The sequence below is a fragment of the Petromyzon marinus genome, chromosome 78 (assembly GCF_048934315.1).
Source record: "Petromyzon marinus isolate PM22_M1 ecotype Great Lakes invasive population chromosome 78, UKy_Petmar_22M1.pri1.0, whole genome shotgun sequence".
In the NCBI taxonomy this organism is placed as follows: Eukaryota; Metazoa; Chordata; class Hyperoartia; order Petromyzontiformes; family Petromyzontidae; genus Petromyzon; species Petromyzon marinus.
This window is the reverse complement of record NC_133744.1, coordinates 4,967,264-5,039,352: the sequence shown is the minus strand read 5'-3', so window position 1 is coordinate 5,039,352 and position 72,089 is coordinate 4,967,264. Positions and strand designations below refer to the sequence as shown.

The 72,089-nt window shown below is 53.4% G+C and overlaps 2 protein-coding genes across 2 annotated transcripts; one reads left to right on the top strand and one right to left on the bottom strand.

Annotated features, from left to right (window-relative positions):
* Positions 1 to 27,059: 27,059 nt before the first annotated feature.
* On the bottom strand, positions 27,060 to 35,874 carry UTP23 (UTP23 small subunit processome component). The gene is made up of 4 exons (XM_076056883.1): positions 35,403 to 35,874; positions 34,258 to 34,453; positions 29,231 to 29,492; positions 27,060 to 27,527 (listed from the first exon to the last, which is right to left on the bottom strand). The coding sequence occupies exons 2-4, from the start codon at positions 34,443 to 34,445 to the stop codon at positions 27,060 to 27,062; spliced, it is 918 nt and encodes a 305-aa protein (XP_075912998.1). The 5' UTR covers positions 34,446 to 34,453; positions 35,403 to 35,874.
* A 6,941-nt stretch (positions 35,875 to 42,815) lies between these two features.
* Positions 42,816 to 70,336, top strand: LOC116938291 (uncharacterized). The gene is made up of 13 exons (XM_076056881.1): positions 42,816 to 42,874; positions 47,788 to 47,986; positions 52,317 to 52,406; positions 52,495 to 52,572; positions 52,825 to 52,914; positions 53,135 to 53,212; positions 53,293 to 53,382; positions 53,517 to 53,594; positions 53,687 to 53,768; positions 53,911 to 54,650; positions 62,249 to 62,438; positions 65,772 to 66,397; positions 70,184 to 70,336. Exons 1-13 carry the CDS (start codon positions 42,816 to 42,818, stop codon positions 70,313 to 70,315), a joined length of 2,532 nt encoding a protein of 843 aa, XP_075912996.1. The 3' UTR covers positions 70,316 to 70,336.
* The last annotated feature ends 1,753 nt before the right edge of the window (positions 70,337 to 72,089 follow it).

Genomic DNA, 72,089 nt, shown 5'->3' with positions numbered 1-72,089 from the left:
ACACAGAGAGAGACACGGGGAGAGTGGTCGTGTTGGGGTTTAGACGCTTCTGTGGATGAGTGAGTGGGTGGGGTGATTGTGTGGGTGGGGTTGGTGTGTGGATGGGTGAGTGTGTGGCTGAGTTGCTGAGTGTGTGAGTGAATGAGTGACTGAGTGAGTGACTGAGTGAGTGGTTGAGTGAATGGCTGAGTGAGTGACTGAGTGAGTGACTGAGTGACTGAGTGAGTGACTGAGTGAGTGTGCGACTGAATGAGTGACTGAGTGAGTGGCTGAGTCAATGGCTGAGTGAATGGCTGAGTGAGTGACTGAGTGAATGCATGAGTGAGTGGCTGAGTATGTGACTGAATGAGTGAGTGAGTGACTGAGTGAGTGTGTAACTGAATGAGTGACTGAGTGAGTGGCTCAGTGAGTGACTGAGTGAGTGGCTGAGTGAGTGGCTGAGTGTGTGAGTGACTGTGTGAGTGACTGAGTGAGTGACTGATTGAGTGGCTGAGTGAATGGCTGAGTGTGTGAGTGAGTGACTGTGTGAGTGAATGAGTGACTGAGTGAGTGACTGAGTGAGTGTACGACTGAATGAGTGACTGATTGAGTGGATGAGTCAATGGCTGAGTGAATGGCTGAGTGAGTGACTGAGTGAGTGTGTAACTGAATGAGTGACTGAGTGAGTGACTGAGTGGCTGAGTGAGTGGCTGAGTGTGTGACTGAATGAGTTAGTGGCTGAGTGTGTGACTGAATGAGTGAGTGACTGAGTGACTGAATGAGTGAGTGACTGAGTGACTGTGTAACTGAATGAGTGACTGAGTGAGTGACTGAGTGGCTGAGTGAGTGGCTGAGTGTGTGACTGAATGAGTGACTGAGTGAGTGTGTGACTGAATGAGTGAGTGACTGTGTGTGTGAGTGTCTGTGTGTGTGTGAGTGGCTGTGTGTGTGTGAGTGACTGTGAGTGGCTGAGTGAGTGACTGAATGAGTGACTGAGTGTGTGTGTGAGTGACTGAGTGTGTGAGTGTGTGAGACTGTGTGTGTGTGAATGAGTATGTGTATGAGTGACTGAGTGAGTGACTGTGTGTGTGTGTCTATCTGCGTGTGTGAGTGAGTGACTGAGTGACTGTGTGTGTGACTGTGTGTATGTATGTGTATGTAACTGTGTGAGTGAGTGACTGTGTGTGTGACTGTGTGTGTGACTGTGTGTGTATGTATGTGTATGTAACTGTGTGTGTGTGAGTGAGTGAGTGACTGTGTGTGTGACTGTGTGTGTATGTATGTGTATGTAACTGTGTGTGTGTGACAGAGTGACTGAGTGAGTGAGTGAGTGACTGAGTGAGTGACTATGTGAGTGAGTGACTGAGTGACTGTGTGTATGTATGTGTATGTAACTGTGTGTGTGTGAGTGACTGAGTGAGTGACTGTGTGTGTGTGTGTGACTGTGTGTGTATGTATGTAACTGTGTGTGTGTGAGTGGCTGAGTGAGCGAGTGACTGAGTGAGTGAGTGACTGTGTGTGTGTGTGTATCTGTGTATGTGAGTGACTGAGTGACTGTGTGTGTGACTGTGTGTGTGTGAGTGACTGTGTGTGTGACTGTGTGTGTATGTATGTAACTGTGTGTGTGTGAGTGGCTGAGTGAGTGAGTGACTGAGTGAGTGAGTGACTGTGTGTGGGTGTCTATCTGTGTATGTGAGTGACTGAGTGACTGTGTGTGTGTCTGTGTGTGTGTGAGTGACTGTGTGTGTGACTGTGTGTGTATGTATGTGTATGTAACTGTGTGTGTGTCTATGTAACTGTGTGTGTGTCTATCTGTGTGTGTGTGACTGTATGTGTATGAGTGACTGTGTGTGTATGTAACTGTGTGAGTGACTGAGTGAGTGACTGTGTGTGTGTGACTGTGTGTGTATGTGTGTGTATGTAACTGTGTGAGTGACTGTGTGAGTGACTGAGTGACTGTGTGTGTATGTAACTGTGTGACTAGTATGTGTGTGTATGTGTGTGTATGTAACTGTGTGTGTGTGTGAGTGACTGTGTGAGTGACTGTGTGTATGTATGTGTGTGTATGTGTGTGTATGTGTGTGTATGTAACAGTGTGTGTGTCTATCTGTGTGTGTGTGACTGTATGTGTTTGTATGTGTGTCTATGTAACTGTGTGTGTGTGTGAGTGACTGTGTGTGTGACTGTGTGTATGTGACTGTGTGTGTATGTATGTGTGTATGTGTGTAACTGTGTGTGTGTGACTGTGTGCATGTGACTGTGTGTGTATGTATGTGTGTATGTGTGTAACTGTGTGTGTGTGTTTGTGTGTGTGTGTGTGGCTGTATGTGTATGTATGTAACTGTATGTGTGTCTATGTAACTGTGTGTGTGTGACTGTGTGTGTGAGTGACTGTGTGTGTATGTGTGGCTGTATGTGTATGTAACTGTGTGACTGTATGTGTATGTATGTGTGTGTGTCTATCTGTGTGTGTGTGACTGTATGTGTATGTATGTGTGTATGTGTGTAACTGTGTGTGTGAGTGACTGTGTGAGTGACTGTGTGGGTGACTGTGTGTGTGAGTGACTGTGTGTGTATGTGTGGCTGTATGTGTATGTAACTGTGTGACTGTATGTGTATGTATGTGTGTGTGTATGTAACTGTGTGTGTGAGTGACTGTGTGAGTGACTGAGTGACTGTGTGTGTATGTAACTGTGTGACTGTATGTGTATGTATGTGTGTGTATGTAACTGAGTGAGTGACTGAGTAACTGTGTGTGTGTATGTAACTGTGTGTGTGTGTCTGTGTGTGTGTGTCTATCTGTGTGTGTGTGTATGTGTGTAACTGTATGTATGTGTATGTGTGTGACTGTGTGAGTGAGTGAGTGACTGTGTGAGTGACTGAGTGACTGTGTGTGTGTGTATGTAACTGTGTGTATGTGTGTATGTAACTGTGTGTGTGTGTTTGTGTGTGTGTGTGACTGTATGTGTATGTATGTGTGTATGTGTGTAACTGTGTGTGTGTGAGTGTCTATCTGTGTGTGTATGTATGTGTATGTAAATGTATGTGTGTGTATGTAACTGTGTCTGTGTGTGTATGTCTATCTGTGTGTGTATGTAACTCTGTGACTGTATGTAACTGTGTGTGACTGTGTGTGTATGTGTGTGTATGTAACTGTGTGTGTGTCTATCTGTGTGTGTGTGACTGTGTGTGTGTCTATCTGTGTGTGACTGTGTGCATGTGTGTGTATGTAACTGTGTGTATGTGTGTCTATCTGTGTGTGTGTCTATCTGTGTGTGTGTGACTGTATGTAACTGTATGTGTGTCTATGTAACTGTGTGTGTGTGTGAGTGACTGTGTGTGTAACTGTGTGTGTGTAACTGTATGTGTGTCTATGTAACTGTGTGTGTGTAACTGTGTGTGTAACTGTGTGTGTCTATCTGTGTGTATGTAATTGTATGTGTGTCTATGTAACTGTGTGTGTGAGTGACTGTGTGTAACTGTGTATGTGTATGTGTGTCTATGTAACTGTGTGTGTGGGGAGATTGGTGGTCAATGATTAACGCTACGTGGACACCGCAGGCAAAGGTCCCCCTGGTAGCCTGCACCCTCTGCCCGGGGCAAGTGCCGCAAGTCGGGGTTTGTTGTTCGTAAGTATGAGGTGTTCGTAAGTTGGGGTTTCATGTTCGTAAGTCGGGGTTTGTTGTTCGCAAGTGCGAGTTTCGTGTTCGTAAGTCGGGGTTTGTTGTTCGTAAGTATGAGGTGTTCGTAAGTCGGGGTAGGGGTGAAAACCTTGCACAACGAGATGGGACACACACAGACACACAGATAGACACACACACAGATAGACACACACACAGATAGACACACACACCGATAGACACACACACACACAGACACACACACAGATAGACACACACAGACAGACACACACAGATAGACACATACACAGATAGACAGAGACACACACACAGACACACAGACATACATACAGATAGACACACACAGATAGACACACACAGATAGACACACACAGATACACACACAGACAGACATGCACACACACAGACACACAGAGACACACACAGACAGACATACACACAGAGACACACACACAGATAGACACACACACAGATAGACACACACACAGAGACACACACACAGATAGATACACACACAGAGACACACACACAGATAGACACACACACAGATAGACACACACAGATAGACACACACACAGACACACACACAGATAGACACACACACAGATAGACACACACACAGATAGACATACACACACAGATAGACACACACAGACACACAGATAGACACAGACACACACAGACACACAGACATACATACAGATAGACACACACACAGATAGACACACACACAGATAGACACACACAGACACACAGATAGACACAGACACACACACAGACACACACACAGACACACACATAGACACACAGACACACACACAGATAGACACACAGATAGACACACACAGATAGACACACACACAGAGACACACACACAGATAGACATACACACAGAGACACACATACAGAGACACACACAGACATACATACAGATAGACACACACACAGATAGACATACACAGATACACACACACACAGACAGACATACACACACAGACACACAGAGACACACACAGACATACACACAGAGACACACACACACACAGACACACAGACATACATACAGATAGACACACACAGATAGACACACACAGAGACACACACACAGATAGACACACACACAGAGACACACACACAGATAGACACACACAGACACACGCAGATAGACACACACACAGATAGACACACACAGACACACAGATAGACACACACAGATAGACACACACACACAGACACACACACAGAGACACACAGATAGACACACACACAGACACACACACAGACACACACAGATACACAGAGACACACACACAGACATACATAGAGATAGACACACACAGATACACAGAGACACACACACAGACAGACATACATAGAGATAGACACACACACAGATAGATACACACACAGACACACAGAGACACACACACACAGACACACAGAGACACACACACAGACACACACACAGACACACAGAGACACACACACAGACACACACACAGACACACACACAGACACACAGAGACACACAGATAGACACACAGACACACACAGACACACACACAGACACACAGAGACACACACACAGACACACACAGACACACACACAGACACACAGAGACACACAGACACACACAGATAGACACACAGACACACACAGACACACACACAGACAGACAGAGACACAGATACACACACCTTGTACTTTGACCCAGATAATCTAAACTCACGCAATTTTATAGCCATCATGAAGGGCATACACACAGACACACACACTCACACAGACACACACACAGACACACACAGACTGATCATTCACCCGTACACACACACAGACACACACACACTCACACACTCACACAGACACACACAGACTGATCATTCACCCGTACACACACACACACAGACACACACACTCACACAGACACACAGACACACACATACTGATCATTCACCCGTACACACACAGACACACACACTCACACAGACACACACACTCACACAGACACACAGACTGATCATTCACCAGTACACACACAGACACATACACTCACACAGACACACACACAGACTGATCATTCACCCGTACACACACACACAGACACACACACTCACACAGACACACAGACACACACACTCACACAGACACACAGACTGATCATTCACCCGTACACACACAGACACACTCACACAGACACACAGACACACACAGACTGATCATTCACCCGTACACACACACACAGACACACACACTCACATAGACACACAGACACACACAGACTGATCATTCACCCGTACACACACAGACACACACACACTCACACAGACACACACAGACTGATCATTCACCCGTACACACACAGACACATACACTCACACAGACACACACACAGACTGATCATTCACCCGTACACACACAGACACACACACAGACACACACACTCACACAGACACACACAGACTGATCATTCAACCGTACACACACACAGACAACAACAACAACCGCCATTCGCCACTAAGTGGGGGTGACGTCACCACGACGCTTGTGCCAGGCTATGTGCACCCTGAGGCCACGTGAAGTGTCGAACGCCCGCTGGCAGGAGGTCACGGGGCAGACCCAGGTGCCACGGGTCGACTGACTGAGATGACTACTGGCTGATGCACCACCTGTGCCCCCTACTGTGCCAACCTGCTGTGCTTTAGCCACCCGGCGCTCCGCTCGCTGTTGTGAGCGTCGCTCCTCCGCCCTCCGTTGTTGTTGGAGGGCGACTGCCTCCAACTGCCCAGTAGCATCCTTCACGAGCCTCCTCCACAGAGGCCGATCTTGACACCGCTGGTACCAGTCATCGGAAAGTCCACTCAGCTCCACGTCCTCCTCAATCCGGCCGAACAAAAGCTGTTTCGGCATGCGGTGGCTGGGCATGCGGGCTACATGACCCAGCCATCGCAGCCTTGCTTGCCGGAGGAGCTCACCGATGGGACCCTGCCCAGATCTTTCAAGGATTTGTGAGCTCCTCACACAATCCAGTCTGGTTAAACCCAGGATGGATCGTAGGCAGGCCAGCCTAAATGTTTCTAACCGGCGAAGATGTTCCATTAGGGGGGTCCACGTTTCGCAAGCGTAGAGAAGGGAGGGAATGACCGTGGCCGAGAAGACCTGAAGCTTAGTGCGGAGCGACAGACCAGGTAGCTTCCACACAGCGTTACGCAACCGATGAAAAGATATTGCCGCTCGACTGATTCGGAGTGAGACCTCTGTTGTTAAACTGGAGCCAGTCATAAGCACACTGCCCAGGTATGGGAAACTCTCCACTCTCTCCACAACTGCCCCATCACCGATTGGGAGTTGTGGGGGTGGAGTGTCCGATGGTACAGAATACCCAGGCAGGTGCTTAGTTTTGGTGGGGCTGATGGTAAGGCCCCACCTCTTAGTGGCACGCTCCAATCTCAGCAGCAGCGTCTCCAACTCCTCCTCTGACTGAGCAGCTATTACCAAGTCATCAGCATACATAACGTGGTTGAGCAATAGGGAGCCATCCCTTGACCGCACCCGGGCATCGATCAGCCTCCCATTATATCTGTACCATATGGAGATTCCCCCGGTACAGCTATTGAAGGCTTCACGAACTATGTGGTCAATATAGATGTTAAATAATGTGGGAGCCTGAGGACATCCCTGTCGCACCCCAAGGTGTACAGGGAATGGCTCTGACTCCCGGCCACGTAGTTTTACCCGGGCCCGCTCACCATCATGAAGGTCCTTAATGATCGTGAGCAGAGGGTCAGGTACTCCAAAAGCACGAAGAACGACCCAGAGCCCAGGCCTACTGATGGTATCATAGGCCTTGACCAGGTCAATAAAGCAGAGATGTAGGTCTTGTTGGAATTCCCTACACCTCTGCTGTAGCAGACGGACAGAAAATATGGCATCTGTGCAGGACCGCCCTTTCCTGAAACCGCATTGGGGCTCCGCAAGCCTCTCCTCAGCGTGCCTGGCAAGGCGATGTTGAATAATCCTTGCCAGGATCTTTCCCGGCACACTGAGGAGTGAGATGCCCCTGTAGTTGTTACAGTCTGTGCGGTCACCCTTCTTAAAAAGGGGGACCACCACTCACTCACCCACTCACTCACCCACTCACTCACTCACACAGTCACTCACTCACTCACCCACTCACTCACCCACTCACTCACTCACGCAGTCACCCACACAGTCACTCACTTACTCACACAGTCACTCACTCACACAGTCACTCATTCACACAGTCACTCACTCACACACACAGTCACTCACTCTCACAGTCACTCACACAGTCACTCACTCACACACACAGTCACTCACTTACACAGTCACTCACTCTCACAGTCACTCACACAGTCACTCACTCACTCACACAGTCACTCACTCACCCACACAGTCACTCACTCACTCACACAGTCACTCACTCACTCACACAGTCACTCACTCACTCACCCACTCACTCACCCTCACAGTCACTCACCCACACAGTCACTCACTAACACAGTCACTCACTCACTCACACAGTCACTCACTCACGCAGTCACTCACACAGTCACTCACTCACCCACACAGTCACTCACTCACACACACAGTCACTCACTCACTCAGTCACTCACTCACCCACACAGTCACTCACTCACACACTCACTCACTCACTCTCACAGTCACTCACTCACTCACCCTCACAGTCACTCACTCACACAGTCACTCACTCACACACACAGTCACTCACTCACTCACACACTCACTCACTCACTCTCACAGTCACTCACTCACTCACTCTCACAGTCACTCACTCACACAGTCACTCACTCACTCTCACAGTCACTCACTCACTCACACAGTCACTCACTCACTCACACAGCCACTCACTCAGTCACTCACAGTCACTCACACACACACTCACTCACTTACACACACAGTCACTCACTCTCACAGTCACTCACTCACACACACAGTCACTCACTCACTCACACAGTCACTCACTCACTCACCCACTCACTCACCCTCACAGTCACTCACCCACACAGTCACTCACTCACACAGTCACTCACTCACACAGTCACTCACTCACGCAGTCACTCACACAGTCACTCACTCACTCACTCACCCACACAGTCACTCACTCACACACACAGTCACTCACTCAATCAGTCACTCACTCACCCACACAGTCACTCACTCACTCACACACTCACTCACTCACTCTCACAGTCACTCACTCACTCACCCTCACAGTCACTCACTCACACAGTCACTCACTCACACACACAGTCACTCACTCACTCACACACTCACTCACTCACTCTCACAGTCACTCACTCACTCACTCTCACAGTCACTCACTCACACAGTCACTCACTCACTCACTCTCACAGTCACTCACTCACTCACACAGTCACTCACTCACTCACACAGTCACTCACTCAGTCACTCACAGTCACTCACACACACACTCACTCACTTACACACACAGTCACTCACTCTCACAGTCACTCACTCACACACACAGTCACTCACTCACTCACACACTCACTCACTCACTCTCACAGTCACTCACTCACTCACTCTCACAGTCACTCACTCACACAGTCACTCACACAGTCACTCGCTCACACACTCACTCACTCACACAGTCACTCACTCAGTCACTCACAGTCACTCACACACACACTCACTCACTTACACACACAGTCACTCACTCTCACAGTCACTCACTCACACACACAGTCACTCACTCACTCACACACTCACTCACTCACTCTCACAGTCACTCACTCACTCACTCTCACAGTCACTCACTCACACAGTCACTCACACAGTCACTCGCTCACACACTCACTCACTCACACAACAACAACAACCGCCATTCGCCACTAAGTGGCGGTGACGTCACCACGACGCTTGTGCCAGGCTATGTGCACCCTGAGGCCACGTGAAGTGTCGAACGCTCGCTGGCAGGAGGTCACGGGGCAGACCCAGGTGCCACGGGTCGACTGACTGAGATGACTGGCTGATGCACCACCTGTGCCCCCTACTGTGCCAACCTGCTGTGCTTTAGCCACCCGGCGCTCCGCTCGCTGTTGTGAGCGTCGCTCCTCCGCCCTCCGTTGTTGTTGGAGGGCGACTGCCTCCAACTGTCCAGTAGCATCCTTCACGAGCCTCCTCCACAGAGGACGATCTTGACACCGCTCGTACCAGTCATCGGCAAGTCCACTCAGCTCCACGTCCTCCTGTACCACATCACTCCATCTCTTCTCTAGCCCGTGCCGCGCCCGCTTAGCCCCCTCAATCCGGCCAAACAAAAGCTGTTTCGGCATGCGGTGGCTGGGCATGCGGGCTACATGACCCAGCCATCGCAGCCTTGCCTGCCGGAGGAGCTCACCGATGGGACCCTGCCCAGATCTTTCAAGGATTTGTGAGCTCCTCACACAATCCAGTCTGGTTAAACCCAGGATGGATCGTAGGCAGGCCAGCCTAAATGTTTCTAACCGGCGAAGATGTTCCATTAGGGGGGTCCACGTTTCGCAAGCGTAGAGAAGGGAGGGAATGACCGTGGCCGAGAAGACCTGAAGCTTAGTGCGGAGCGACAGACCAGGTAGCTTCCACACAGCGTTACGCAACCGATGAAAAGATATTGCCGCTCGACTGATTCGGAGTGAGACCTCTGCTGTTAAACTGGAGCCAGTCATAAGCACACTGCCCAGGTATGGGAAACTCTCCACTCTCTCCACAACTGCCCCATCACCGATTGGGAGTTGTGGGGGTGGAGTGTCCGATGGTACAAAATACCCAGGCAGGTGCTTAGTTTTGGTGGGGCTGATGGTAAGGCCCCACCTCTTAGTGGATCGCTCCAGTCTCAGCAGCAGCGTCTCCAACTCCTCCTCTGACTGAGCAGCTATTACCAAGTCATCAGCATACATAACGTGGTTGAGCAATAGGGAGCCATCCCTTGACCGCACCCGGGCATCGATTAGCCTCCCATTATATCTGTACCATATGGAGATTCCGCCGGTACAGCTATTGAAGGCTTCACGAACTACGTGGTCAAAATAGATGTTAAATAATGTGGGAGCCAGAGGACATCCCTGTCGCACCCCAAGGTGTACAGGGAATGGCTCTGACTCCCGGCCACGTAGTTTTACCCGGGCCCGCTCACCATCATGAAGGTCCTTAATGATCGTGAGCAGAGGGTCAGGTACTCCAAAAGCACGAAGAACGACCCAGAGCCCAGGCCTACTGATGGTATCATAGGCCTTGACCAGGTCAATAAAGCAGAGATGTAGGTCTTGTTGGAATTCCCTACACCTCTGCTGTAGCAGACGGACAGAAAATATGGCATCTGTGCAGGACCGCCCTTTCCTGAAACCGCATTGGGGCTCCGCAAGCCTCTCCTCAGCGTGCCTGGCAAGGCGATGCTGAATAATCCTTGCCAGGACCTTTCCCGGCACACTGAGGAGTGAGATGCCCCTGTAGTTGTTACAGTCTGTGCGGTCCCCCTTCTTAAAAAGGGGGACCACCAGGGCATCCTTCCAATCCTGCGGAACCCGTCCAGTGGTCCAGACTGTTGTTATGATGTCATATAGGGCAGTCTGTGCACAAACGCCACCCTCCCTCAGCATTTCGCTTGGGAGATCATCTCTGCCCACTGCCTTTCCTGGTCTCAGACTCCGGATCGCCTTCAATACTTCCTCAGCAGATGGCACCTCAGCCAGCCACTCACAGGGGGTGACTTCATCCAATATTTGAGGCACCGCAGCCTCAGCAGGGTCATCCTCACTTTGTGCCACGATGTTTTCCTGGCTGAGGGATTTTCCCTCCCCCAGGACCTCACAGAAATGCTCAGCAAATCTGCGAACCTGTTCCTGGGGGTCGGAAATTGGATCACCGTTTTTTCCCCTAATGATGGTAATAGGTGTGGCGCTGCAGGTTACTTTTTTGATGGAGTTAAATAGAGATTTGTGGTCACGGGCCACTGAGGCAGACTCCATCTCCTCAGCAACCCGCGACCACCACCCATCCTTGCAGCGCCTCACGGCTCTCCGAACCTCCGAGCGAAGGCTGCGGTAAGCCTCCTCATTCTCTGACGTGGGATTCTGTAGCCGATGACAGTGGGCCTGTCGCTTTTTCTCAACCATCCTGAACAACTCCTCTGTCATCCAGGGTGTCTGGGGAGGTCTGGACCGCGTACCCAAAGCAGCCATTGCAGCTGCATGAGTCACAGTCCTAAACCTCGCCCATTTACCCTCGACATCAGGAGGAGTCGGGGACGATGCCAATCCCAGCCGCAAGCGATGATGAAATTCTCGCTTGCAACTTTCATCAGATAACTGAGACCAGGCCACTTTAGGTTGGAATGGGGTCCTGGGTGTACACCCACCACCGGAGTGGAAGAATGGCAGGCGCATCTTACAGATGACTAGTCGATGGTCAGAGGGCAGATCAGCTCCACGGTAGGTCCTGGTGTCAAGGACATGGGCTCGCATTCGCTGGTCCGTCACTATGTAGTCCAGCAGATGTTCTTGCTTGGACCCGGCATGCATCCATGATGTTGTGTGGATGCGCCGATGCCGGAACAGCGTGTTGGTAATAACAAGCCCATGGGATGCACAAAAATCTAGCAGCCTCCTACCGTTGTTATTGAGCTGATCTGGCCCATGCCCTCCAATCACTCCAGACCAGGTGCCAGTATCATGACCAACTCGGGCATTGAAGTCACCCAACATGATGACTCTATCCCGAGGGGCCACTTTAGCCAGCACCTGTGACAGGAGGTCATAGAAGGCATCTGACTCATCGGCTTTGCCTGCATCCCTCCACGGATGTTCATCTTCGGTGGGGGCATAAGTAACCACGACCACCATTCCTCGCCTCCGGTTGATGGGAAGGCGAGCCCAAAGTAGCCTGGGGCTTACAGCTTCCCACACCTCACCGCCACGCTCCCACGCCCCCTTCATTCTTTTGTTCAAAAGAAGACCCACACCCTGTTGTTTGGCAGTCTGCTGCCCCGAGTAGAGGACTGTCCACCCCTCATGGTGGCAGGAGCCAGAGCCGGTCCACCGGACCTCCTGAATGCCGCATAGATCCAGGCGGTACCGGTCCAGCTCCCGACAGAGGAGTGGCAGCCTCTCCTCTGCAGTGAGCGTTCGAACATTCCACGTGGCCACCCGTAGTGGCTTTTCGTTGTTTCTGGAGTAGCCCCGAGGGTAGGTATTCAATCTCCTGGCTCCGCCAATTGGGGTTTGGCCAGGAGACGTCATAGACGCCTGGCCCCCCGGGACCTCCGGCACAAGCTTAGTTGTTACATATTTCAGTTTAATTCGTGGTTTCGTGGTAATTAATTGAAGGTGGAGGGGTTACCAGCCCCTCGCACCCATCCAGAGCCCCCGTTTAGCCCCTGTGGTGGACACATATGCCATGAGGGGAGGAGCCAATCAAAATTGGATCTCCCCCCACAGCGCTGTCCACGACAGAGTTGCCCGTCCGGCACCGCGAGGAGGTAGGGGGTTGTTTTGCCGTGTGACACACACAGACACACACACACTCACACAGACACACACACTCACACAGACACACAGACTGATCATTCACCAGTACACACACAGACACATACACTCACACAGACACACACACAGACTGATCATTCACCCGTACACACACACACAGACACACACACTCACACAGACACACAGACACACACACTCACACAGACACACAGACACACACAGACTGATCATTCACCCGTACACACACAGACACACTCACACAGACACACAGACACACACAGACTGATCATTCACCCGTACACACACACACAGACACACACACTCACACAGACACACAGACACACACAGACTGATCATTCACCCGTACACACACAGACACACACACACTCACACAGACACACACAGACTGATCATTCACCCGTACACACACAGACACATACACTCACACAGACACACACACAGACTGATCATTCACCCGTACACACACAGACACACACACAGACACACACACTCACACAGACACACACAGACTGATCATTCACCCGTACACACACACAGACAACAACAACAACCGCCATTCGCCACTAAGTGGCGGTGACGTCACCACGACGCTTGTGCCAGGCTATGTGCACCCTGAGGCCACGTGAAGTGTCGAACGCCCGCTGGCAGGAGGTCACGGGGCAGACCCAGGTGCCACGGGTCGACTGACTGAGATGACTACTGGCTGATGCACCACCTGTGCCCCCTACTGTGCCAACCTGCTGTGCTTTAGCCACCCGGCGCTCCGCTCGTTGTTGTGAGCGTCGCTCCTCCGCCCTCCGTTGTTGTTGGAGGGCGACTGCCTCCAACTGCCCAGTAGCATCCTTCACGAGCCTCCTCCACAGAGGCCGATCTTGACACCGCTGGTACCAGTCATCGGAAAGTCCACTCAGCTCCACGTCCTCCTCAATCCGGCCGAACAAAAGCTGTTTCGGCATGCGGTGGCTGGGCATGCGGGCTACATGACCCAGCCAACGCAGCCTTGCCTTCCGGAGGAGCTCATCGATGGGACCTTGCCCAGATCTTTCAAGGATTTGTGAGCTCCTCACACAATCCAGCCTAGTTAAACCCAGGATGGATCGTAGGCAGGCCAGCCTAAATGTTTCTAACCGGCGAAGATGTTCCATTAGGGGGGTCCACGTTTCGCAAGCGTAGAGAAGGGAGGGAATGACCGTGGCCGAGAAGACCTGAAGCTTAGTACAGAGCGACAGACCAGGTAGCTTCCACACAGCGTTACGCAACCGATGAAAAGATATTGCCGCTCGACTGATTCGGAGTGAGACCTCTGCTGTCAAACTGGAGCCGGTCATAAGCACACTGGCCAGGTATGGGAAACTCTCCACTCTCTCCACAACTGCCCCATCACCGATTGGGAGTTGTGGGGGTGGAGTGTCCGATGGTACAAAATACCCAGGCAGGTGCTTAGTTTTGGTGGGGCTGATGGTAAGGCCCCACCTCTTAGTGGCACGCTCCAGTCTCAGCAGCAGCGTCTCCAACTCCTCCTCTGACTGAGCAGCTATTACCAAATCATCAGCATACATAACGTGGTTGAGCAATAGGGAGCCATCCCTTGACCGCACCCGGGCATCGATCAGCCTCCCATTATATCTGTACCATATGGAGATTCCCCCGGTACAGCTATTGAAGGCTTCACGAACTATGTGGTCAATATAGATGTTAAATAATGTGGGAGCCAGAGGACATCCCTGTCGCACCCCAAGGTGTACAGGGAATGGCTCTGACTCCCGGCCACGTAGTTTTACCCGGGCCCGCTCACCATCATGAAGGTCCTTAATGATCGTGAGCAGAGGGTCAGGTACTCCAAAAGCACGAAGAACGACCCAGAGCCCAGGCCTACTGATGGTAGCATAGGCCTTGACCAGGTCAATAAAGCAGAGATGTAGGTCTTGTTGGAATTCCCTACACCTCTGCTGTAGCAGACGGACAGAAAATATGGCATCTGTGCAGGACCGCCCTTTCCTGAAACCGCATTGGGGCTCCACAAGCCTCTCCTCAGCGTGCCTGGCAAGGCGATGTTGAATAATCCTTGCCAGGATCTTTCCCGGCACACTGAGGAGTGAGATGCCCCTGTAGTTGTTACAGTCTGTGCGGTCACCCTTCTTAAAAAGGGGGACCACCACTCACTCACCCACTCACTCACCCACTCACTCACTCACACAGTCACTCACTCACTCACCCACTCACTCACCCACTCACTCACTCACGCAGTCACCCACACAGTCACTCACTTACTCACACAGTCACTCACTCACACAGTCACTCATTCACACAGTCACTCACTCACACACACAGTCACTCACTCTCACAGTCACTCACACAGTCACTCACTCACACACACAGTCACTCACTTACACAGTCACTCACTCTCACAGTCACTCACACAGTCACTCACTCACTCACACAGTCACTCACTCACCCACACAGTCACTCACTCACTCACACAGTCACTCACTCACTCACACAGTCACTCACTCACTCACTCACCCACTCACTCACCCTCACAGTCACTCACCCACACAGTCACTCACTCACACAGTCACTCACTCACTCACACAGTCACTCACTCACGCAGTCACTCACACAGTCACTCACTCACCCACACAGTCACTCACTCACACACACAGTCACTCACTCACTCAGTCACTCACTCACCCACACAGTCACTCACTCACACACTCACTCACTCACTCTCACAGTCACTCACTCACTCACCCTCACAGTCACTCACTCACACAGTCACTCACTCACACACACAGTCACTCACTCACTCACACACTCACTCACTCTCACAGTCACTCACTCACTCACTCTCACAGTCACTCACTCACACAGTCACTCACTCACTCTCACAGTCACTCACTCACTCACACAGTCACTCACTCACTCACACAGCCACTCACTCAGTCACTCACAGTCACTCACACACACACTCACTCACTTACACACACAGTCACTCACTCTCACAGTCACTCACTCACACACACAGTCACTCACTCACTCACACAGTCACTCACTCACTCACCCACTCACTCACCCTCACAGTCACTCACCCACACAGTCACTCACTCACACAGTCACTCACTCACACAGTCACTCACTCACGCAGTCACTCACACAGTCACTCACTCACTCACTCACTCACCCACACAGTCACTCACTCACACACACAGTCACTCACTCACTCAGTCACTCACTCACCCACACAGTCACTCACTCACTCACACACTCACTCACTCACTCTCACAGTCACTCACTCACTCACCCTCACAGTCACTCACTCACACAGTCACTCACTCACACACACAGTCACTCACTCACTCACACACTCACTCACTCACTCTCACAGTCACTCACTCACTCACTCTCACAGTCACTCACTCACACAGTCACTCACTCACTCACTCTCACAGTCACTCACTCACTCACACAGTCACTCACTCACTCACACAGTCACTCACTCAGTCACTCACAGTCACTCACACACACACTCACTCACTTACACACACAGTCACTCACTCTCACAGTCACTCACTCACACACACAGTCACTCACTCACACACTCACTCACTCACTCTCACAGTCACTCACTCACTCTCACAGTCACTCACTCACACAGTCACTCACACAGTCACTCACTCGCTCACACACTCACTCACTCACACAACAACAACAACCGCCATTCGCCACTAAGTGGCGGTGACGTCACCACGACGCTTGTGCCAGGCTATGTGCACCCTGAGGCCACGTGAAGTGTCGAACGCTCGCTGGCAGGAGGTCACGGGGCAGACCCAGGTGCCACGGGTCGACTGACTGAGATGACTGGCTGATGCACCACCTGTGCCCCCTACTGTGCCAACCTGCTGTGCTTTAGCCACCCGGCGCTCCGCTCGCTGTTGTGAGCGTCGCTCCTCCGCCCTCCGTTGTTGTTGGAGGGCGACTGCCTCCAACTGTCCAGTAGCATCCTTCACGAGCCTCCTCCACAGAGGACGATCTTGACACCGCTCGTACCAGTCATCGGCAAGTCCACTCAGCTCCACGTCCTCCTGTACCACATCACTCCATCTCTTCTCTAGCCCGTGCCGCGCCCGCTTAGCCCCCTCAATCCGGCCAAACAAAAGCTGTTTCGGCATGCGGTGGCTGGGCATGCGGGCTACATGACCCAGCCATCGCAGCCTTGCCTGCCGGAGGAGCTCACCGATGGGACCCTGCCCAGATCTTTCAAGGATTTGTGAGCTCCTCACACAATCCAGTCTGGTTAAACCCAGGATGGATCGTAGGCAGGCCAGCCTAAATGTTTCTAACCGGCGAAGATGTTCCATTAGGGGGGTCCACGTTTCGCAAGCGTAGAGAAGGGAGGGAATGACCGTGGCCGAGAAGACCTGAAGCTTAGTGCGGAGCGACAGACCAGGTAGCTTCCACACAGCGTTACGCAACCGATGAAAAGATATTGCCGCTCGACTGATTCGGAGTGAGACCTCTGTTGTTAAACTGGAGCCAGTCATAAGCACACTGCCCAGGTATGGGAAACTCTCCACTCTCTCCACAACTGCCCCATCACCGATTGGGAGTTGTGGGGGTGGAGTGTCCGATGGTACAGAATACCCAGGCAGGTGCTTAGTTTTGGTGGGGCTGATGGTAAGGCCCCACCTCTTAGTGGCACGCTCCAGTCTCAGCAGCAGCGTCTCCAACTCCTCCTCTGACTGAGCAGCTATTACCAAGTCATCAGCATACATAACGTGGTTGAGCAATAGGGAGCCATCCCTTGACCGCACCCGGGCATCGATTAGCCTCCCATTATATCTGTACCATATGGAGATTCCCCCGGTACAGCTATTGAAGGCTTCACGAACTACGTGGTCAAAATAGATGTTAAATAATGTGGGAGCCAGAGGACATCCCTGTCGCACCCCAAGGTGTACAGGGAATGGCTCTGACTCCCGGCCACGTAGTTTTACCCGGGCCCGCTCACCATCATGAAGGTCCTTAATGATCGTGAGCAGAGGGTCAGGTACTCCAAAAGCACGAAGAACGACCCAGAGCCCAGGCCTACTGATGGTATCATAGGCCTTGACCAGGTCAATAAAGCAGAGATGTAGGTCTTGTTGGAATTCCCTACACCTCTGCTGTAGCAGACGGACAGAAAATATGGCATCTGTGCAGGACCGCCCTTTCCTGAAACCGCATTGGGGCTCCGCAAGCCTCTCCTCAGCGTGCCTGGCAAGGCGATGCTGAATAATCCTTGCCAGGACCTTTCCCGGCACACTGAGGAGTGAGATGCCCCTGTAGTTGTTACAGTCTGTGCGGTCCCCCTTCTTAAAAAGGGGGACCACCAGGGCATCCTTCCAATCCTGCAGAACCCGTCCAGTGGTCCAGACTGTTGTTATGATGTCATATAGGGCAGTCTGTGCACAAACGCCACCCTCCCTCAGCATTTCGCTTGGGAGATCATCTCTGCCCGCTGCCTTTCCTGGTCTCAGACTCCGGATCGCCTTCAATACTTCCTCAGCAGATGGCACCTCAGCCAGCCACTCACAGGGGGTGACTTCATCCAATATTTGAGGCACCGCAGCCTCAGCAGGGTCATCCTCACTTTGTGCCACGATGTTTTCCTGGCTGAGGGATTTTCCCTCCCCCAGGACCTCACAGAAATGCTCAGCAAATCTGCGAACCTGTTCCTGGGGGTCGGAAATTGGATCACCGTTTTTTCCCCTAATGATGGTAATAGGTGTGGCGCTGCAGGTTACTTTTTTGATGGAGTTAAATAGAGATTTGTGATCACGGGCCACTGAGGCAGACTCCATCTCCTCAGCAACCCGCGACCACCACCCATCCTTGCAGCGCCTCACGGCTCTCCGAACCTCCGAGCGAAGGCTGCGGTAAGCCTCCTCATTCTCTGACGTGGGATTCTGTAGCCGATGACAGTGGGCCTGTCGCTTTTTCTCAACCATCCTGAACAACTCCTCTGTCATCCAGGGTGTCTGGGGAGGTCTGGACCGCGTACCCAAAGCAGCCATTGCAGCTGCATGAGTCACAGTCCTAAACCTCGCCCATTTACCCTCGACATCAGGAGGAGTCGGGGACGATGCCAATCCCAGCCGCAAGCGATGATGAAATTCTTGCTTGCAACTTTCATCAGATAACTGAGACCAGGCCACTTTAGGTTGGAATGGGGTCCTGGGTGTACACCCACCACCGGAGTGGAAGAATGGCAGGCGCATCTTACAGATGACTAGTCGATGGTCAGAGGGCAGATCAGCTCCACGGTAGGTCCTGGTGTCAAGGACATGGGCTCGCATTCGCTGGTCCGTCACTATGTAGTCCAGCAGATGTTCTTGCTTGGACCCGGCATGCATCCATGATGTTGTGTGGATGCGCCGATGCCGGAACAGCGTGTTGGTAATTACAAGCCCATGGGCTGCACAAAAATCTAGCAGCCTCCTACCGCTGTTATTGAGCTGATCTGGCCCATGCCCTCCAATCACTCCAGACCAGGTGCCAGTATCATGACCAACTCGGGCATTGAAGTCACCCAACATGATGACTCTATCCCGAGGGGCCACTTTAGCCAGCACCTGTGACAGGAGGTCATAGAAGGCATCTGACTCATCGGCTTTGCCTGCATCCCTCCACGGATGTTCATCTTCGGTGGGGGCATAAGTAACCACGACCACCATTCCTCGCCTCCGGTTGATGGGAAGGCGAGCCCAAAGTAGCCTGGGGCTTACAGCTTCCCACACCTCACCGCCACGCTCCCACACCCCCTTCATTCTTTTGTTCAAAAGAAGAGCCACACCCTGTTGTTTGGCAGTCTGCTGCCCCGAGTAGAGGACTGTCCACCCCTCATGGTAGCAGGAGCCAGAGCCGGTCCACCGGACCTCCTGAATGCCGCATAGATCCAGGCGGTACCGGTCCAGCTCCCGACAGAGGAGTGGCAGCCTCTCCTCTGTAGTGAGCGTTCGAACATTCCACGTGGCCACCCGTAGTGGCTTTTCGTTGTTTCTGGAGTAGCCCCGAGGGTAGGTATTCAATCTCCTGGCTCCGCCAATTGGGGTTTGGCCAGGAGACGTCATAGACGCCTGGCCCCCTGGCACAAGCTTAGTTGTTACATATTTCAGTTTAACTCGTGGTTTCGTGGTAATTAATTGAAGGTGGAGGGGTTACCAGCCCCTCGCACCCGTCCAGAGCCCCCGTTTAGCCCCTGTGGTGGACACATATGCCATGAGGGGAGGAGCCAATCAAAATTGGATCTCCCCCCACAGCGCTGTCCACGACAGAGTTGCCCGTCCGGCACCGCGAGGAGGTAGGGGGTTGTTTTGCCACTCACTCACTCACACACTCACACAGTCACTCACTCACACAATCACTCACTCACTCACTCTCACACTCACTCACTCACTCACCCACTCACTCCCTCACTCACTCACCCACTCACTCACCCACTCACTCACTCACTCTCACAGTCACTCACTCACTCACTCACCCACTCACTCACTCACTCACCCACTCACCCACTCACCCACTCACTCACTCACCCACTCACTCACCCACTCACTCGCTCACTCACCCACTCACTCACCCACTCACTCACTCACTCACCCACTCACTCACTCACACAGTCACTCACTCACTCACACAGTCACTCACTCACTCACCTACTCACTCACCCACTCACTCACTCACACACTCACTCACTCACTCACACAGTCACTCACTCACTCACTCACCCAGTCACTCACTCACTCAGTCACTCACTCACTCACTCACCCACACAGTCACTCACTTACTCACAGTCACTCACTCACACAGTCACTCACTCACACAGTCACTCACTCACCCACTCACTCACTCTCACAGTCACTCACTTACACACTCACTCACTCTCACAGTCACTCATTCACACACACAGTCACTCACTCACCCACACAGTCACTCACCCTCACAGTCACTCACTCACACAGTCACTCACTCACACAATCACTCACTCACACACACACTCACTCACTCACACAGTCACTCACTCACTCACTCACCCACTCACTCACTCTCACAGTCATTCACTCACCCACTCACTCACTCACTCACCCACTCACCCACTCACTCACTCTCACAGTCATTCACTCACTCACTCACCCACTCACTCACTCACCCACTCACTCACCCACTCACCCACTCACTCACTCACCCACTCACTCACCCACTCACTCGCTCACTCACCCACTCACTCACCTACTCACTCACTCACCAACTCACTCACCCACTCACTCACTCACACAGTCACTCACTCACTCACACAGTCACTCACTCACTCACCCACTCACTCACCCACTCACACACTCACACACTCACTCACTCACTCACACAGTCACTCACTCACTCACCCACACAGTCACTCACCCACACAGTCACTCACTCACACAGTCACTCACTCACACAGTCACTCACTCACCCACTCACTCACTCTCACAGTCACTCACTTACACACTCACTCACTCTCACAGTCACTCACTCACACACATAGTCACTCACTCACACACTCACTCACACAGTCACTCACTCACCCACACAGTCACTCACTCACTCTCACAGTCACTCACTCACACAGTCACTCACTCACTCGCCCTCACAGTCACTCACTCACACAGTCACTCACTCACTCGCCCTCACAGTCACTCACTCACACAGTCACTCACTCACCCTCACAGTCATTCACTCACCCACACAGTCACTCACTCACTCACACAGTCACTCACTCACCCACAGTCACTCACTCACCCACACAGTCACTCACTCACCCTCACAGTCACTCACTCACTCACACAGTCACTCACTCACCCTCTCACTCACTCACTCACCCACACAGTCACTCACTCAGTCACTCACTCACCCACACAGTCACTCACCCACACAGTCACTCACCCACACAGTCACTCACTCACCCACAAGTCACTCACTCACCCTCACAGTCACTCACTCACTCACACAGTCACTCACTCACCCACACAGTCACTCACTCACCCAAACAGTCACTCACTCACCCACACAGTCACTCACTCACCCTCATAGTCACTCACTCACTCACCCAGTCACTCACCCTCACAGTCACTCACTCACCCTCATAGTCACTCAATCACCCACACAGTCACTCACTCACCCACTCAGTCACTCACTCACTCACACAGTCACTCACTCACCCTCACAGTCACTCACTCACTCACACAGTCACTCACTCACCCACTCACTCACCCTCACAGTCACTCACTCACCCAAACAGTCACTCACTCACCCTCATAGTCACTCACTCACCCTCACAGTCACTCACTCACCCTCACAGTCACTCACTCACACAGTCACTCACTCACCCACACAGTCACTCACTCTCACAGTCACTCACACAGTCACTCACTCACTCACCCTCACAGTCACTCACTCACTCACCCACTCACTCACCCTCACAGTCACTCATTCACGCACACAGTCACTCACTCACACAGTCACTCACTCACTCACCCTCACAGTCACTCACTCACTCACCCACTCACTCACCCTCAGTCACTCACTCACCCTCAGTCACTCACTCTCACAGTCACTCACTCACTTACTCACACTCACTCACTCACACAGTCACTCACACACCCAGTCACTCACTCCCCACACAGTCACTCACTCACTCACACAGTCACTCACTCACTCACCCACGCGTCACTCACTCACCCAGTCACTCACTCACTCACTCACCCAGTCACTCACTCACTCACACAGTCACTCACCCTCACAGTCACTCACTCACACAGTCACTCACCAACACAGTCACTCACTCACCCTCACGTCACTCACTCACTCACCCTCACAGTCACTCACTCACTCACTCACCCTCACAGTCACTCACTCACTCACCCAGTCACTCACTCACTCACCCAGTCACTCACTCTCACAGTCACTCACTCACCCTCACAGTCACTCACTCACTCACCCAGTCACTCACTCACCTCACAGTCACTCACTCACTCACCCAGTCACTCACTCACCCACACAGTCACTCACTCACCCTCACAGTCACTCACTCACCCACACAGTCACTCACCCACACAGTCACTCACTCACCCTCACAGTCACTCACCCACCCTCCCAGTCACTCACTCACCCACACAGTCACTCACTCACTCACCCAGTCACTCACTCACCCACACAGTCACTCACTCACCCTCACAGTCACTCACTCACCCACACAGTCACTCACCCACACAGTCACTCACTCACCCTCACAGTCACTCACCCACTCACTCACTCACCCACACAGTCACTCACTCACTCACTCAGTCACTCACTCACCCACACAGTCACTCACTCACTCACCCACACAGTCACTCACTCACCCACACAGTCACTCACTCACTCTCACAGTCACTCACTCACTCACACAGTCACTCACTCACCCTGTCAGTCACTCACTCACCCACACAGTCACTCACTCACCCACACAGTCACTCACCCACACAGTCACTCACTCACCCTCAGTCACTCACTCTCACAGTCACCCACACAGTCACTCACTCACTCATCCTCGAGGCAGGGAGGGGCTGGTCACATGGTCGCTGACGTCATAGTTTATTGTCACGTGGCTGGGGGAGGGGGAGGGGCTTAGACGGCGTCGCGAGACATCGTCATTGACGTCACTCAACACGGTTACAACAATTTTACACGTCCGTGGGTGTCTCTCTCACCGTGTCTCTGTCTCTCCGTGTCTCTGTCTCTCCGTGTCTCTGTCTCTCCGTGTCTCTCTCCGTGTCTCTCTCTCTCCCGTGTCTCTCTCACCGTGTCTCTCTCCCGTGTCTCTGTCTCTCTCTCTCACCGTGTCTCTCTCTCTCCCGTGTCTCTCTCACCGTGTCTCTATCTCTCCGTGTCTCTCTCCCGTGTCTCTCTCTCTCCCCGTGTCTCTCTCTCTCCCCGTGTCTCTCTCTCTGCCCGTGTCTCTCTCTGCCCGTGTCTCTCTCTCCCCGTGTCTCTCTCTCTCCCCGTGTCTCTCTCTCTCCCCGTGTCTCTCTCTCTCCCCGTGTCTCTCTCTCTCACCGTGTCTCTCTCTCCCCGTGTCTCTCTCACCGTGTCTCTCTCTCTCCCCGTGTCTCTCTCACCGTGTCTCTCTCTCCCGTGTCTCTGTCTCCCGTGTCTCTCTCTCTCCTGTGTCTCTGTCTCTCTCTCCCCGTGTCTGTGTCTCCCCGTGTCTCTCTCACCCGTGTCTCTCTCCGTGTCTCTGTCTCTCCGTGTCTCTCTCCCGTTTCTCTCTCTCTCCCGTGGCTCTGTGTCTCTCTCTCTCTCTCCCCGTGTCTCTGTCTCCCCGTGTCTCTCTCACCGTGTCTCTCTCCGTGTCTCTGTCTCCGTGTCTCTCTCCGTGTCTCTCTCTCTCACCGTGTCTCTCTCCCGTGTCTCTGTCTCCGTGTCTCTCTCACCGTGTCTCTCCCCCCGTGTCTATCTCCCCGTGTATCTGTCTCCCGTGTCTCTCTCTCTCCCCGTGTCTCTCTCTCTCCGTGTCTCTCTCACCGTGTCTCTATCTCTCCGTGTCTCTCTCCCGTGTCTCTCTCCCCGAGTCTCTGTCTCCCGTGTCTCTGTCTCCCGTGTCTCTCTCACCGTGTCTCTCTCTCTCACCGTGTCTCTGTCTCCGTGTCTCTCCCCCCGTGTCTCTCTCTCCCCGTGTCTCTGTCTCCCGTGTCTCTCTCTCTCCCCGTGTCTCTCTCTCTCCGTGTCTCTCTCCCCGTGTCTCTGTCTCCCCGTGTTTCTCTTCCCGTGTCTCTCTCCCCGTGTCTCTCTCTCCCCGTGTCTCTCTCTCCCGTCTCTCTCTCTCCCGTCTCTCTCTCGCCCCGTGTCTCTCTGTCTCCCCGTGTCTCTCTCTTGCCCCGTGTCTCTCTCTCCCCGTGTCTCTCTCTCTCCCCGTGTCTCTCTCTCTCGCCCCGTGTCTCTCTGTCTCCCCGTGTCTCTCTCTCGCCCCGTGTCTCTCTCTCCCCGTGTCTCTGTCTCCCCGTGTGTCTGTCCCCGTGTCTCTCTCCCCGTGTCTCTGTATCCCCGTGTCTCTCTCACCATGTCTCTCTCTCCCACCCCGTGTCTCTCTGTCTCCCCGTGTCTCTCTGTCTCCCCGTGTCTCTCTGTCTCCCCGTGTCTCTCTCTCACCATGTCTCTCTCTCCCGCCCCGTGTCTCTCTCTCTCCCCATGTCTCTCTCCGTGTCTCTCTCCCCGTGTCTCTGTCTCCCGCCCCGTGTCTCTCTCCCCGTGTCTCTCTCCCCCCCGTGTCTCTCTTCCCGTGTCTCTCTCTCTCCCCGTGTCTCTCTCCCCGTGTCTCTCTCCCCGTGTCTCTCTCCCCGTCTCTCTCTCTCCCGTCTCTCTTTCCCCGTGTCTCTCTCTCCCCGTGTCTCTCTCCCCCCCGTTTCTCTCTCTCCCGTCTCTCTCTCTCCCCGTGTCTCTCTCTCTCTCCCCGTGTCTCTCCCCCCCATGTCTCTCCCCCCCCGTGTCTCTCTCCCCGTGTCTCTCTCTCCCCGTGTCTCTCCCCCCCATGTCTCTCCCCGTGTCTCTCTCTCTCCCCGTGTCTCTCTCCCCGTGTCTCTCTCTCTCCCCGTGTCTCTCCCCCCCATGTCTCTCCCCCCCCCGTGTCTCTCTCTCCCCGTGTCTCTCTCTCCACGTGTCTCTCTCTCCCCGTGTCTCTCTCTCTCCCCGTGTCTCTCTCTCCCCGTGTCTCTCTCTCTCTCCCCGTGTCTCTCTCCCCGTGTCTCTCTCTCCCCGTGTCTCTCCCCCCCATGTCTCTCCCCCCCGTGTCTCTCTCTCCCCGTGTCTCTCCCCCCCATGTCTCTCCCCGTGTCTCTCTCCCCGTGTCTCTCTCTCCCCCCGTGTCTCTCCCCCCCATGTCTCTCCCCCCCCGTGTCTCTCTCTCCCCGTGTCTCTCTCTCCACGTGTCTCTCTCTCCCCGTGTCTCTCTCTCCCCGTGTCTCTCTCTCTCTCCCCGTGTCTCTCTCCCCGTGTCTCTCTCTCCCCGTGTCTCTCTCCCCGTGTCTCTCTCTCCCCGTGTCTCTCTCCCCGTGTATCTCTCCCCGTGTCTCTCTCCCCGTGTCTCTTTCCCCGTGTCTCTCTCTCTCCCCGTGTCTCTCCCCTCTCTGTCTCTGTGATTCTCTGTGAGTCTCTGTGGGTGTCTCTGTGAGTCTCTGTGAGTCTCTGTGTGTCTCTGTGTGTCTCTGTGAGTCTCTGCGTGTCTCTGTGTGTCTGTGAGTTTATGCGAGTCTGTGAGTCTCTGTGAGTCTCTGTGTGTCTCTGTGTGTCTCTGTGTCTCTGTGTGTCTCTGTGAGTCTCTGCGTGTCTCTGTGTGTCTCTGTGTGTCTCTGTGAGTTTATGCGAGTCTGTGAGTCTCTGTGAGTCTCTGTGAGTCTCTGTGTGTTTCTGAGTGTCTCTGCGAGTCTCTGTGTGTCTCTGTGAGTCTCTGTGTGTGTCTCTGTGTGTCTCTCTGTGTGTGTCTCTGTGTCTCTGTGCATCTCTGTGTCTCTCTGTGCGTCTCTGTGTCTCTGTGTGTGTCTCTGTGTGTCTCTGTGTGTCTCTGTGAGTCTCTGTGTGTCTCTGTGTGTGTCTCTGTGTGTCTCTGTGTACGTGTCTGTGGGTGTCTCTCTGTGTGTGTCTCTGTGAGTCTCTGTGCATCTCTGTGTCTCTCTGTGCATCTCTGTGTCTCTGTGTGTCTCTGTGCATCTCTGTGAGTCTCTGTGGGCGTCTCTCTGTGCGTCTCTGTGTGTCTCTGTGTGTCTCTGTGTGTCTCTCTGTATCTCTCTGTGTGTCTCTCTGTCTCTCTGTGTGTGTCTCTCTCTCTGTGTGTGTCTCAACTCCTCATCCTCATCCTCCTCCCGGTGACTCGCCCCTCCCCCTCCTCCTCCCCCTCCTCCCCCTCCTCCTCCTCCCACCGCCGGTCCCAGGCGCCTCCACTGCCTCCACCGCCTCCACCGCCTCCACCGCCTCCACTGCCTCCACCGCCTGCTTCACCACCGCCTCCTGCTTCACCACCGCCACCGCCTGCTTCACCTTCTTCTTGAGGCAGCTGAGTGGATTGGCACCGCCCCTCCTACGCTTGCCCCTTGCCGTGGCCGGGCCGGCCATCTCGGCCGTGGCCTGGCCGGCGTTGGGAGCTGCCGGTGGTGACGCGGAGGCGGTGGTGGTGGAGGCGGTGGTGGAGGTGGTGGAGGCGGTGGAGGCGGTAGAGGCGGTGGTGACCGAGCGAGGCTTTTCCAGGACGACGGTGTTCCGCACGATGTACAGGAGAGGCGCCGGGTCGAGGAGGCGGGAGCGGAAAGTCAGCTCGGGGTCCTGGAGGCGCGGACACCTCGTGGTCAACGTTACACTCACTCACTCACTCAACTACTCACTCAACTACTCACTCACTCACTCAACTACTCACTCACCTACTCACTCACTCACTCAACTACTCACTCACCTACTCACTCACCTACTCACTCACTCACTCAACTACTCACTCACCTACTCACCTACTCACTCACTCACTCAACTACTCACTCAACTACTCACTCACTCACTCAACTACTCACTCACCTACTCACTCACTCACTCAGCCACTCACTCACTCACTCAACTACTCACTCACTCACTCAACTACTCACTCACTCACTCAACTACTCACTCACTCACTCAACTACTCACTCACTCACCTACTCACTCACTCAACTACTCACTCACCCACCCACTCACTCACTCACTCACCCACTCACCCACTCACCCACTCACTCACCCACTCACCCGCTCACTCACTCACTCACTCACCCACTCACTCACTCACCCACTCACTCACCCACTCACCCACCCGCTCACTCACCCGCTCACTCACACACTCACTCACTCACTCACCCACCCACTCACTCACTCACTCACCCACCCGCTCGCTCACTCACTCACCCACCCGCTCACTCACCAACTCACTCACTCACCCACTCACTCAACTACTCACCCACTCACTCATTCACTCACCCGCTCACTCACTCACTCACTCACCCACTCACTCACTCACTCACCCACCCACTCACTCACTCACTCACCCACTCACCCACTCACCCACTCACTCACTCACTCACCCACTCACCCGCTCACTCACTCACTCACTCACCCACTCACTCACTCACCCACTCACTCACCCACTCACCCACCCGCTCACTCACCCGCTCACCTACTCACTCACTCACTCACCCGCTCACTCACACACTCACTCACTCACTCACCCACCCACTCACCCGCTCACTCACCCACTCACTCACCCACTCACCCACCCACTCACTCACCAACTCACTCACTCACCCACTCACTCAACTACCCACTCACTCACCCACTCACCCACTCACCCACTCACTCATTCACTCACCCGCTCACTCACTCACTCACCCACTCACTCACTCACTCACCCACCCACTCACTCACTCACTCACTCACCCACTCACCCACTCACCCACTCACTCACTCACTCACCCACTCACCCGCTCACTCACTCACTCACTCACCCACTCACTCACTCACTCACCCACTCACCCACCCGCTCACTCACCCGCTCACCTACTCACTCACTCACTCACCCGCTCACTCACACACTCACTCACTCACTCACCCACCCACTCACTCACTCACTCACCCACCTGCTCACTCACTCACTCACCCACCCGCTCACTCACCAACTCACTCACTCACCCACTCACTCAACTACTCACTCACTCACTCACCCACTCACCCACTCACCCACTCACTCATTCACTCACCCGCTCACTCACTCACTCACCCACTCACTCACCCACTCACCCACCCACTCACTCACCAACTCACTCACTCACTCACCCACTCACCCACTCACTCACTCACTCACCCACCCACTCACTCACTCACTCACTCACCCGCTCACCCACTCACTCACTCACCCACTCACTCACCCACTCACTCACTCACTCACCCACTCACTCACCCACCCACTCACTCACTCACCCACCCACCCACTCACCCACTCACCCACTCACCTGTGTCGCTATAAAGTATCCAAGTGGGTTTCCGTTCTGCAGCAGTGACAGGAGACAACGCATTGGTGGCACACAGCCTCCACCTGCACCACCACCACCTACACCACCACCACCTGCATCATCATCACCTGCATCATCATCACCTTCACCATGAACGTGGTGGTGGTGGTGGTGGTTGCAGGCTGTGCACTGCATCCTCTGGGCTATAAGTCGTGCACCCCAAACCTCCTTACCCAGAGTCTCCATCTCGTGCAGCACGCACCTAGACACACACACAGACACAGTCACACACAGTCACATATACACACAGTGACACACACACACACAGTCACACACACACACACAGACACACACACACACACAGACACACACACAGTGACACACACACACACAGTCACATATACACACAGTCTCACACACACACACATAGACACACAGTCACACATAGACACACACAGACACACACACAGTGACACACACACACAGTGACACACACACAGTGACACACACACAGTGACACACACACAGTGACACACACACAGTGACACACACACAGTCACACACACAGTCACACACATACACACAGTCACACACACACACAGTGACACACACACACAGTGACACACACACACAGTTACACACACACACAGTGACACACACACAGACACACACACACACAGTCACACAGACACACACAGTGACACACACACACACACAGTGACACACACAGACACACACAGACAGACATACACACAGTCACACACACACAGTCACACACACAGTCACACACACATACACACACATAGACACACACAGTCACACAGACACACAGTCACACACACACAGACAGTCACACACACACAGACACACACACAGTGACACACACACACAGTCACACACAGTCACACACACAGTCACACACACAGTCACACACACACAGTCACACACACACACAGTCACACACACAGTCACACAGTCACACACACACAGACACACACACACACAGACACACAGTCACACACACACACAGTCACACACATACAGTCATACACACAGACACACAAACACACACACAGTGACACACACACACAGTCACACACACACAGTCACATATACACACAGTGACAGACACACAGTCACACACATAGACACACACACACAGTGACACACACACAGTCACACACACAGTCACACACACACACAGTCACACACACACACAGTCACACAGTCACACATGCACATATACAGTCACACACACAGTCACATATACACACACACAGTTACACACACACACACAGTCACATATACACATAGACACACACACACACAGACACACAGTCACACATACACACACACAGACACACACAGTGACACACACAGACACACACATACAGTCACACACACACAGACAGTCACACACACAGACACACACAGTCACACACAGTCACACACACACACACAGACACACACACACAGTCACACACACACATACACACATAGACACACACATACACAGACACACACACAGACACACACACACAGACACACACACACAGTCACACACATACACACACAGACACACACAACATCTACCACGACCTCCTGTAGACCAGGCGAGGTGGTCAACGTCTACCACGACCTCCTGTAGACCAGGCGAGGTGGTCAACATCTACCACAACCTCCTGTAGACCAGGCGAGGTGGTCAACATCTACCACGACCTCCTGTAGACCAGGCGAGGTGGTCAACATCTACCACGACCTCCTGTAGACCAGGCGAGGTGGTCAACATCTACCACGACCTCCTGTGTACCAGGCGAGGTGGTCAACGTCTACCACGAACCTCCTGTAGACCTGGCGAGGTGGTCAACATCTACCACGACCTCCTGTAGACCAGGCGAGGTGGTCAACATCTACCACGACCTCCTGTAGACCAGGCGAGGTGGTCAACATCTACCACCACGACCTCCTGTAGACCAGGCGAGGTGGTCAACATCTACCACGACCTCCTGTAGACCAGGCGAGGTGTTCAACATCTACCACAAACTCCTGCAGACCAGGTGAGGTGGTCAACGTCTACCACGACCTCCTGTAGACCAGGCGAGGTGGTCAACATCTACCACGACCTCCTGTAGACCAGGCGAGGTGGTCAACGTCTACCACGACCTCCTGTAGACCAGGCGAGGTGGTCAACATCTACCACGACCTCCTGTAGACCAGGCGAGGTGATCAACATCTACCACGACCTCCTGTAGACCAGGCGAGGTGGTCAACATCTACCACGACCTCCTGTAGACCAGGCGAGGTGTTCAACGTCTACCACGACCTCCTGCAGACCAGGCGAGGTGGTCAACATCTACCACGACCTCCTGTAGACCAGGCGAGGTGGTCAACATCTACCACGACCTCCTGTAGACCAGGCGAGGTGGTCAACATCTACCACGACCTCCTGTAGACCAGGCGAGGTGGTCAACATCTACCACGACCTCCTGTGAACCAGGCGAGGTGGTCAACATCTACCACGACCTCCTGTAGACCAGGCGAGGTGGTCAACATCTACCACGACCTCCTGTAGACCAGGCGAGGTGGTCAACATCTACCACGACCTCCTGTAGACCAGGCAAGGTGGTCAACGTCTACCACGACCTCCTGTAGACCAGGCGAGGTGGTCAACATCTACCACGACCTCCTGTAGACCGGGCGAGGTGGTCAACGTCTACCACGACCTCCTGTATACCAGGCGAGGTGGTCAACATCTCACCCAGCCACTGTGGTGTCAGGGTCACGGATCGAACCCACGACCTCCTGTAGACCAGGCGACGTGGTCAACATCTACCACGACCTCCTGTAGACCAGGCGAGGTGGTCAACATCTACCACGACCTCCTGTAGTGCAGGCGAGGTGATCAACATCTACCACGACCTCCTGTAGAGCAGGCGAGGTGATCAACATCTACCACGACCTCCTGTAGACCAGGCGAGGTGGTCAACATCTACCACGACCTCCTGTAGACCAGGCGAGGTGGTCAACATCTACCACGACCTCCTGTAGACCAGGCGAGGTGGTCAACGTCTACCACGACCTCCTGTAGAGCAGGCGAGGTGATCAACATCTACCACGACCTCCTGTAGAGCAGGCGAGGTGATCAACATCTACCACGACCTCCTGTAGACCAGGCGAGGTGGTCAACATCTCACCCAGCCACTGTGGTGTCAGGGTCACGGATCGAACCCACGACCTCCTGTAGACCAGGCGAGGTGGTCAACATCTACCACCACGACCTCCTGTAGACCAGGCGAGGTGGTCAACATCTACCACCACGACCTCCTGTAGACCAGGCGAGGTGGTCAACATCTACCACGACCTCCTGTAGACCAGGCGAGGTGGTCAACATCTACCACGACCTCCTGTAGACCAGGCGAGGTGGTCAACGTCTACCACGACCTCCTGCAGACCAGGCGAGGTGGTCAACATCTACCACGACCTCCTGTAGACCAGGCGAGGTGGTCAACGTCTACCACGACCTCCTGTAGACCGGGCGAGGTGGTCAACGTCTACCACGACCTCCTGTAGACCAGGCGAGGTGGTCAACGTCTACCACGACCTCCTGTAGACCAGGCGAGGTGGTCAACATCTACCACGACCTCCTGTAGACCAGGCGAGGTGGTCAACGTCTACCACGACCTCCTGTAGACCAGGCGAGGTGGTCAACATCTACCACGACCTCCTGTAGACCAGGCGAGGTGGTCAACATCTACCACGACCTCCTGTAGACCAGGCGAGGTGGTCAACATCTACCACGACCTCCTGTAGACCAGGCGAGGTGGTCAACATCTACCACGACCTCCTGTAGACCAGGCGAGGTGGTCAACATCTACCACGACCTCCTGTATACCAGGCGAGGTGTTCAACATCTACCACGACCTCCTGTAGACCAGGCGAGGTGGTCAACATCTACCACGACCTCCTGTAGACCAGGCGAGGTGGTCAACATCTCACCCAGCCACTGTGGTGTCAGGGTCACGGATCGAACCCACGACCTCCTGTAGACCAGGAGACGTGGTCAACATCTACCACGACCTCCTGTAGACCAGGCGAGGTGGTCAACATCTACCACGACCTCCTGTAGACCAGGCGACATGGTCAACATCTACCACGACCTCCTGTAGACCGGGCGAGGTGGTCAACGTCTACCACGACCTCCTGTAGACCAGGCGAGGTGGTCAACATCTACCACGACCTCCTGCAGACCAGGCGAGGTGGTCAACGTCTACCACGACCTCCTGTAGACCAGGCGAGGTGGTCAACATCTACCACGACCTCCTGTAGACCAGGCGAGGTGGTCAACATCTACCACGACCTCCTGTAGACCGGGCGAGGTGGTCAACGTCTACCACGACCTCCTGTAGACCAGGCGAGGTGGTCAACGTCTACCACGACCTCCTGTAGACCAGGCGAGGTGGTCAACATCTACCACGACCTCCTGTAGACCAGGCGAGGTGGTCAACATCTACCACCACGAACTCCTGTAGACCTGGCGAGGTGGTCAACATCTACCACCACGAACCTCCTGTAGACCAGGCGAGGTGGTCAACATCTACCACGAACTCCTGTAGACCAGGCGAGGTGGTCAACGTCTACCACGACCTCCTGTAGACCAGGCGAGGTGGTCAACGTCTACCACGACCTCCTGTAGACCAGGCGAGGTGGTCAACATCTACCACGACCTCCTGCAGACCAGGCGAGGTGGTCAACGTCTACCACGACCTCCTGTAGACCGGGCGAGGTGGTCAACATCTACCACGACCTCCTGTAGACCAGGCGAGGTGGTCAACATCTACCACGACCTCCTGTAGACCAGGCGACGTGGTCAACATCTACCACCACGAACTCCTGTAGACCAGGCGAGGTGGTCAACATCTACCACCACGAACCTCCTGTAGACCTGGCGAGGTGATCAACATCTCCTGCAGACCAGGCGAGGTGGTCAACGTCTCTCCGCCCACCCTAGCCACCCCCGCGTGAGTCACCTGGTGGTGGACAGGGTCACCTCACTGCCCAGGTACTTGGGAAGCTGTTCTGCCATCTGGATCTTGTTGCGGAGTGCCGCCTGACAGAACGTCCCATCGAGCAGGATCCGGTAGGGGGGCACCAAACCGTGCCGGTTCCGGTAGTGAGAGAGGATGCGGCGGACAGTTTTCTGACGGCGGATCTTCATAGCTTCACCTGTTGAGAGAGGAAGTTCATGGTCTAGTGTAGCAGTGTAGTGTAGTAGTGTATAGTGTAGTGTAGTAGTGTGGTAGTGTAGTGTAGTAGTATAGTGTAGTAGTGTGGAGTGTAGTGTAGCAGTGTATAGTGTAGTAGTATAGCAGTGTGTAGTAGTGTAGTGTAGTAGTGTATAGTGTAGTGTAGTAGTGTATAGTGTAGTAGTGTAGTAGTGTATAGTGTAGTAGTGTATAGTGTAGTAGTGTATAGTGTAGTAGTGTATAGTGTAGTAGTGTATAGTGTAGTAGTGTATAGTGTAGTGTACAGTGTAGTAGTTAGTGTAGTAGTTAGTGTATAGTGTAGTAGTGTATAGTGTAGTAGTGTAGTGTAGTAGTGTGGTAGTGTAGTGTAGTAGTGTATAGTGTAGTAGTGTATAGTGTAGTAGTGTATAGTAGTATATAGTGTATAGTGTAGTAGTGTATAGTGTAGTAGTATATAGTGTAGTAGTGTATAGTAGTGTAGTAGTGTATAGTGTAGTAGTGTATAGTGTAGTAGTGTATAGTAGTATATAGTGTAGTAGTGTATAGTGTAGTAGTGTATAGTGTAATAGTGTATAGTGTAGTAGTGTATAGTGTAGTAGTGTATAGTGTAGTAGTGTATCGTGTAGTAGTGTATAGTATAGTGTAGTAGTGTATAGTGTAGTAGTGTATAGTGTAGTAGTGTATAGTGTAGTGGTGTATAGTGTAGTAGTGTATAGTGTAGTAGTGTATAGTGTAGTAGTGTATAGTGTAGTAGTGTATAGTGTAGTAGTGTATAGTGTAGTAGTGTATAGTGTAGTGTAGTAGTGTATAGTGTAGTAGCGTACAGTGTAGTAGTGTATAGTGTATCGTAGTGCCCACTGTACGTACAGTGCACCACGTGTGCGCCCACTGTACGTACAGTGCACCACGTGTGCGCGCACTGTACGTACAGTGCACCACGTGTGTCACCTTATCACTTCCCCTCTCTGCTCCGTGCCTCCTCCTCCTCGTGCTGCTGGTGGCTGTGGAGGCTTGCGAGGGACATCGATTATCGATCGCCGAATCGATTCGGATCGATCGATTGCGATCGCCGAATCGATTCAGATCGATTCGGATCGATTCAGATCGAACAACCCTGCGGGCGTCTCGCAGCTCAACAACGGACCGCGATACGAATCGGGGAGCAGAGTTGCATTTCGTAGTTTAGATAAGAGTGCAACGTTACATTTCGTAGTTCGGATAATTCACAGGAAGTTGCATTCCGTAGTTCGGATAAGACAAAACGAAGTTGCATTTCGCACTTCGGATAAGAGTTAACAGTTTCATTTCGTAGTTCGGACAAGAGACATGTGGTTACATTTCGTAGTTCAGATAAGAGTAGGGAGGTATATTTCGTGGTTCGGATAAGCGCGATACACTTAATTTCATAGTTCACATTAGCGCCTTACGTTACATTTCGTAGTTCGGGATATGCGATGTTCATATGAACTAAAATATATTTGTTTTCCAGAACTAAGCTGTTTTCATTTAAACCCCTCACCCAACATGGCGACGGCGTCACCCCTCATCCAACATGGCGACGCCGTCACCCCTCAACCAACATGGCGACGCCGTCACCCCTCACCCGACATGGCGACGCCGTCACCCCTCGCCCAAAATGGCGACGCAGTCACCACTCACCCAACATGGCGACGCCGTCACCCCTCACCCAACATGGCGACGCCATCACCCCTCACCCAACATGGCGACGCCGTCACCCCTGACCCCGCTTCACCCTCCCCACCCCTAACTCTCTCTCCGTCTTACTCTCAGTCTCAGATGCAGCGGCAGTAGCAGCATCATCAGCATCATCATCATCAGCATCAGCAGTATCATCAGCAGTGGTAGTAGTATCATCATCAGCAGTAGTAGTATCGACCGCTGCAAGTCTCAGTGAGTAGTGAGTGGGTGGGTGAGTGAGTGAGTGGGTGAGTGAGTGGGTGAGTGAGTGGGTGAGTGGGTGAGTGAGTGGGTGAGTGGGTGAGTGAGTGGGTGAGTGGGTGAGTGAGTGGGTGAGTGAGTGGGTGAATGAGTGAGTGGGTGAGTGGGTGAGTGAGTGGGTGAGTGGGTGAGTGAGTGAGTGGGTGAGTGAGTGGGTGAATGAGTGGGTGAGTGGGTGGGTGAGTGAGTGAATGAGTGGGTGAGTGGGTGAGTGAGTGGGTGAGTGAGTGGTGAGTGAGTGGTGAGTGAGTGGGTGAGTGGTGAGTGGGTGAGTGAGTGGGTGTGTGGGTGAGTGAGTGAGTGGGTGAGTGAGTGAATGAGTGGGTGAGTGAGTGGTGAGTGAGGGGTGAGTGAGTGGTGAGTGAGTGGGTGAGTGGGTGAGTGAATGAGTGGGTGAGTGAGTGAGTGGGTGAGTGGGTGAGTGGTGGGTGAGTGGTGAGTGAGTGGTGAGTGAGTGGTGAGTGGGTGAGTGAGTGGGTGAGTGAGTGAGTGGGTGGTTGAGTGGGTGAATGAGTGGGTGAGTGAGTGGTGAGTGAGTGGGTGAGTGGGTGAGTGAGTGAGTGAATGAGTGGGTGAGTGAGTGGGTGAGTGAGTGGTGAGTGAGTGGTGAGTGAGTGGGTGAGTGGTGAGTGGGTGAGTGAGTGGGTGAGTGGGTGGGTGAGTGAGTGGGTGGGTGAGTGGGTGGGTGAGTGGTGAGTGAGTGAGTGGTGAGTGAGTGAGTGAGTGGGTGAGTGAGTGGGTGAGTGAGTGAGTGGGTGAGTGAGTGAGTGGGTGAGTGGGTGAGTGAGTGAGTGAATGAGTGGGTGAGTGAGTGGTGAGTGAGTGGGTGAGTGAGGGGTGAGTGAGTGGTGAGTGAGTGGGTGAGTGAGTGAGTGGGTGAGTGAGTGAGTGGGTGAGTGGTGAGTGAGTGAGTGGGTGAGTGAGTGAGTGAGTGGGTGAGTGGTGAGTGAGTGAGTGGGTGAGTGAGTGAGTGGGTGAGTGAGTGAATGAGTGGGTGAGTGAGTGGTGAGTGAGGGGTGAGTGTGTGGGTGAGTGAGTGAGTGGGTGAGTGAGTGGTGAGTGAGTGGGTGAGTGGGTGAGTGAATGAGTGGGTGAGTGAGTGAGTGGGTGAGTGGGTGAGTGAGTGGGTGAGTGGTGGGTGAGTGGTGAGTGAGTGGTGAGTGGGTGAGTGAGTGAGTGGGTGAGTGAGTGGTGAGTGGGTGAGTGAGTGGTGAGTGAGTGAGTGGGTGAGTGAGTGGTGAGTGAGGGGTGAGTGGGTGAGTGAGTGAGTGAGTGGTGAGTGAGTGGTGAGTGAGTGGTGAGTGGGTGAGTGAGTGGTGAGTGAGTGGGTGAGTGAGTGGTGAGTGGGTGAGTGAGTGGTGAGTGAGTGAGTGGGTGAGTGAGTGGTGAGTGAGGGGTGAGTGAGTGGGTGAGTGAGTGGTGAGTGAGTGGTGAGTGGGTGAGTGGGTGAGTGGGTGAGTGAGTAGGTGAGTGGGTGAGTGAGTGAGTGGGTGAGTGAGTGGGTGAGTGGGTGTGTGAGTAGGTGAGTGGGTGAGTGAGTGGTGGGTGTGTGAGTAGGTGAGTGGGTGAGTGAGTGGTGAGTGAGTGAGTGGGTGAGTGAGTGGGTGAGTGGGTGTGTGAGTAGGTGAGTGGGTGAGTGAGTGGTGAGTGAGTGGTGAGTGAGTGAGTGGGTGAGTGGGTGTGTGAGTAGGTGAGTGGGTGAGTGAGTGGTGAGTGAGTGAGTGGGTGAGTGAGTGGGTGAGTGGGTGAGTGGGTAGGTGAGTGGGTGAGTGAGTGAGTGGGTGAGTGGGTGAGTGAGTGGGTGAGTGGGTGTGTGAGTAGGTGAGTGGGTGAGTGGGTGAGTGAGTGGTGAGTGAGTGGGTGGGTGAGTGAGTGAGTGGGTGAGTGGGTGAGTGGGTGAGTGAGTGGTGAGTGAGTTGTGAGTGGGTGAGTGGGTGTGTGAGTGGGTGAGTGGGTGAGTGAGTGGTGAGTGAGTGGTGAGTGAGTGAGTGGGTGTGTGAGTAGGTGAGTGGGTGAGTGGGTGAGTGAGTGGTGAGTGGGTGAGTGAGTGGTGAGTGAGTGGGTGTGTGAGTAGGTGAGTGGGTGAGTGGGTGAGTGAGTGGTGAGTGGGTGAGTGAGTGGTGAGTGAGTGGGTGTGTGAGTAGGTGAGTGGGTGAGTGAGTGGTGAGTGAGTGAGTGGTGAGTGAGTTGTGAGTGAGTGAGTGGGTGAGTGGGTGTGTGAGTAGGTGAGTGAGTGAGTGGTGAGTGAGTGGTGAGTGAGTGAGTGGGTGAGTGAGTAGGTGAGTGGGTGAGTGAGTGGTGAGTGAGTGAGTTAATTCACCCAAAATAATTCGGAATTAATTATTTAATTCATATGTCCGTTATGGGATGCGGCGGACTCGCAGCGCACTGTACGTACTGTACACAGCGCACGCTCAGCACTGTACACACTGTACACCTCGTGCGCAGCGCTGTCCGTACTGTGCACACTGTACGTACTGTGCATACAGTATGCACTGTCTGTGTGGTGAGTCTATGGGTCTCTGTGTGGTGAGTCTATGGGTCTGTGTGGTGAGTCTATGGGTCTCTGTGTGGTGAGTCTGTGGGTCTCTGTGTGGTGAGTCTGTGGGTCTCTGTGTGGTGAGTCTATAGGTCTTTGTGTGATGAGTCTGTGGGTCTCTGTGTGGTGAGTCTATGGGTCTCTATGTGGTGAGTCTGTGGGTCTCTGTGTGGTGAGTCTATAGGTCTCTGTGTGATGAGTCTGTGGGTCTCTGTGTGGTGAGTCTATGGGTCTCTGTGTGGTGAGTCTATAGGTCTTTGTGTGATGAGTCTGTGGGTCTCTGTGTGGTGAGTCTATGGGTCTCTATGTGGTGAGTCTGTGGGTCTCTGTGTGGTGAGTCTATAGGTCTCTGTGTGATGAGTCTGTGCGTCTCTGTGTGGTGAGTCTATGGGTCTCTGTGTGGTGAGTTTGTGGGTCTCTGTGTGGTGAGTCTGTGGGTCTCTGTGTGGTGAGTCTATGGGTCTCTGTGTGAGTGAGTCTGTGGGTCTCTGTGTGGTGAGTCTATGGGTCTCTGTGTGGTGAGTCTGTGGGTCTCTGTGTGGTGAGTCTATGGGTCTCTGTGCGTGGTGAGTCTATGGGTCTCTGTGTGAGTGAGTCTATGGGTCTCTGTGTGGTGAGTCTGTGGGTCTCTGTGTGGTGAGTCTGTGTGTCTCTGTGTGGTGAGTCTATGGGTCTCTGTGTGGTGAGTCTATGGGTCTCTGTGTGGTGAGTCTGTGGGGCTCTGTGTGGTGAGTCTGTGGGTCTCTGTGTGGTGAGTCTGTGGGTCTCTGTGTGAGTCTATGGGTCTCTGTGTGGTGAGTCTATGGGTCTCTGTGTGGTGAGTCTGTGGGTCTCTGTCTGATGAGTCTGTGGGTCTCTGTGTGGTGAGTCTATGGGTCTCTGTGTGGTGAGTCTATGGGTCTCTGTGTGGTGAGTCTGTCGGTCTCTGTGTGGGGAGTCTGTGGGTCTCTGTGTGGTGAGTCTGTGGGTCTCTGTGTGGTGAGTCTATGGGTCTCTGTGTGGTGAGTCTGTGGGTCTCTGTGTGAGTCTATGGGTCTCTGTGTAGTGAGTCTGTGGGTCTCTGTGTGGTGAGTCTGTGGGTCTCTGTGTGGTGAGTCTGTGGGTGTCTGTGTGGTGAGTCTGTGGGTCTCTGTGTGGTGAGTCTATGGGTCTCTGTGTGGTGAGTCTGTGGGTCTCTGTGTGAGTGAGTCTATGGGTCTCTGTGTGAGTGAGTCTATGGGTCTCTGTGTGGTGAGTCTGTCGGTCTCTGTGTGGGGAGTCTGTGGGTCTCTGTGTGGTGAGTCTGTGGGTCTCTGTGTGGTGAGTCTGTGGGTGTCTGTGTGGTGAGTCTGTGGGTCTCTGTGTGGTGAGTCTGTGGGTCTCTGTGTGGTGAGTCTGTGGGTCTCTGTGTGGTGAGTGTGTGGGTCTCTGTCTGGTGAGTGTGTGGGTCTCTGTGTGGTGAGTCTGTGGGTCTCTGTGTGGTGAGTGTGTGGGTCTCTGTGTGGTGAGTCTGTGGGTCTCTGTGTGGTGAGTCTGTGGGTCTCTGTGTGAGTGAGTCTATGGGTCTCTGTGTGAGTGAGTCTATGGGTCTCTGTGTGAGTGAGTCTGTGGGTCTCTGTGTGAGTGAGTCTATGGGTCTCTGTGTGGTGAGTCTATGGGTCTCTGTGTGGTGAGTCTATGGGTCTCTGTGTGGTGAGTCTGTGGGTCTCTGTGCGAGTGAGTCTGTGGGTCTCTGTGTGAGTGTGTCTGTGGGTCTCTGTGTGGTGAGTCTATGGGTCTCTGTGTGAGTGAGTCTGTGGGTCTCTGTGTGAGTGAGTCTATGGGTCTCTGTGTGGTGAGTCTATGGGTCTCTGTGTGGTGAGTTTGTGGGTCTCTGTGTGGTGAGTCTGTGGGTCTCTGTGTGGTGAGTCTATGGGTCTCTGTGTGAGTGAGTCTGTGGGTCTCTGTGTGGTGAGTCTATGGGTCTCTGTGTGGTGAGTCTGTGGGTCTCTGTGTGGTGAGTCTATGGGTCTCTGTGCGTGGTGAGTCTATGGGTCTCTGTGTGAGTGAGTCTGTGGGTCTCTGTGTGGTGAGTCTGTGTGTCTCTGTGTGGTGAGTCTATGGGTCTCTGTGTGGTGAGTCTATGGGTCTCTGTGTGGTGAGTCTGTGGGTCTCTGTGTGAGTCTATGGGTCTCTGTGTGGTGAGTCTATGGGTCTCTGTGTGGTGAGTCTGTGGGTCTCTGTCTGATGAGTCTATGGGTCTCTGTGTGGTGAGTCTGTGGGTCTCTGTGTGATGAGTCTGTGGGTCTCTGTGTGGTGAGTCTATGGGTCTCTGTGTGGTGAGTCTATGGGTCTCTGTGTGGTGAGTCTATGGGTCTCTGTGTGGTGAGTCTGTGGGTCTCTGTGTGGGGAGTCTGTGGGTCTCTGTGTGGTGAGTCTGTGGGTCTCTGTGTGGTGAGTCTGTGGGTCTCTGTGTGGTGAGTCTATGGGTCTCTGTGTGGTGAGTCTGTGGGTCTCTGTGTGAGTCTATGGGTCTCTGTGTAGTGAGTCTATGGGTCTCTGTGTGGTGAGTCTGTGGGTCTCTGTGTGGTGAGTCTGTGGGTCTCTGTGTGGTGAGTCTGTGGGTGTCTGTGTGGTGAGTCTGTGGGTCTCTGTGTGGTGAGTCTATGGGTCTCTGTGTGGTGAGTCTGTGGGTCTCTGTGTGGTGAGTGTGTGGGTCTCTGTGTGGTGAGTCTGTGGGTCTCTGTGTGGTGAGTCTGTGGGTCTCTGTGTGAGTGAGTCTATGGGTCTCTGTGTGAGTGAGTCTATGGGTCTCTGTGTGGTGAGTCTGTGGGTCTCTGTGTGGTGAGTCTGTGGGTGTCTGTGTGGTGAGTCTGTGGGTCTCTGTGTGGTGAGTCTGTGGGTCTCTGTGTGGTGAGTCTGTGGGTCTCTGTGTGGTGAGTCTATGGGTCTCTGTGTGGTGAGTCTGTGGGTTTCTGTGTGGTGAGTCTATGGGTCTCTGTGTGGTGAGTCTGTGGGTCTCTGTGTGCGTGTCTGTGGGTCTCTGTGTGCGTGTCTGTGTGTGTCTATGTGTGTGTCTATGTGTGTGTGTGTGTGTCTGTGTGTGTCTCTGTGTGTCACTGTGTGTGTCTATGTGTGTCTGTATGTGTGTGTCTCTGTGTGTGTCACTGTGTGTGTCTGTGTGTGTGTCTGTGTGTGTGTCTGTGTGTGACTGTGTATGTGTGTGACTGTGTATGTGTGTGCGTATCTGTGTGTGTGTCTGTGTGTGTCTGTGTGTGTGTCTATCTGTGTGTGTGTCTGTGTGTGTGACTGTGTGTGTGTCTGTGTGTGTGGCTGTGTGTGTGTGACTGTGTGTGTGACTGTGTGTGTGTCTGTGTGTGTGTCTGTGTGTGTGTGACTGTGTGTGTGTGTGTGACTGTGTGTGTGTGACTGTGTGTGTGACTGTGTGTGTGAGACTGTGTGTGTGTGTCTGTGTGTGTGTGACTGTGTGTGTGTGTGACTGTGTGTGTGTGTGTCTGTGTGTGTGTGACTGTGTGTGTGTGTGTCTGTGTGTGTGTGTGTCTGTGTGTGTGACTGTGTGTGTGTGACTGTGTGTGTGTGTGACTGTGTGTGTGAGACTGTGTGTGTGTGACTGTGTGTGTGACTGTGTGTGTGACTGTGTGTGTGTGTGTGACTGTGTGTGTGTGTGTGACTGTGTGTGTGTGAGACTGTGTGTGTGTGTCTGTGTGTGTTTGACTGTGTGTGTGTGTGACTGTGTGTGTGTGTGTCTGTGTGTGTGTGACTGTGTGTGTGTGTGTCTGTGTGTGTGTGTGTCTGTGTGTGTGACTGTGTGTGTGTGACTGTGTGTGTGTGTGTGTGACTGTGTGTTGTCTCTCTCCGCCTGTAGATGGCTGAGGAGCAGCGCTGGCCGGAGTTGGAGGCACTGAAGCAGAGCGGAGGAAGGGAGTTGGTACTACACGGTGCAGACGTTGCCAGGTAGTGTATAGTGTAGTGTAGTAGTGTGTAGTGTAGTGTATAGTGTAGTGTAGTAGTGTATAGTGTAGTAGTGTATAGTGTAGTGTGTAGTGTATAGTGTAGTGTATAGTGTAGTAGTGTAGTAGTGGATAGTGTAGTAGTGTATAGTGTAGTAGTGTATAGTGTAGTGTAGTATATAGTGTAGTAGTGTATAGTGTAGTAGTGTATAGTGTAGTAGTGTAGTGTGTATAGTGTAGTAGTGTATAGTGTAGTAGTGTATAGTGTAGTGTAGTAGTGTGTAGTGTAGTGTAGTAGTGTATAGTGTAGTAGTGTATAGTGTAGTAGTGTATAGTGTAGTAGTGTATAGTGTAGTGTATAGTGTAGTAGTGTATAGTGTAGTAGTGTATAGTGTAGTAGTGTATAGTGTAGTAGTCTATAGTGTAGTAGTAGTGTATAGTGTAGTAGTGTATAGTGTAGTAGTGTATAGTGTAGTAGTGTATAGTATAGTAGTGTATAATGTAGTGTATAGTGTAGTAGTGTATAGTGTAGTAGTAGTGTATAGTGTAGTAGTGTACAGTGTAGTGTAGTAGTGTATAGCGTAGTAGTGTATAGTGTAGTAGTGTATAGTGTAGTAGTGTATAGTGTAGTAGTGTATAGTGTAGTAGTGTATAGTGTAGTAGTGTATAGTGTAGTAGTGTATAGTGTAGTAGTGTATAGTGTAGTAGTGTATAGTGTAGTAGTGTATAGTGTAGTGTATAGTGTAGTAGTGTATAGTGTAGTGTAGTAGTGTATAGTGTAGTGTATAGTGTAGTAGTAGTGTATAGTGTAGTAGTGTATAGTGTAGTAGTGTATAGTGTAGTAGTGTATAGTGTAGTAGTGTATAGTATAGTAGTGTATAGTGTAGTAGTGTATAGTGTAGTAGTAGTGTATAGTGTAGTAGTGTACAGTGTAGTGTAGTAGTGTATAGCGTAGTAGTGTATAGCGTAGTAGTGTATAGTGTAGTAGTGTATAGTGTAGTAGTGTATAGTGTAGTAGTGTATAGTGTAGTAGTGTATAGCGTAGTAGTGTATAGTGTAGTAGTGTATAGTGTAGTAGTGTATAGTGTAGTAGTGTATAGTCTAGTAGTGTATAGTGTAGTAGTGTATAGTGTAGTAGTGTATAGTGTAGTAGTGTAGTGTGTGTAGTGTAGTGTGTGTAGTGTAGTGTTTAGTGTATAGTGTAGTGTAGTGTGTGTGTCAGTGTCTCTGAGTGTCTCTGAGTGTCTCTGTGTCTCTCTGAGTGTCTCTGTGTGTCTCTCTGTGTGTCTCTGTGTGTCTCTGTGTGTCTCTGAGTGTCTCTGTGTGTCTCGGAGTGTCTCTGTGTGTCTCTGAGTGTCTCTGTGTGTCTCTGTGTGTCTCTGTTTGTCTCTGTGTCTCTCTCTGAGTGTCTCTGTGTGTCTCTGTGTGTGTCTGAGTGTCTCTGTGTGTCTCTGAGTGTCTCTGTGTGTCTCTGAGTGTCTCTGTGTGTCTCTGACTGTCTCTCTCTCTGAGTGTCTCTGTGTGTTTCTGTGTGTCTCTGAGTGTCTCTGTGTGTGTCTGTGTGTCTCTGTGTGTCTCTGTGTGTCTCTGTGTGTCTCTGAGTCTCTGAGTGTCTCTGTGAGTCTCTGTGTGTCTCTGTGTGTCTCTGTGTGTCTCTGCGTGTCTCTGAGTGTCTCTGTGTGTCTGTCTGAGTGTCTCTGTGTGTCTCTGAGTCTCTGAGTGTCTCTGTGTGTCTCTGTGTCTCTGAGTGTCTCTGTGAGTCTCTGTGTGTCTCTGTGTGTCTCTGAGTGTCTCTGTGTGTCTCTCTCTCTCTGAGTGTCTCTGTGTGTCTCTGTGTGTCTCTGAGTGTCTCTGAGTGTCTCTGTGTGTCCCTGAGTGTCTCTGTGTGTCCCTGAGTGTCTCTGTGAGTCTCTGTGTGTCTCTGTGTGTCTCTGTGTGGCTGTGTCTCTCTGTGTCTCTCTGTGTGTCTCTGTGTGTCTCTGTGTGTCTCTGAGTGTCTCTGAGTGTCTCTGTGTGTCTCTGTGTGTCTCTGAGTGTCTGTGTCTCTCTGTGTCTCTCTGAGTGTCTGTGTCTCTCTGTGTCTCGCTGAGTGTCTCTGAGTGTCTCTGTGAGTCTCTGTGTGTCTCTGACTGTCTCTCTCTCTCTGAGTGTCTCTGTGAGTCTCTGTGTGTCTCTGTGTGTCTCTGACTGTCTCTCTCTCTCTGAGTGTCTCTGTGTGTGTCTGTGTGTGTCTGAGTGTCTCTGTGTGTCTCTGTGTGTCTCTGAGTGTCTCTGTGTGTCTCTGAGTGTCTCTGTGTGTCTCTGACTGTCTCTCTCTCTGAGTGTCTCTGTGTGTTTCTGTGTGTCTCTGAGTGTCTCTGTGTGTGTCTGTGTCTCTGTGTGTCTCTGTGTGTCTCTGTGTGTCTCTGAGTCTCTGAGTGTCTCTGTGTGTCTCTGTGTGTCTCTGTGTGTCTCTGCGTGTCTCTGAGTGTCTCTGTGTGTCTGTCTGAGTGTCTCTGTGTGTCTCTGAGTCTCTGAGTGTCTCTGTGTGTCTCTGTGTCTCTGAGTGTCTCTGTGAGTCTCTGTGTGTCTCTGTGTGTCTCTGAGTGTCTCTGAGTGTCTCTGTGTGTCCCTGAGTGTCTCTGTGTGTCTCTGAGTGTCTCTGTGAGTCTCTGTGTGTCTCTGTGTGTCTCTGTGTGTCTCTCTGTGTCTCTCTGTGTGTCTCTGTGTGTCTCTGAGTGTCTCTGAGTGTCTCTGTGTGTCTCTGAGTGTCTCTGTGTGTCTCTGTGTGTCTCTGAGTGTCTGTGTCTCTCTGTGTCTCTCTGAGTGTCTGTGTCTCTCTGAGTGTCTCTGAGTGTCTCTGTGAGTCTCTGTGTGTCTCTGACTGTCTCTCTCTCTCTGAGTGTCTCTGTGAGTCTCTGTGTGTCTCTGTGTGTCTCTGACTGTCTCTCTCTCTCTGAGTGTCTCTGTGTGTCTCTGTGTGTCTCTGAGTGTCTCTGTGTGTCTCTGTGTCTCTCTCTCTGTGTCTCTGAGTGTCTCTGTGTGTCTCTGTGTGTCTCTGACTGTCTCTCTCTCTCTGAGTGTCTCTGTGTGTCTCTGAGTGTCTCTGTGTGTCTCTGTGTGTCTCTGTGTCTCTCTCTCTCTCTGTGTCTCTGAGTGTCTCTGAGTGTCTCTGAGTGTCTCTGAGTGTCTTTGAGTGTCTCTGTGTGTCTCTCTCTCTCTGAGTGTCTCTGTGAGTCTCTGTGTGTCTCTGAGTGTCTCTGAGTGTCTCTGAGTGTCTCTGTGTGTCTCTGAGTGTCTCTGTGTCTCTCTGAGTGTCTCTGAGTGTCTCTGTGAGTCTCTGTGTGTCTCTGTGTGTCTCTCTGTGTGTCTCTGTGTGTCTCTCTCTCTGTGTGTCTCTGAGTGTCTCTGAGTGTCTCTCTCTCTCTCTGAGTGTCTCTCTCTGTCTCTGTGGGTCTCTGTGTGTCTCTGTGAGTCTCTGAGTGGCTCTGGGTGTTTCTGTGAGTCTCTGTGTGTCTCTGTGTGTCTCTGAGTGTCTCTGTGTCTCTCTGAGTGTCTCTGAGTGTCTCTGTGAGTCTCTGTGAGTCTCTGTGTGTCTCTGTGTGTCTCTCTGTGTGTCTCTGAGTGTCTCTCTCTCTCTCTCTGTGTCTCTGAGTGTCTCTGAGTGTCTCTTTCTGAGTGTCTCTGTGAGTCTCTGAGTGTCTCTCTCTCTGTGTGTCTCTGAGTGTCTCTGTGTGTCTCTGAGTGTCTCTGTGTCTCTCTGTGAGTCTCTGAGTGTCTCTGAGTGTCTCTCTCTGCGTGTCTCTGAGTGTGTCTGTGTGTCTCTGAGTGTCTCTGTGTCTCTCTGTGAGTCTCTGAGTGTCTCTGAGTGTCTCTCTCTGCGTGTCTCTGAGTGTGTCTGTGTGTCTCTGAGTGTCTCTGTGTCTCTCTGTGTGTCTCTGAGTGTCTCTGTGTGTCTCTGAGTGTCTCTGTGTGTCTCTGAGTGTCTGTGTCTCTCTGTGTCTCTCTGTGTCTCTCTGAGTGTCTCTGTGTGTCTCTGAGTGTCTCTGTGAGTCTCTGTGAGTCTCTGTCTCTCTCTGAGTGTCTCTGTGTGTCTCTGAGTGTCTCTGAGTGTGTCTCTGAGTGTCTCTCTCTGTGTGTCTCTGTGTGTCTCTGTGTGTCTCTGAGTGTCTCTGAGTGTCTCTGAGTGTCTCTTTCTCTGTGTGTCTCTGTGGGTCTCTGTGTGTCTCTGAGTGTCTCTGAGTGTCTCTGAGTGTCTCTCTCTCTGTGTGTCTCTGTGGGTCTCTGTGAGTCTCTGTGAGTCTCTGTGAGTCTCTGTGTGTCTCTGTGTGTCTCTGTGTGTCTCTGTGTGTCTCTGAGTGTGTCTCTGAGTGTCTCTGTGAGTCTCTGTGTCTCTCTGTGTGTCTCTGTGAGTCTCTGTGGGTCTCTGAGTCTCTGAGTGTCTCTGTGTCTCTGTGTGTCTCTGTGTGTGTCTGAGTGTCTCTGTGTGTCTCTGTGTGTCTCTGTCTCTCTCTGAGTGTCTCTGTGTGTCTCTGTGTGTCTCTCTCTCTGAGTGTCTCTGAGTGTCTCTGAGTGTCTCTGTGAGTCTCTGTGAGTCTCTGTCTCTCTCTGAGTGTCTCTGTGTGTCTCTGTGTGTCTCTGTGAGTCTCTGTGTGTCTCTGTATGTCTCTGTGAGTCTCTGTGTGTCTCTGTATGTCTCTGTGAGTCTCTGAGTGTCTCTGTGTGTCTCTGAGTGTCTCTGTGTCTCTCTGTGAGTCTCTGAGTGTCTCTGAGTGTCTCTGAGTGTCTCTGAGTGTCTCTGTGTCTCTGAGTGTCTCTGTGAGTCTCTGTGAGTCTCTGTCTCTCTCTGTGTCTCTCTGAGTGTCTCTGAGTGTCTCTGAGTGTCTCTCTCTGCGTGTCTCTCTGTAGACGAGTGGAGTCTGCGGCCGGACGTGTCCCGTCCGCCCTGTACCGTCTGTCCCGTCTCAACTTGCTGGACATGTCCGGCGTGTCTCTGTCGCTGGTCCAGCCTCAGCTGGGCTGTCTCTCCGCACTTGGTTCCCTCATGCTACACGGGAACCGCTTGCAAGAGTTGCCGGAGGAGATCGGTCAGCTGACTCAACTCAAGGTGGGCCAGCTCAGTCAGTCAGTCAGTCGGTCGGTCGGTGAGTGAGTGAGTCAGTCAGTGAGTGAGTCAGTCAGTGAGTGAGTCAGTGAGTGAGTCAGTCAGTGAGTGAGTCAGTGAGTCAGTCAGTTGCTCAGTCAGTGAGTCAGTCAGTGAGTCAGTCAGTGAGTGAGTCAGTCAGTGAGTCAGTCAGTGAGTCAGTCAGTCAGTCGCTCAGTCAGTGAGTCAGTCAGTGAGTCAGTCAGTGAGTGAGTCAGTGAGTGAGTCAGTCAGTGAGTGAGTCAGTGAGTCAGTCAGTCAGTCGCTCAGTCAGTGAGTCAGTCAGTGAGTCAGTCAGTGAGTGAGTCAGTCAGTGAGTGAGTCAGTGAGTCAGTCAGTCAGTCGCTCAGTCAGTGAGTCAGTCAGTGAGTCAGTCAGTGAGTGAGTCAGTCAGTGAGTCAGTCAGTGAGTGAGTCAGTGAGTGAGTCAGTCAGTGAGTGAGTCAGTGAGTCAGTCAGTCAGTCAGTCGCTCAGTCAGTGAGTCAGTCAGTGAGTCAGTCAGTGAGTGAGTCAGTCAGTGAGTGAGTCAGTGAGTCAGTCAGTCAGTCGCTCAGTCAGTGAGTCAGTCAGTGAGTCAGTCAGTGAGTGAGTCAGTCAGTGAGTCAGTCAGTGAGTGAGTGAGTCAGTCAGTCAGTCAGTCGCTCAGTCAGTGAGTCAGTCAGTCAGTGAGTCAGTGAGTCAGTCAGTGAGTCAGTCAGTGAGTGAGTCAGTCAGTCAGTCAGTCGGTCGGTCAGTCAGTGAGTCAGTCAGTGAGTCAGTCAGTGAGTGAGTCAGTCAGTGAGTCAGTCAGTGAGTGAGTCAGTCAGCCACTCACTCAGTCACTCATTCATTCATTCACTCAGCCATTCAGTCAGTCACTCACTTACTCATTCAGTCACTCATTCACTCAGTCATTCAGTCAGTCACTCACTTACTCATTCAGTCACTCATTCACTCAGTCACTCACTCACTCAGCCACTCACTCAGTCACTCATTCATTCATTCACTCAGCCATTCAGTCAGTCACTCACTTACTCATTCAGTCACTCATTCACTCAGTCATTCAGTCAGTCACTCACTTACTCATTCAGTCACTCATTCACTCAGTCACTCAGCCACTCAGCCACTCACTCATTCACTCATTCACTCAGTCATTCAGTCAGTCACTCACTTACTCATTCAGTCACTCATTCACTCAGTCATTCAGTCAGTCACTCACTTACTCATTCAGTCACTCATTCACTCAGTCACTCAGCCACTCACTCAGTCACTCATTCACTCAGTCATTCAGTCAGTCACTCACTTACTCATTCAGTCACTCATTCACTCAGTCACTCACTCACTCAGCCACTCACTCAGTCACTCATTCACTCAGTCAATCATTCATTCAGTCAGTCATTCGTTCAGTCAGTCAGTGAGTGAATCAGTCATTCGTTCAGTCAGTGAGTCAATCATTCAGTCAGTCACTCTGTCACTCACTCAATCAGCCACTCACTCAGTCACTCATTCACTCAGTCATTCATTCAGTCACTCACTCAGTCAGCCACTCACTCAGTCACTCATTCACTCAGTCAATCAGTCAGTCAGTCATTCGTTCAGTTAGTCAGTGAGTGAGTCAGTCATTCGTTCAGTCAGTGAGTCAATCATTCAGTCAGTCACTGTCACTCACTCACTCAGTCACTCATTCACTCAGTCATTCATTCAGTCACTCACTCAGTCACTCATTCACTCAGTCAATCATTCAGTCAGTCAGTCAGTCATTCGTTCAGTCAGTCAGTGAGTCAGTCATTCGTTCAGTCAGTGAGTCAATCATTCAGTCAGTCACTCTGTCACTCACTCAATCACTCACTCACTCACTCACTCATTCACTCAGTCATTCATTCAGTCACTCACTCAGTCAGCCACTCACTCAGTCACTCATTCACTCAGTCAATCATTTAGTCAGTCATTCATTCGTTCAGTCAGTCAGTGAGTCAGTCATTCGTTCAGTCAGTGAGTCAATCATTCAGTCAGTCACTCTGTCACTCGCTCAATCACTCACTCAGTCACTCATTCACTCAGTCATTCATTCAGTCAGTCACTCACTCAGTCACTCATTCACTCAGTCATTCATTTAGTCAGTCACTCACTCATTCAGTCACTCAGTCAGTCAGTCATTCATTCAGTCATTCGTTCAGTCAGTCAGTCACTCGTTCATTCAGTCACTCAGTCAGTCAGTCATTCATTCGGTTATTCGTTCAGTCAGTGAGTCAGTCACTTAGTCACTCACTCTGTCACTCACTCAATCAGCCACTCACTCAGTCACTCATTCACTCAGTCATTCATTCACTCAGTCATGCATTCACTTAGTCATGCATTCATTCAGTCACTCAGTCAGTCAGTCATTCAGTCAGTGAGTCAGTCATTCATTCAGTCAGTCATTCAGTCAGTCACTCTGTCACTCATTCATTCATTCAGTCAGTCGCTCAGTCACTCAGTCAGTCATTCATTCAGTCAGTCATTCAGTCAGTCAGTCGCTCAGTCACTCAGTCACTCATTCAGTCATTCGTTCAGTCAGTCAGTCATTCAGTCAGTCAGTCGGTCATTCATTCAGTCACTCATTCATTCAGTCACTCACTCACTCATCATTCATTCACTCAGTCAGTCATTCAGTCACTCATTCATTCAGTCACTCATTCATTCACTCACTCACTCATTCACTCACTCAGCCACTCACTCAGTCACTCACTCACTCACTCAGTCATTCATTCACTCAGTCACTTATTTACTCAGTCACTCACTCAGTCACTCATTCAGTCAGCCACTCACTCAGTCACTCATTCATTCATTCACTCAGTCAGTCAGTCATTCGTTCAGTCAGTCAGTCATTCAGTCAGTCAGTCATTCAGTCAGTCACTCTGTCACTCAATCAGCCACTCACTCAGTCACTCATGCACTCAGTCATTCATTCAGTCAGTCAGTAATTCGTTCAGTCACTCAGTCACTCATTCAGTCATTCCTTCAGTCAGTCATTCAGTCAGTCAGTCATTCAGTCAGTCAGTAACTCAGTCAGTCAGTCAGTTATTCGTTCAGTCAGTCAGTCAGTCAGTCGCTCATTCAGTCACTCATTCATTCAGTCACTCACTCACTCAGTCATTCATTCACTCAGTCGGTCATTCAGTCACTCATTCATTCAGTCACTCATTCATTCACTCAGTCACTCATTCACTCAGTCACTCACTCAGCCACTCACTCAGTCACTCACTCACTCACTCAGTCATTCATTCACTCAGTCACTTATTTACTCAGTCACTCACTCAGTCACTCACTCATTCAGTCAGCCACTCACTCAGTCACTCATTCATTCACTCACTCACTCACTCAGTCAGTCAGTCACTCGTTCATTCAGTCACTCACTCTGTCACTCACTCAATCAGCCACTCACTCAGTCACTCATTCACTCAGTCATTCATTCAGTCAGTCACTCATTCAGTCAGTCATTCATTCACTCACTCACCCACTCAATCAGTCACTCATTCAGTCTTCACTCAGCCACTCACTCAGTAACTCACTCACTCAGAAACTCAGTCACTCATTCACTCAGTCATTCATTCACTCAGTCACTAGTTCACTCAGTCACTCCCTCACTCACAAATTCACTCACTCATTCACTCACTCACTCACAAATTCACTCACTCACTCACAAATTCACTCACTCACTCACAAATTCACTCACTCACTCACAAATTCACTCACTCACTCACAACTTCACTCACTCATTCACTCACTCTGTCTCTCTCCGTCTCTCTGTCTCTCTTTCTCCCCCTGAGTCTCCCTCTGTCTCTGTGTGTCTCTCTGTCTCTCTGTCTGTCTCTGTCTGTCTCTCTGTCTGTCTCTGTGTCTGTCTCTGGCTCTCTCTGTCTCTCTCTGTCTGTCTCTGTGTCTCTCTCTGTCTCTGTGTGTCTCTGTGTCTCTCTGTCTCTGTGTCTCTGTGTGTCTCTGTCACCAGGTGCTGGACGTGTCCTCCAGCCGCCTGGCCAACCTACCCCACTCGCTGTCTCTGTCTCTCTGTCTCTGTGTATCTCTGTCTCTGTGTCTCTCTGTGTCTCTGTCTGTCTCTGTGTCTCTGTCTATCTCTCTGTGTCTGTCTCTCTCTGTCTCTCTCTGTTTCTCTCTGAGTCTCCCCCTGAGTCTCTCTCTGTCTCTCTGTGTGTCTCCCTCTCTGTCTCTGTGTGTCTGTGTGTCTCTGTGTCTCTGTCTGTCTCCCCCTGAGTCTCTCTGTGTGTCTCCCTCTGTGTCTCTGTCTCTCTGTGTCTCTGTGTGTCTCTGTCACCAGGTGCTGGACGTGTCCTCCAACCGCCTGGCCCGCCTGCCCGACTCGCTGTGCCTGTGCCTGTGCCTGCACACGCTCAACGCCTGTCTCTCTGTCTGTCTCTCTGTCTCTGTCTCTGTGTCTCTCTCTGAGTCTCTCTGTGTCTCTGTGTCTCTGCCTGTCTCTGTGTCTCTGTGACCAGGTGCTGGACGTGTCCTCCAACCGCCTGGCCCGCCTGCCCGACTCGCTGTGCCTGTGCCTGTGCCTGCACACGTTCAACGTCTCTCTCTCTGTCTGTCTCTGTGTGTCTGTGTGTCTGTGTCTGTCTCTGTGTGTCTCTCTGTCTCTCTCTGTCTCTCTGTCTGTCTCTCTACCTGTCTCTCTCTGTGTCTGTGTGTCTCTGTCTCCCCCTGTGTCTCTGTCTCTCTGTCTGTCTCTCTCTGTCTCTCTCTGAGTCTCTCTCTGTGTCTCTGTCTCTGTGTCTCTGTCTCTCTGTCTCTGTGTCTCTCTGTCTCTGTGTCTCTGTGACCAGGTGCTGGACGTGTCCTCCAACCGCCTGGCCCGCCTGCCCGACTCGCTGTGCCTGTGCCTGTGCCTGCACACGCTCAACGCCTGCCTCTCTGTCTCTCTCTCTTTCTGTGTCTCTCTGTCTCCCCCTGAGTCTCTCTGTGTCTCTGTCTGTCTCTGTGTCTGTCTCTCTGTCTCCCCCTGAGTCTCTCTGTGTCTCTGTCTCTGTGTCTCTCTCTCTGCGTCTCTCTCTGAGTCTCTCTCTGTCTCTGTCTGTCTGTCTCTCTCTCTCTGTGTGTCTCTGTGTCTGTGTCTCTGTGTGTCTCTGTGACCAGGTGCTGGACGTGTCCTCCAACCGCCTGGCCCGCCTGCCCGACTCGCTGTGCCTGTGCCTGTGCCTGCACACGCTCAACGCCTGTCTCTCTGTGTCTCTGTCTGTCTCTGTCTCTCTACCTGTCTCTCTCTGTGTGTCTCTGTGTGTCTCTGTGACCAGGTGCTGGACGTGTCCTCCAACCGCCTGGCCCGCCTGCCCGACTCGCTGTGCCTGTGCCTGTGCCTGCACACGCTCAACGCCTGTCTCTCTGTCTGTCTCTCTGTGTCTGTCTCTCTGTCTGTGTCTCTGTGTCTCTGTCTCTCTATCTGTGTGTCTCTGTGTCTCTCTCTCTCTGTCTCTCTGTCTCTGTGTCTCTCTCTCTCTCTCTGTGTCTCTGTGACCAGGTGCTGGACGTGTCCTCCAACCGCCTGGCCCGCCTGCCCGACTCGCTGTGCCTGTGCCTGTGCCTGCACACGCTCAACGTCTGTCTCTCTGTCTGTCTCTCTGTGTCTCTGTCTGTCTCTGTCTCTCTACCTGTCTCTCTCTGTGTGTCTCTGTGTGTCTCTGTGACCAGGTGCTGGACGTGTCCTCCAACCGCCTGGCCCGCCTGCCCGACTCGCTGTGCCTGTGCCTGTGCCTGCACACGCTCAACGCCTGTCTCTCTGTCTGTCTCTCTGTGTCTGTCTCTCTGTCTGTGTCTCTGTGTCTCTGTCTCTCTATCTGTGTGTCTCTGTGTCTCTCTCTCTCTGTCTCTCTGTCTCTGTGTCTCTCTCTCTCTCTCTGTGTCTCTGTGACCAGGTGCTGGACGTGTCCTCCAACCGCCTGGCCCGCCTGCCCGACTCGCTGTGCCTGTGCCTGTGCCTGCACACGCTCAACGTCTGTCTCTCTGTCTGTCTCTCTGTGTCTCTGTCTGTCTCTGTCTCTCTACCTGTCTCTCTCTGTGTGTCTCTGTGTGTCTCTGTCACCAGGTGCTGGACGTGTCCTCCAACCGCCTGGCCCGCCTGCCCGACTCGCTGTGCCTGTGCCTGTGCCTGCACACGCTCAACGTCTGCACCAACGTTCTGCCGCGGCTGCCCGAGTCCCTGGCTCGCTGTGCCTCGCTCCGCCGCCTGCTCGTCGCCCACAACCTGCTGCCCTCCGAGGCCCTCTCCTCGCTCGTAGCGGCCGTCGCTGCTGCTGCCGCCGGTGGCGGCGGAGGCGGTGGAGGCAGTGGAGGCAGTGGAGGCGGTGGAGGCAGTGGAGGCAGTAGAGGCGGCGGAGGCGGCGGAGGCGGTGGAGGCGGTGGAGGCGGCGGTGGAGGCGGTGGAGGCGGTGGAGGAGGCGGTGGAGGAGGCGGCGGAGGCGGTGGAGGGGGTGGAGGCGGTGGTGGAGGCGGTGGAGGCGGTGGTGGAGGCGGTGGTGGAGGCGGTGGAGGAGGCGGTGGAGGAGGCGGTGGTGGAGGCGGTGGTGGCCGGATGGATCTCGAGGAGCTGCAGATGCAAGGAAACCGCGTGGAGGCGGTGGATGTGAAGATCGCCGTCGCCTGGCCTGGGCTCAAGGTGGTGGTGGTGGTGGTGGCGGGGGTGGTGATGCCCAAGATACGCACACAGACACACACACACAGACACACACAGACGCACACACACAGACACACACACACAGACACACACAGACACACACACAGAGAGACACACACACAGATACACACAGACAACAACAACAACCGCCATTCGCCACTAAGTGGCGGTGACGTCACCACGACGCTTGTGCCAGGCTATGTGCACCCTGAGGCCACGTGAAGTGTCGAACGCCCGCTGGCAGGAGGTCACGGGGCAGACCCAGCAGGTGCCACGGGTCGACTGACTGAGATGACTACTGGCTGATGCACCACCTGTGCCCCCTACTGTGCCAACCTGCTGTGCTTTAGCCACCCGGCGCTCCGCTCGTTGTTGTGAGCGTCGCTCCTCCGCCCTCCGTTGTTGTTGGAGGGCGACTGCCTCCAACTGCCCAGTAGCAGCGTCCTTCACGAGCCTCCTCCACAGAGGCCGATCTTGACACCGCTGGTACCAGTCATCGGCAAGTCCACTCAGCTCCACGTCATCCTGTACCACATCGCTCCATCTCTTCTCTAGCCCGTGCCGCGCCCGCTTAGCCCCCTCAATCCGGCCGAACAAAAGCTGTTCCGGCATGCGGTGGCTGGGCATGCGGGCTACATGACCCAGCCAACGCAGCCTTGCCCGCCGGAGGAGCTCACCGATGGGACCTTGCCCAGATCTTTCAAGGATTTGTGAGCTCCTCACACAATCCAGTCTGGTTAAACCCAGGATGGATCGTAGGCAGGCCAGCCTAAATGTTTCCAACCGGCGAAGATGCTCCATTAAGGGGGTCCACGTTTCGCAAGCGTGGAGAAGGGAGGGAATGACTGTGGCCGAGAAGACCTGAAGCTTAGTGCGGAGCGACAGACCAGGTAGCTTCCACACAGCATTACGCAACCGATGAAAAGATATTGCCGCTCGACTGATTCGGAGTGAGACCTCTGCTGTTAAACCGGAGCCAGTCATAAGCACACTGCCCAGGTATGGGAATCTCTCCACTCTCTCCACAACTGCCCCATCACCGATTGGGAGTTGCGGGGGTGGAGTGTCCGATGGTACAAAATACCCAGGCAGGTGCTTAGTTTTGGTGGGGCTGATGGTAAGGCCCCACCTCTTAGTGGCATGCTCCAGTCTCAGCAGCAGCGTCTCCAACTCCTCCTCTGAATGAGCAGCTATTACCAAATCATCAGCATACATAACGTGGTTGAGCAATAGGGAGCCATCCCTTGACCGCACCCGGGCATCGATCAGCCTCCCATTATATCTGTACCATATGGAGATTCCCCCGGTACAGCTATTGAAGGCTTCACGAACTACGTGGTCAAAATAGATGTTAAATAATGTGGGAGTCAGAGGACATCCCTGTCACACCCCAAGGTGTACAGGGAATGGCTCTGACTCCCGGCCACGTAGTTTTACCCGGGCCCGCTCACCATCATGAAGGTCCTTAATGATCGTGAGCAGAGGGTCAGGTACTCCAAAAGCACGAAGAACGACCGGCAAAACAACCCCTTACACCTCCTCGCGGGCAACTCTGTCGTGGACAATGCTGTGGGGGGAGGTCCAATTCCGATTGGCTCCTCCCCTCATGGCGTCTGTGTCCACCACAGGGGCTAAACGGGGGCTCTGGACGGGTGCGAGGGGCTGGTAACCCCTCCACCTTCAATTAATTACCACGAAACCACGAGTTAAACTGAAATATTCCAACACTACACACACTACACACACACACTACACCTACACACACTACACAAACTACACACTACACACACACTACACACACTACACACACTACACGCACTACACGCACTACACACACACTACACACACACACTACACACACACTACACACACACTACACACACTACACACACACTACACACTACACACACACTACACACTACACACACACTACACACTACACACACACTACACACACTACACACACACTACACACACTACACACACACTACACACACTACACACACACTACACACACACTACACACTACACACACTACACACACACACACTACACACACTACACACACTACACATACACTACACTACACACTACACACACACTACACACACTACACACACCACACACACACACACTACACACACTACACACACTACACACACACTACACACACACACTACACACACTACACACACTACACACACCACACACACACACTACACACACACACTACACACACTACACACACACTACACACACACACCACACACACACTACACACTACACACACACTACACACACACTACACACACACACTACACACACTACACACACACTACACACACTACACACACTACACACACTACACTACACACACACTACACACACTACACACACACTACACACACTACACACACACTACACACACACTACACACACTACACACACACTACACACACTACACACACTACACACACTACACTACACACACACTACACACACTACACACACACTACACACACTACACACACACTACACACACTACACACACTACACACACACTACACACACTACACACACACTACACACACACTACACACACTACACACACTACACACACACTACATACACTACACACACTACACACACACTACACACACACTACACACACTACACACACTACACTACACACACTACACACTACACTACACACACTACACACTACACACACTACACACTACACTACACTACACACTACACTACACACTACACTACACACTACACTACACACTACACTACACACTACACTACACACTACACTACACACTACACTACACACTACACTACACACTCATCGTGATGATTCTCTGCTCCCCAGAGTGTGGATCTGTCCCACAACCTCCTGACCGACCTGCCACACCCCCTGCTACACTACACACTACACTACACTACACACTACACTACACACTACACTACACACTACACTACACACTACACTACACACACACTACACTACACACTACACTACACACTACACTACATACTACACTACACACTCACCATGATGATTCTCCCCTCTCCCTGTCTCCCCAGAGTGTGGACCTGTCCCACAACCTCCTGACCGACCTGCCACACTCCCTGCTACACTACACACTACACTACACACTACACTACACACTACACTACACACTACACTACATACTACACTACACACTACACTACACACTACACTACACACTACACTACACACTACACTACACACTACACTACACACTCACCATGATGATTCTCCCCTCTCCCTGTCTCCCCAGAGTGTGGACCTGTCCCACAACCTCCTGACCGACCTGCCACACTCCCTGCTACACTACACACTACACTACACACTACACTACACACTACACTACACACTACACTACACACTACACTACACACTACACTACACACTCACCGTGATGATTCTCTGCTCCTCCAGAGTGTGGACCTGTCCCACAACCTCCTGACCGACCTGCCACACCCCCTGCTACACTACACACTACACTACACTACACACTACACTACACACTACACTACACACTACACTACACACTCACCGTGATGATTCTCTGCTCCTCCAGAGTGTGGACCTATCCCACAACCTCCTGACCGACCTGCCACACTCCCTGCTACACTACACACTACACTACACACTACACTACACACTACACTACACACTACACTACACACTACACTACACACTACACTACACACTACACTACACACTCACCATGATGATTCTCTGCTCCCCCAGAGTGTGGACCTGTCCCACAACCTCCTGACCGACCTGCCACACTCCCTGCTACACTACACACTACACTACACACTACACTACACACTACACTACACACTACACTACACACTACACTACACACTCACCGTGATGATTCTCTGCTCCTCCAGAGTGTGGATCTGTCCCACAACCTCCTGACCGACCTGCCACACTCCCTGCTACACTACACACTACACTACACACTACACACTACACTACACACACTACACTACACACTACACTACACACTACACTACACACTACACTACACACTCACCGTGATGATTCTCTGCTCCCCCAGAGTGTGGACCTGTCCCACAACCTCCTGACCGACCTGCCACACTCCCTGCTACACTACACACTACACTACACACTACACTACACACTACACTACATACTACACTACACACTCACCGTGATGATTCTCTGCTCCCCCAGAGTGTGGACCTGTCCCACAACCTCCTGACCGACCTGCCACACCCCCTGCTACACTACACACTACACTACACACTACACTACACACTACACTACACACTCACCGTGATGATTCTCTGCTCCCCAGAGTGTGGATCTGTCCCACAACCTCCTGACCGACCTGCCACACCCCCTGCTACACTACACACTACACTACACTACACACTACACTACACACTACACTACACACTACACTACACACTCACCGTGATGATTCTCTGCTCCTCCAGAGTGTGGACCTGTCCCACAACCTCCTGACCGACCTGCCACACTCCCTGCTACACTACACTACACACTACACTACACTACACACTACACTACACACTACACTACACACTACACTACACACTACACTACACACTCACCATGATGATTCTCTGCTCCTCCAGAGTGTGGATCTGTCCCACAACCTCCTGACCGACCTGCCACACTCCCTGCTACACTACACACTACACTACACACTACACTACACTACACACTACACTACACACTACACTACACACTACACTACACACTACACTACACACTACACTACACACTCACCATGATGATTCTCCCCTCTCCCCCTGCTCCTCCAGAGTGTGGATCTGTCCCACAACCTCCTGACCGACCTGCCACACTCCCTGCTACACTACACACTACACTACACACTACACTACACACTACACTACACACTACACACTACACTACACACTACACTACACACTACACTACACACTACACTACACACTACACTACACACTACACTACACACTACACTACACACTACACTACACTACACACTACACTACACACTACACTACACACTACACTACATACTACACTACACACTACACTACACACTCATCGTGATGATTCTCTGCTCCTCCAGAGTGTGGATCTGTCCCACAACCTCCTGACCGACCTGCCACACCACCTGCTACACTACACACTACACTACACACTACACTACACACTACACCACACACACTACACACTACACTACACACTACACTACACACTCACCATGATGATTCTCTGCTCCTCCAGAGTGTGGATCTGTCCCACAACCTCCTGACCGACCTGCCACACTCCCTGCTACACTACACACTACACTACACACTACACTACACACTACACTACACACTACACTACACACTACACTACACTACACACTACACTACATACTACACTACACAATCACCATGATGATTCTCTGCTCCTCCAGAGTGTGGACCTGTCCCACAACCTCCTGACCGACCTGCCACACCCCCTGCTACACTACACACTACACTACACACTACACTACACTACACACTACACTACACACTACACTACACACTACACTACACACTCACCATGATGATTCTCTGCTCCTCCAGAGTGTGGACCTGTCCCACAACCTCCTGACCGACCTGCCACACTCCCTGCTACACTACACACTACACTACACACTACACTACACACTACACCACACACACTACACACTACACACTACACTACACTACACACTACACTACACACTACACTACACACTACACTACACACTCACCATGATGATTCTCTGCTCCTCCAGAGTGTGGACCTGTCCCACAACCTCCTGACCGACCTGCCACACTCCCTGCTACACTACACACTACACTACACACTACACTACACACTACACTACACACTACACTACACACTACACTACACACTACACTACACACTCACCATGATGATTCTCTGCTCCTCCAGAGTGTGGATCTGTCCCACAACCTCCTGACCGACCTGCCACACTCCCTGCTACACTACACTACACACTACACTACATACTACACTACACACTACACTACACACTACACTACACACTACACTACACACTCACCATGATGATTCTCTGCTCCTCCAGAGTGTGGATCTGTCCCACAACCTCCTGACCGACCTGCCACACTCCCTGCTACACTACACTACACACTACACTACACACTACACTACACTACACACTACACTACACACTACACTACACACTACACTACACACTACACTACACTACATACTACACTACACACTACACTACACACTACACTACACACTACACTACACACTACACTACACACTACACTACACACTACACTACACACTACACACTACACTACACACTACACTACACACTACACTACACACTCACCGTGATGATTCTCTGCTCCTCCAGAGTGTGGATCTGTCCCACAACCTCCTGACCGACCTGCCACACCCCCTGCTACACTACACACTACACTACACACTACACTACACTACACACTACACTACACACTACACTACACACACTCATCGTGATGATTCTCTGCTCCTCCAGAGTGTGGATCTGTCCCACAACCTCCTGACCGACCTGCCACACCCCCTGCTACACTACACTACACACTACACTACACACTACACTACACACTACACTACACACTACACTACACACTACACTACACACTACACTACACACTACACTACACACTCACTGGTGATGATTCTCTGCTCCCCAGAGTGTGGACCTGTCCCACAACCTCCTGACCGACCTGCCACACCCCCTGCTACACTACACACTACACTACACTACACACTACACTACACACTACACTACACACTACACTACACACTACACTACACACTACACTACACACTCATCGTGATGATTCTCTGCTCCCCAGAGTGTGGATCTGTCCCACAACCTCCTGACCGACCTGCCACACTCCCTGCTACACTACACACTACACTACACACTACACTACACACTACACTACACACTACACTACACACTACACTACACACTACACTACACACTCACCGTGATGATTCTCTGCTCCTCCAGAGTGTGGACCTGTCCCACAACCTCCTGACCGACCTGCCACACCCCCTGCTACACTACACACTACACTACACACACACTACACTACACACTACACTACACTACACACTACACTACACACTACACTACATACTACACTACACACTCACCATGATGATTATCTGCTCCTCCAGAGTGTGGACCTGTCCCACAACCTCCTGACCGACCTGTCACACTCCCTGCTACACTACACACTACACTACACACTACACTACACACTACACTACACACTACACTACACACTACACTACACACTACACTACACACTCACCGTGATGATTCTCTGCTCCTCCAGAGTGTGGATCTGTCCCACAACCTCCTGACCGACCTGCCACACTCCCTGCTACACTACACACTACACTACACACTACACTACACACTACACTACACACTACACTACACACTACACTACACACTCACCGTGATGATTCTCTGCTCCTCCAGAGTGTGGACCTGTCCCACAACCTCCTGACCGACCTACCACACTCCCTGCTACACTGTCCCAAGTTGCGTTCCCTGCGACTCGCCGGGAATCCGTTCAGAGACCGCCACTTTGGTCGCCTGGCCGCCGCCGACACGGCACAGGCCAGGGGCCTCCTGGCCTACGTGGAGAGCCATGGCGGTGGTGGCGGTGGTAAGGTGGTGGTGGTGGTGGTGAGGGTGGTGGTGGTGGTGGTGAGGGTGGTGAAGGTGGTGAAGGTGGTGGTGAGGGTGGTGGTGGTGAAAGTGGTGGTGGTGAGGGTGGTGAAGGTGGTGAGGGTGGTGGTGAAGGTGGTGGTGGTAATGGTGGTGGTGGGGGTGGTGGTAGTGGTGATGGTGGTGGTGGTGGTGATGGTGGGGGTGGTGAGCTGGTGGTGGTGGTGATGGTGATGGTGGTGAGGGTGGTGAAGGTGGTGGTGGTGGTAGTGGTGGTGGTGGTAAGGTGGTGGTGGTGGTGAGGGTGGTGGTGGTGATGGTGGTGGTGGTAGTGGTGGTGGTAATGATGGTGGTGGTGGTGGTGGTGATGGTGGTGGTGGTGGTGGTGAGGGTGGTGGTGGTGGTGGTGATGGTGGTGGTGGTGATGGTGGTGGTGGTGAGGGTGGTGAAGGTGATGGTGAAGGTGGTGGTGGTGATGGTGGTGGTGGTGGTCGTGGTGGTGGTGAAGGTGGTGGTGGTGGTGGTGAAGGTGGTGGTGGCGGTGGTGGTGGTAAGGTGGTGAGGGTTGTGGAGGTGAGGATGGTGGTTAGGGTGGTGGTGATGGTGGTGGTGGTAGTGGTGGTGGTGATGGTGGTGGCGGTGGTGGTGATGGTGGTGGTGGTGATGGTGGTGGTGGTGATGGTGGTGGTGATGGTGGTAAGGTGGTGGTGGTGGTAAGGTGGGGGGGTGGAGAGACACTGGGGGAGAGAGACACGGGGGGGAGAGACACGGGGAGAGAGACACGCGGAGAGAGACACGGGGAGAGAGACACGGGGAGAGAGACACGGGGGGGGGGGAGAGAGAGACACAGGGGGAGAGAGAGACACGGGGAGAGAGACACGGGGAGAGAGACACGGGGAGAGAGACACGGGGAGAGAGACACGGGGAGAGAGACACGGGGAGAGAGAGAGACACGGTGAGAGAGAGAGACACGGTGAGAGAGAGAGAGACACGGGGAGAGAGAGACACGGGGAGAGAGAGAGACACGGTGAGAGAGAGAGAGACACGGGGAGAGAGACACACAGTGAGAGAGAGAGACACTGTGAGAGAGAGAGACACACAGTGAGAGAGAGAGACACTGTGAGAGAGAGAGACACGGGAGAGAGAGACACGGGGAGAGAGAGAGACACGGTGAGAGAGAGAGACACGGTGAGAGAGAGAGACACGGTGAGAGAGAGAGACACGGGGAGAGAGAGAGACACACAGTGAGAGAGAGAGACACTGTGAGAGAGAGAGACACGGGGAGAGAGAGAGAGACACGGGAGAGAGAGACACGGGGAGAGAGAGAGACACGGTGAGAGAGAGAGACACGGGGAGAGAGACACGGTGGAGAGAGAGAGACACGGTGAGAGAGAGACACGGGGAGAGAGAGAGACACGGAGAGAGACACGGAGAGAGAGAGACACACACAGAGAGAGACACGGGGAGAGAGACACGGTGAGAGAGAGAGACACGGGGAGAGAGAGACACACAGTGAGAGAGAGACACGGTGAGAGAGAGAGACACGGGGAGAGAGACACGGTGGAGAGATACACGGGGAGAGAGAGAGACACGGTGAGAGAGAGAGACACGGGGAGAGAGACACGGTGGAGAGAGAGAGACACCGGGAGAGAGAGAGACACGGGGAGAGAGAGAGAGAGACACGGTGGAGAGATACACGGGGAGAGAGAGAGACACGGTGAGAGAGAGAGACACGGGAGAGAGAGACACGGGGAGAGAGAGAGACACGGTGAGAGAGAGAGACACGGGGAGAGAGACACGGTGGAGAGAGAGAGACACGGTGAGAGAGAGACACAGGGAGAGAGAGAGACACGGAGAGAGACACGGAGAGAGAGAGACACACACAGAGAGAGACACGGGGAGAGAGACACGGTGAGAGAGAGAGACACGGGGAGAGAGAGACACACAGTGAGAGAGAGACACGGTGAGAGAGAGAGACACGGGGAGAGAGACACGGTGGAGAGATACACGGGGAGAGAGAGAGACACGGTGAGAGAGAGAGACACGGGAGAGAGACACGGTGGAGAGAGAGAGACACCGGGAGAGAGAGAGACACGGGGAGAGAGAGACACGGTGAGAGAGAGAGACACGGTGAGAGAGAGAGACACGGAGAGAGAGAGACACGGGAGAGAGAGACACGGGGAGAGAGAGAGACACGGTGAGAGAGAGAGACACGGGGAGAGAGACACGGTGGAGAGAGAGAGACACGGTGAGAGAGAGAGACCACGGGGAGAGAGACACGGTGGAGAGAGACACGGGGAGAGAGAGAGACACGGTGAGAGAGAGACACGGGGAGAGAGACACGGTGGAGAGAGAGAGACACCGGGAGAGAGAGAGACACGGGGAGAGAGAGAGAGACACGGTGAGAGAGAGAGACACGGGGAGAGAGAGAGACACGGTGAGAGAGAGACACGGAGAGAGAGAGACACGGGAGAGAGAGACACGGGGAGAGAGAGAGACACGGGGAGAGAGACACGGTGGAGAGAGAGAGACACGGTGAGAGAGAGAGACACGGGGAGAGAGAGACACGGAGAGAGAGACGGGGAGAGAGAGAGACACGGAGAGAGAGACACGGAGAGAGAGACACACGGAGAGAGACACGGGGAGAGAGACATGGGGAGAGAGAGAGACACGGTGAGACAGAGAGACACGGGGAGAGAGAGAAACACGGGGAGAGAGAGAGACACGGTGAGAGAGAGAGACACGGTGAGAGAGACACGGTGAGAGAGAGAGACACGGGGAGAGAGAGACACGGGAGAGAGAGACGTGGGGAGAGAGAGAGACACGGGGAGAGAGACGGTGGAGAGAGAGACACGGGGAGAGAGAGAGACACGGAGAGAGACACACGGAGAGAGAGAGAGACACACGGAGAGAGACACGGGGAGAGAGAGAGACACGGGGAGAGAGAGAAACACGGGGAGAGAGAGAGAGACACGGTGAGAGAGAGAGACACGGGGAGAGAGAGAGACACGGGGAGAGAGAGAGACACGGGGCGAGAGACACGGTGAGAGAGACACGGTGAGAGAGACAGAGATACACGGTGAGAGAGACAGACACGGTGAGAGAGACAGAGAGACACGGTGAGAGAGAGAGACACTGTCAGAAAGAGAGACACGGTGAGAGAGAGACAGAGAGACACTGTCAGAAAGAGAGACACGGTGAGAGAGAGACAGAGACACGGTGAGAGAGAGACACACACAGAGAGACACGGTGAGAGAGAGAGAGACACACACAGAGAGACACGGTGAGACCCTCCCCCCTCTCTCTCTCTCTCCCCCCACTCACCCCGCAGGGCCCCGCGGCATCTCCAAGAAAGCCAAGAGCGGTGCCCGCCGTCGGCCTCCCACCGACACCGACCAGGCCTCCGACCAGGCCTCCGCCGACCAGGCCGCCGCCGACCAGGCCTCCGCCGACCAGGCCGCCGACGACCGGCCGACCATCCACGTGATCCGCAGGGCCGCCAAGACGCCCGCCAAGACCCCCGCCAAGACCCCCGCCGGGGACGGGAAGGCCAGGCGACAGGCGGCGAGGAAGAAGACGTCGCAGGGCAGTGAGGGGCCGGAGCCGGCGGTGAAGGCGACTCTCAAGCTGAAGCAGAAGCAGCAGAAGCAGCAGAAGCAGAAGAATCAGAAGAATAAGAAGAAGGAGGAGGAGGATGAGGAGGAGGATGAGGAGGAGGCAGTGGTGCTGAAGACGCTGAAGATGCTGAAGACGAAGACGCAGAGAGAGGAGGAGGTGGAGGAGGATGAGGAGGAGGATGAGGAGGAGGAGGATGAGGAGGAGGATGAGGATGAGGAGGAGGTGTGTGTGCTTGTGTGCGCGGCTGTGATGAAAGTGCGACCGTACCTCGTGGCCTGCCGGCTACGGGGACTGGAACTCGGCGAAGGCGGAGCGCTGAAGAGATTCCTGGGCCTGCAGGTGGGGATGGTGTGGGGGGGGTGAGTGGGTGGGGTGGGTGGGTGAGTGGGTGGGTGGGTGAGTGGAGCTGGTAACCCCTCCACCTTCAATTAATTACCACTAAACCACGAGTTAAACTGAAATATGTAGCTAATAAGCTTGTGCCGGAGGCCCCGGGGAGGCCAGGCGTCTGTGACGTCTCCTGGCCAAAACCCCAATTGGCGGAGCCAGGAGATTGAATATCTACCCTCGGGGCTACTCCAGAAACAACGAAAAGCCACTACGGGTGGCCGCGTGGAATGTTCGAACGCTCACCGCGGAGGAGAGGCTGCCCACTCCTCTCTCGGGAGCTGGACCGGTACCGCCTGGATCTATGCGGCATTCAGGAGGTCCGGTGGACCGGTTCTGGCTCCTGCCACCATGAGGGGTGGACAGTCCTCTACTCGGGGCAGCAGACTGCCAAACAACAGGGTGTGGCTCTTTTGAACAAAAGAATGAGGGGGGCGTGGGAGCGTGGCGGTGAGGTGTGGGAAGCTGTAAGCCCCAGGCTACTTTGGGCTCGCCTTCCCATCAACCGGAGGCGAGGAATGGTGGTCGTGGTTACTTATGCCCCCACCGAAGACGAACATCCGTGGAGGGATGCAGGCAAAGCCGATGAGTCAGATGCCTTCTATGACCTCCTGTCACAGGTGCTGGCAAAAGTGGCCCCTCGGGATAGAGTCATCTTGTTGGGTGACTTCAATGCCCGAGTTGGTCATGATGCTGGCACCTGGTCCGGAGTGATTGGAGGGCATGGGCCTGATCAGCTCAATAACAACGGTAGGAGGCTGCTAGATTTTTGTGCAGCCCATGGGCTTGTAATTACCAATATGCTGTTCCGGCATCGGCGCATCCACACAACATCATGGATGGATGCCGGGTCCAAGCAAGAACATCTGCTGGACTACATAGTGACGGACCAGCGGATGCGGGCCCATGTCCTTAACACCAGGACCTACCGTAGAGCTGATCTGCCCTCTGACCATCGACTAGTCATCTGTAAGATGCGCCTGCCATTCTTCCACTCCGGTGGTGGGTGTACACCCAGGACCCCATTACAACCTAAAGTGGCCTGGTCTCAGTTATCTGATGAAAGTTGCAAGCGAGAATTTCATCATCGCTTGCGGCTGGGATTGGCATCGTCCCCGACTCCTCCTGATGTCGAGGGTAAATGGGCGGGGTTTAGGAATGTGACTCATGCAGCTGCAATGGCTGCTTTGGGTACGCGGTCCAGACCTCCCCAGAGACCCTGGCTGACAGAGGAGGTGTTCAGGATGGTTGAGAAAAAGCGACAGGCCCACTGTCATCGGCTACAGAATCCCACGTCAGAGAATGAGGAGGCTTACCGCAGCCTTCGCTCGGATGTTCGGAGAGCCGTGAGGCGCTGCAAGGATGGGTGATAGTCGCGGGTTGCTGAGGAGATGGAGTCTGCCTCAGTGGCCCGTGATCACAAGTCTCTATTTAATTCCATAAAAAAATAACCTGCAGCGCCACACCTATTACCATCATTAGGGGAAAGAACGGTGTTCCAATCTCTGACCCCCAGGAACAGGTTTGCAGATTTCCTGAGCATTTCTGTGAGGTCCTGGGGGAGGGGAAATCCCTCAGTCTGGAAAACATCGTGGCACAAAGTGGGGATGACCCTGCTGAGGCTGCGGTGCCTCAAATATTGGATGAGCAAGTCACCCCTTGTGAGTAGCTGGCTGAGGTGCCATCTGCTGAGGAAGTACTGAAGGTGATCCAGAGTCTGAGACCAGGAAAGGCACTGGGCAGAGATGATCTCCCATGCGAAATGTTGAGGGAGGGTGGCGTTTGTGCACAGACTGCCCTACATCATAACAACAGTCTGGACCACTGGACGGGTTCCGCAGGATTAGAAGGATGCCCTGGTGGTCCCCATCTTTAAGAAGGGGGACCGCACAGACTTGCAGGGGCATCTCACTCCTCAGTGTGCCGGAAAAGGTCCTGGCAAGGATTATTCAACATCGCCTTGCCAGGCACGCTGAGGAGAGGCTTGCGGAGCCCCAATGCGGTTTCAGGAAAGGGCGGTCCTGCACAGATGCCATATTTTCTCTCCATCTGCTACAGCAGAGGTGTAGGGAATTCCAACAAGACCTACATCTCTGCTTTATTGACCTGGTCAAGGCCTATGATACCATCAGTAGGCCTGGGCTCTGGATTGTTTTTCATGCTTTCGGAGTCCCTGACCCTCTGCTCACTACGTGGCCGGGAGTCAGAGCCATTCCCTGTACACCTTGGGGTGGCGACAGGGATGTCCTCTGGCTCCCACATTATTTAACATCTATTTTGACCACGTAGTTCGTGAAGCCTTCAATAGCTGTACCGGAGGAATTTCCATCTGGTACAGATACAATGGGAGGCTGATCGATGCCTGGGTGCGGTCAAGGGATGGCTCCCTATTGCCGATGATTTGGTAATTGCTACTCATTTAGAGGAGGAGTTGGAGATGCTGCTGCTGAGACTGGAGCGTGCCACTAAGAGATGGGGCCTTACCATCAGCCCCACCGAAACTAAGCACCTGCCTGGGTATTTTGTACAAATCGGACACTCCACCCACCCAACTCCCATCGGTGATGCTGCAGTTGTGGAGAGAGTGGAGAGTTTCCCATACCTGGGCAGTGTGCTCATGACTGGCTCCGGTTTAACTCCGAATCAGTCGAGCGGCAATATCTTTTCATCGGTTGCGTAACGCTGTGTGGAAGCTACCTGGTCTGTCGCTCCGCACTAAGCTTCAGGTCTTCTCGGCCACGGTCATTCCCTCCCTTCTCTACGCTTGCTAAACGTGGACCCCCCTAATGGAACATCTTCGCCGGTTAGAAACATTTAGGCTGGCCTGCCTACGATCCATCCTGGGTTTAACCAGGCTGGATTGTGTGAAGAGCTCACAAATCCTTGAAAGATCTGGGTAAAGTTCCATCGGTGAGCTCCTCCGGCAGGCAAGGCTGCATTGGCTGGGTCATGTAACCCGCATGCCCAGCCACCGCATGCCGAAACAGCTTTTGTTTGGCCGGATCGACGGGGCTAAACGGGCACAGCATGGGCTAGAGAAGAGATGGAGTGACGTGGTACAGAAGGACGTGGAGCTGAGTGGACTTGCCGATGACTGGTACCAGCGGTGTCAAGATCGGCCTCTGTGGAGGAGGCTCGTGAAGGACGCTACTGGGCAGTTGGAGGCAGTCGCCCTCCAACAACAACGGAGGGCGGAGGAGCGACGCTCACAACAACGAGCGGAGCATCGGGTGGCTAAAGCACAGCAGGTTGGCACAGTAGGGGGCACAGGTGGTGCATCAGCCAGTCATCTCAGTCAGTCGACCCGTGGCACCTGCTGGGTCTGCCCCGTGACCTCCTGCCAGCGGGCGTTCGACACTTCACGTGGCCTCAGGGTGCACATAGCCTGACACAAGCGTCGTGGTGACGTCACCGCCACTTAGTGGCGAATGGCGGTTGTTGTTGTTGTGTCACTGTGTGTGTGTGTGTCTGTGTCTGTGTGTCTGTGTCTCTGTGTGACTGTGTGTGTATGTGTGTGTGTGACTGTGTGTGTGTGTGTCTACGTGTGTGTGTGTCTGTGTGTCTGTCTGTGTGTGTGTCTGTGTGTCTGTCTATGTGTGTGTCTATGTCTGTGCATGTGACTGTGTCTATGCCCGTGTGTCTGTGTGTGTGTGTCTGTGTGTGTCTGTGTGTGTGTCTATGTGTGTCTATGTATGTGTCTGTGTCTATGCCCGTGTGTCTGCGTGCGCGTCACCGCAGACCGAGCTGCACGAGGGGGTGTGCAAGCGGCGCTCCCTGGCCACCATCGCCACTCACGACCTGCGGCTCATCCGCGCTCCGCTCCGTTTCGACGCTCGACCGCCCGCGGACATTCAGGTGGCGTGCCCTTAGCCCGCTGGGCCGGCCCGCTCCCAGCGTCTCCACGGTCCTCTCCTCTCCCACCACCGACTCTCCCACCCACCCCTACCCCTCCATCGTGCCCTTAGCCCGCTGGGCGGCCCCGCTCCCAGCGTCTCCACGATCCTCTCCTCTCCCACCCACCCCTACCCACCCATCGTGCCCTTAGCCCTCTGGGCCGGCCCGCTCCCAGCGTCTCCACGGTCCTCTCCTCTCCCACCCACCCCTACCCACCCATCGTGCCCTTAGCCCGCTGGGCCGGCCCGCTCCCAGCGTCTCCACGGTCCTCTCCTCTCCCACCCCTACCCCCCCATCGTGCCCTTAGCCCGCTGGGCCGCCCCGCTCCCAGCGTCTCCACGGTCCTCTCCTCTCCCATCTCCGACCCTCCCATCGTGCCCTTAGCCCGCTGGGCCGGCCCGCTCCCAGCGTCTCCACGATCCTCTCCTCTCCCACCCACCCCTACCCCCATCGTGCCCTTAGCCCGCTGGGCGGCCCGCTCCCAGCGTCTCCATGATCCTCTCCTCTCCCACCCACCCCTACCCACCCATCGTGCCCTTAGCCCGCTGGGCCGGCCCCGCTCCCAGCGTCTCCACGGTCCTCTCCTCTCCCACCCACCCCCTACCCACCCATCGTGCCCTTAGCCCGCTGGGCCGGCCCGCTCCCAGCGTCTCCACGGTCCTCTCCTCTCCCACCCACCCCTACCACCCCATCGTGCCCTTAGCCCGCTGGGCCGGCCCGCTCCCAGCGTCTCCACGGTCCTCTCCTCTCCCACTCCCGACCCTCCCATCGTGCCCTTAGCCCGCTGGGCCGGCCCGCTCCCAGCGTCTCCACGGTCCTCTCCTCTCCCACCACCGACCCTCCCATCGTGCCCTTAGCCCGCTGGGCCGGCCCGCTCCCAGCGTCTCCACGATCCTCTCCTCTCCCACCACCGACTCTCCCACCCACCCCTACCCCCATCGTGCCCTTAGCCCGCTGGGCCGGCCCGCTCCCAGCGTCTCCACGGTCCTCTCCTCTCCCACCCACCCCTACCACCCCATCGTGCCCTTAGCCCGCTGGGCCGGCCCACTCCCAGCGTCTCCACGGTCCTCTCCTCTCCCACCCACCCCAGACCCACCCCCCATCGTGCCCTTAGCCCTCTGGGCCGGCCCGCTCCCAGCGTCTCCACGGTCCTCTCCTCTCCCACCCACCCCTACCCACCCATCGTGCCCTTAGCCCGCTGGGCCGGCCCACTCCCAGCGTCTCCACGGTCCTCTCCTCTCCCACCCACCCCTACCCACCCATCGTGCCCTTAGCCCGCTGGGCCGGCCCGCTCCCAGCGTCTCCACGATCCTCTCCTCTCCCACCCACCCCTACCCCTCCATCGTGCCCTTAGCCCGCTGGGCCGGCCCCGCTCCCAGCGTCTCCACGGTCCTCTCCTCTCCCATCTCCGACCCCGACCCACCCATCGTGCCCTTAGCCCGCTGGGCCGCCCCGCTCCCAGCGTCTCCACGGTCCTCTCCTCTCCCACCCACCCCTACCCCTCCATCGTGCCCTTAGCCCGCTGGGCCGGCCCACTCCCAGCGTCTCCACGGTCCTCTCCTCTCCTCTCCCAACCCCCCGACCCTCCCACCCCACCATCGTGCCCTTCGGTCCCTTCGGCTGAACCAATCAACAAAAAGCACGGAGGGGAGATGAATGGAAATGGGCGCGGACGCATGGCGAGGTTTCAGATTTGCCGCACGAGCAATCGTCATCAGGCGAGAGAGAGAGAGGAGAGAGAGAGAGACCA

Bases quoted from the DNA above. Each gene is read 5' to 3' on its own strand.
- UTP23 (XM_076056883.1), bottom strand. From the start codon at position 34,445: ATGAAGATCCGCCGTCAGAAAACTGTCCGCCGCATCCTCTCTCACTAC. The intron at 29,493-34,257 runs GTGACTCACGCG...GTGTGTGTCTAG, and splicing joins GTGACCCTGTCCACCACCAG to GTGCGTGCTGCACGAGATGG. The intron at 27,528-29,230 runs GTGAGTGGGTGA...CCGCGCCTCCAG, and splicing joins GATACTTTATAGCGACACAG to GACCCCGAGCTGACTTTCCG.
- LOC116938291 (XM_076056881.1), top strand. From the start codon at position 42,816: ATGGCTGAGGAGCAGCGCTGGCCGGAGTTGGAGGCACTGAAGCAGAGC. The intron at 47,987-52,316 runs GTGGGCCAGCTC...CTCTGTCACCAG, and splicing joins GTCAGCTGACTCAACTCAAG to GTGCTGGACGTGTCCTCCAA. The intron at 54,651-62,248 runs GTGGTGGTGGTG...CTGCTCCTCCAG, and splicing joins TCGCCTGGCCTGGGCTCAAG to AGTGTGGACCTGTCCCACAA.